General features: G+C 45.2%; 1 protein-coding gene, 1 long non-coding RNA gene and 1 pseudogene across 2 annotated transcripts; 1 reads left to right on the top strand and 2 right to left on the bottom strand.

Moving 5' to 3' along the window:
- Positions 1 to 22,504: 22,504 nt before the first annotated feature.
- On the bottom strand, positions 22,505 to 26,107 carry LOC131905141 (uncharacterized). Its single transcript, XR_009377856.1, has 3 exons — positions 26,000 to 26,107; positions 24,828 to 24,887; positions 22,505 to 22,784 (listed from the first exon to the last, which is right to left on the bottom strand). It is a non-coding gene; the product is annotated as an uncharacterized LOC131905141 (long non-coding RNA).
- Positions 26,108 to 41,560: 15,453 nt separating this feature from the next.
- Positions 41,561 to 42,915, top strand: LOC131904883 (dynein light chain roadblock-type 1-like; annotated as a pseudogene).
- A 334-nt stretch (positions 42,916 to 43,249) lies between these two features.
- LOC131904884 (palmitoyl-protein thioesterase 1-like) lies at positions 43,250 to 57,708 on the bottom strand. Its single transcript, XM_059255877.1, has 4 exons — positions 57,615 to 57,708; positions 56,847 to 56,962; positions 55,427 to 55,501; positions 43,250 to 43,340 (listed from the first exon to the last, which is right to left on the bottom strand). Exons 1-4 carry the CDS (start codon positions 57,705 to 57,707, stop codon positions 43,250 to 43,252), a joined length of 375 nt encoding a protein of 124 aa, XP_059111860.1. The 5' UTR covers position 57,708.
- Between the last annotated feature and the right edge of the window lie 6,447 nt (positions 57,709 to 64,155).

The following is a 64,155-nucleotide window of genomic DNA, read 5'->3' on the forward strand; positions in this document are numbered from 1 at the left end:
GATAATGAAATTATCATCTCTGAATTTGTCAAATACAAATGAACTAGACATTGTTTAGACATTTATTATTTGTATATATTGTATATAGTTATTGTACTTTTGTATATAGTTTTTCTTTTGTTAGTTATAACCTTTTTCTTTTTTTTCTTTTTATTAAAATAGAAAAGGGGAAATGTGGTGGTATTTTACTTGTACTGAAATGTGATTTTAATTGTATGTTAATAAATAAAGTTGCCTGGGGGTCAGAGTTATAGAGCCATAGCAAGTGCGTGGCGGTGGTGGCGCACGCCTTTAAGGACCTGGAGGGCGGTACATACAGGCAATGACAAGGCAGTCACGTGTTTAGTTTACAACCAATGAGAAGGCAGAACATCTAGAGTATTTAAAGACGTACACACAGGAAGTAGGCCTCTTTTTCGGAGAGCTCTCTTGGCTGAAGCAGGATAGCTGAAGCAGGAAGGGTAAGGCTCTTAGTTCTGACCTCTTGGCTTTCTTCTCTGAATCGGCTCTGTGTTTCTTATTTAATAAGACGGTTGGTTACATCTACAGTGGGCGGAGCCAGCAGCCACAGCTGCTGCAGTTTAAGGCAATAGATTCACAATAAGACAGATTCAGATGTAATAGTTTACAATGTGTGTAAAAGATACGTAGGCTTGAAAGAGACAAAAAAGGTGATATATACAGTTATAGAAACAAATACATAGTTTTGAAAAATAAAGTCTTTAAAGAGACAGTAAAGGTAGTATAAAAAATAAGCCACGTAAAAACGGATATTATACAGAGAATCTGGATTGTGTTGTCTTTGGGATTTTTAACTGCAGAAAAACATTTGACTGTAAAAGCTGTTGAGTTACGCCAAAATGTATATTTTAAAGGTACCTTGACTTCAAAATTTGGATATAAGGATATGTTGCTTTGGAAAGGAGACTCTGCTTTTGTTTCCACAGAAAGCCAGAGGCTATGGATTTGTTCCAGATTAAGATACATCAGGTTTGACCAGCCAAGACCCCCTGAAAGGTCTCCGATGACACCATGGCCCAGATGATCCAACATCCAGAATGGTTTGAAGGCAACTGGCTCAGACGATACAGCCTCATGGACTATTCCATAATCCTAAAATTTTTTTTGTGTCTCCATAAGATACAGCACCCCCCTCCAGCAGGAAGTAGTAAGAGAAGCTACGCCCAAATTCCCAAATTATATGTAATTTTACTTTGTTAAGGTTAAAACCTTCCTTTTTGAAAAAAAAAATAGGGGAAGTGCTGTGGGATGTTCTGTATTGCAAATGTGTTGCTAATTAGTCAATAAATAAAACACTGATTGGCCATTGGCTAGGCAGGAAGTGTAGGCGGGACAAGGGGGAGAATAAAGCTGGGAAGTGGAAGGCTGAGTCAGAGAGACACTGCCAGCCACCACGATGAGAAACAGCATGTGAAGATGCCGGTAAGCCACGAGCCATGTGGCAAGGTATAGATTAATAGAAATGGATTAATTTAAGCTGTAAGAACAGTTAGCAAGAAGCCTGCCATGGCCATACAGTTTGTAACCAGTATAAGTCTCTGTGTTTACTTGGTCGAGTCTGAGTGGCTGTGGGACTGGCAGGTGAGAGAGATTTGCTCTGACCGTGGGCCAGGCAAGAAAAACTCTAGCTACAGTCACATTCTTCTCAACCCCACATTCAGTTACATAATCCCCTGTGGGGTCTCACCCCACAGTAAAGGAATCAGGAAGCTAGTGGATGAGGTCAGCCTCCAGAATAAAACAGAGTATTTGTGAAACATGTGTCTTAGTTCAATGGCCAAAAAAATATAAAGAATTCTTACAACTTAGCAAGACACATAGTAAAATTGAGAAATAATGTATTAGGCCTGGTGTGATGGTACAGGCCTTTAATCCCAATATTCTGGAGGCAGAGGCCGGCAGATCTCTTGAGTTTGAGGCCACCTTGGTCTACAGAATGAGTTCCAGGACAGCCAGAGCTATATAGAGAAACCCTGTCAGGAAAAAAACAAGCAAACAAACAAACAACTGCTCCCCCCAAGAAAAGAAAGAAATGGGGGGTGTGTGTGTGTGTGTGTGTGTGTGTGTGTGTGTGTGTGTGTGTGTATTGGAGTAGACTGAAGAGATGGTTGAGTGGTTAAGTTGTGGTCTGCTTTTGTAGAGGACCCAAGTCCCAAAACTAAGGTCTGGTGACTCACAACCACCTCTAACTCCAACTCTGGAAGATTAACTATGTCTTTGGTCCTCTGTGAGCATCTTAACACAAGACATTCAAACAAATACATATACATAAATTTTAAAATTTTAAAGATGTTTTATTTTTATTTTGTGTCTGTGAGTCTTTTGCCTAATGTATGTATGTGTACAATCTGTTACCTGGTACCTGAAGAGTCAAGAAGAGGGCACTGAATCCTCTGGAGATGGAGGCACAAGCAGTTGTAAGCTGCTCTGTGGGTGCTGAAAACCAAACCCGGGTCCTCTGCAAGAACATCTAGTGCTCTTGACTACTCAGCCATGTCTCCATCCTGAGTTTATTTTTAAAAAAATGTAAAATTCTATCTTGCATGGTGGTGGATTCCTTTCTTCCAACATTCAGGAGGTAGAGGTATTCAAAATAAATAAATAGAGCCTGAGAAATGGCTCAGCAGTTAAGAGAACTGACTGCTCTTCCCAGAACCCACATGGTGGCTCACAGCTGTCTGAAACAAAGCCAGGGTGTCAACCACTTTCCTCTGACCTCTGGGCACAGCATGCACATGGTGCACAGACAAGTATACATGCAAAACACTCAGGCATTAAATAAATAGGTGAATCTCAAAAACATTAAAGCCATCAAAATCTTTTTTAAAAATTATAAAAAGGAAATGGGAAAGGATGAAAAGACATGTTTCCACGAAGATAGGAAATGACCAATAGCACCATCAGTCTTTAATGAAATGCAAGTTAAAACAGCAAAGTTCTGATTCCTACCAGACAGACTTTGAGCACATGGAGAAATAGGAACACTTGTGCCCTGTTGGTGGAAATGTAACAATGCGCATCTGTGGAAAAGTGTGGCACTGCCTAAAAACTAACTAAGCATGTAATTGTCAGTTCCATGAGCAATTCCACTCCCACCTTAATAGTCAAGAAAAATGTAAACATACATGCAGATAAAACCTTACACAAACATTTACAGTACATTGGTAATAGCAAAAGATGGAAACAAGTCAAACATCCATTACTGGATGAACAACCTGTCGTATAGTCAAACAATGGAATACTATTCACCCATGAATAGGAATGAAGTACTGAAGCATGCTACAACCTGGATAAACCTCAAAGCATGTTCTGCACAGTAACCCCACACAAAAGACAAATTATCCACAACTTCACCTGTTGTGTCCAGAATAAGAAACCCCACGGCACAGACAATAGGGGGAGGTCATCAGCAGTGAGAGGAGGGGAGGAAACAATGACTTAACCCATGTGGAGGTTTGTCTGGTGCTCACAGTTCTGAAACTAGAGAGAAGCTGTGGTTGTCTCAGCTGGTGAACAGGCTCAAAGCCACCGAACTGTGCACTGAAAAAGATGAAGCTGATATCCCAAGAATTTCCCCTCAGCAGGAACAGATAAAAGAACACTTACTGTGTAGCTCTCTCTGTCAGGTGCTAACAAGCTGGAGAAGGCAATGTGGGGCAGGAGAGGTAGCCATGGTGATAGAGTGCTTTCCCAGCATGCACCAGGCCCTGGGCAGGATCCCAGGACTGTGTAAACTAGAGAATGGGAGCACACATATGGTCCCAGCTCTTGACAGGCAGAGGGAGGAGGATTAAAAGTCAAGGTTATTCTCGGCTGCTCATCACATTAATAAAATAACAAAGGAGGAGTCAGCTGTGCTGACACAAATCGGTAATCTCATCACTCAGAAGACTGAAGCAGGAGGATTGCCAGGACCAGGATGAGGTACATGAAGTGTCTGAGGCACACACAAGCAAAGGCTAAAAGTGAAAACCAACTCCCTGCTTCTCAGATCCTGACAGAGTGACCTGTGCTGCTTTACAAACAATTAGATCTTAAAGAGCCTGCACCCCAAATGGACACATGGTGTGACAGGGGTCACTGTGGACAAATAGTGAGCTGCCCACCTTGTCTGCTCAAACAAGTACACAGAGGGCAAAATGAAGGGGGACCAGGTAACTGTTCTCAACTGTGGTGAAAGTGTCCCACTCCTGCTGGGGTGCAATTCTCTCTCTAAGAACCAGCCTGCTGTGTGTCTGTCCACAGAGTCTATTATTCATTAAAACTCTAATGTCAGTTCTGTTCTGAATAATCTTTTACCCTACACCACAGACATTCCAGAACAACACAGCTCTGCTCAGTGACAGCCTGAGTGCTGGAGAGGGCAGCATCCATCTCACATCCTCTGTGAGCCTGGCTCGAGCCCTGCGGTCTGAAGCAGCCTTGTAAGAGTTGTCCATATTCACTGACTAACTCCTCTCTGTGGTTTTCTTTAACCCATTCCAAAAAGATCAGCCTCAAACTGCTTCTGTGGTCCATTGACCTGCTCCCTTCCTTTTCACTGTGGTTGGTGGTGGAGTTTTTGTTGTTGTTGTTGTTGTTATTTGTTTGTTTTTTGATGGGTATCACTCAGGAATGTGCAGGAACTCACTGGAATCTTTAGACAATCCACCCTGGCCTTGAACTTGCAGCCATCTACCTTCCTTTGCTCCCCAGCCCTGGGGCTGCAGGTGTCAGCCCTCACTCTTGGCTTGTTCCTTCTTCAGGGAACATTTTCTTCACTGGCTTCCAGGACACTGACCTCTCCTGACCTCCCTCCACCCCTCAGGATGTTCCCTCATGTCTCTCTCCTGGGATGTTTCCTCACTGTCCCCTCCACCTCCAGAGGCTGAGGTGTCCCCACTCCTGGCACATTCACTGCTGGGGTGACCTTACCCCAGGACAGGACTTTAAATTCAAGCCAGAAGCCAATGACTGTGAACTAAATTCCCCATCCTTGAAAACACCCCTGAAAAAAAATCCCAGAAGTGTCAAATGGGCATCAGATTTACTAAATCCAAAACTGGGTTGGCCATGGCATGCCTGTAATCCCAGCACTTCAGGGAGGGAAAGAGGGATCCTGATTGAAAGTCAGCCTGGACTATACATTGAGTCTTTTTCTAAAACAAATTGCTCTTCACAAAGAAAAAAAAATGAGCTGGCCATAGTGGTACATTTTCATAACTCCAAACTTGGAAAGAAGGATCAGGAGTTCAAGGTTACCTTTGGGACCCTGACCTGTGGCTTCTGTAATCGCAGCACTGAGAAGGAGGATGCAAGAGGATTCCCAGGATTTGAGGCTAGCCTCGACTAGTGAGCTCCAAGACAGCTTTGGTTACAGAATGAGAGCCCGTTTTAAAATAAGAAAACTGTAGCATGAATTCTAATTGGTCTTAATAATAAAAACCCGGAGTGAGGTATAGGGGAAAATGCTGAAAGATCAGAGAAGTAAAGGAGCAGCCAGAGTCACCTCTGACCTCCACAAATTCTCAGACTAGAAAAGGGTTGAGCTCTTGTCTCTGCCCGCCTTATCACTTCCTGTCTCCACTACCCTAGTGCTGAGATTAAAGGTGTGTGTTTCCCAAATACTGGGATCAAAGGCATGAGATCCCAAGTGCTGAAGTTAAAGGTGTGTGCCACCACTGCCCGGCCTCTATGGTTAACCAGTGGCTAGATTCTCACTCTGATCTCCAGGCAAGCTTTATATGTTAGAGCACAAGCAAAATATCACCACAGAAAACAAAATTAATACAAAGAAAGACGAAGGGGGAAGAAGATTATCCTTGGATTCATATTAAATCAAGGACTACCTTGGTTACATGAAATCAAATTAATCAGGCATAGTAGTACAGGATTGTAATCCCAGTACTTGGGAGGAAGAGGCAAGAGGAACATGTGATGAAGGGTATTGATGGCTACATAGAAAATTCTGGGTTACCCTGGACTATATGGGATTAATGAAACCAATACACAAGAGGGACCTGTTGCTACAGTGGGTAAAAACACCTGCTGCCAAGGATAATGACCTGAGTTCTGTCCCTGAGACCTACATAGGAGAAAGAGAGAACTGACTCCCAAAACTTGTCCTCTGCTTCCACACGTGCTGACCTATACATACACGTGTGCACGCGCACACGTGCATACACACACACACACACACACTCACACACACACGTGCACACACACACACAGTACTCCTCAGATGTGCTCATCCTATAAGCTTCCCCATTTTGGTAAATCACTTTCTAATCGTCCCAGTCCAATTCCCAGTCCTTACACTAGTCTTCCAAGCCCCAACAGACATGTCCACCCTCTCTTCCCTGCTCCCTCTGCTCCGGCTACACTGATCTGGACACTTACATGCTTAGCTCAGGGCCTTTGCCTCTGCTGTTCCTTTGACCACATATCCATATGGCATCTTCCCCTATCCACTGCAGATCTGCTCAGCTGTCACTCTCAGGTGAATCCTTTCCCAACCTTGCTCTCTACAAGCTCATGCTCACACCTCCATCTCCGTCTTCTTTCAGGCTTTCTGTCTGTCTACATGCACTCATCACCATTTGACACGTTTCCCTTATTTCTTTTTTTTAATATTGTAATTAATTTAATTTTACATTCCAGCCACGGATTCCCTTGTCCTCCCACCCCCCTCCCTCCAATCCACCCCCCATTCCCATCTCCTCCAGGGCAAGGACTCCCCTGGAGATTCAGATCAGCCTGGTAGATTCAGTCGAAGTAGGTCCAGTCCCTTCCTTCCTTCACCCAGGCTGAGCAAAGTGTCCCAGCATAGGCCCCAGGCTCCAAAAACCCAGCTCATACACTAAGGACAGGTCCCAGTGCCACTGCCTGGGGGCCTCCCAAACAGTTCAAGCTAATCAACTGTCTCACTTATCCAGAGGGCCGGATCCAGTTGGGGGCTCCTCATCTATTGGTTCATAGTTCAGGTGTTTCCACTAGTTTGGCTATTTGTCCCTTTGCTTTTTCCAATCATGGTCTCAACATCTCTCGCTCATACAATCCCTCCTCTCTCTCACCTATTGGACTCCCGGAGCTCTACCTGGGCATGGCCATGGATCTCTGCATCTGCTTCCGTCAGTCATTGGATGAGAGTTCTATCATGACAGTTAGGGTGTTCAGCCATCCGATCACCAGAGTAGGTCAGTTTGGGCTTTCTCTTGACCATTGCCAGTAGTCTGTTGTGGAGGTATCTTTGTGGATTTCTGGGGACCTCTCTAGCACTTTGCTTCTTCCTATTCCCATGGGGTCTTCATTTATCATGGTCTCTCTTTCCTTGTTCTCCCTCTCTGTTCTTGATCCAGCTGGGTTCTCCAGATCCCCTAAGCTCTCTTTCCCCTGACACTTGCCTTTCATTACCCACCCCTCACATACAGTTTGCTCATGTAGATCTCATCCATTATTCTGTCGTTGGGTGATTTTCTGTGTCTTTCTTAGGGTCCTCTTTACTAGGTAGCCTCCCTGGAGTTGTGAGTAGCAGTCTAGTCATCCTTTGCTTTACATCTAGTATCCACCTATGAGTGAGTACATACCATGTTTGTCTTTCTGAGTCTGGGTTACCTCACTCAGGATGATTTTTTTCTAGATCCATCCATTTGCCTGCAAACCTCATGATGTCATTTTTTTTCTCTGCTGAGTAGTACTCCATTGTGTATATGTACCACAAATTTATTTATCCATTCTTCAGTTGAAGGGCATCTAGGTTGTTTCCAGGTTCTGGCTATTACAAACAATGCTGATATGAACATAGCTGAACAAGTGCTCTTGTGGTATGATTAAGCATTCCTTGGGTATATGCCCAAGAGTGGTATAGCTGGGTCTTGAGGGAGATTGATTACCAATTTTCTAAGAAAGCGCTATATTAATTTCCAAAGTGGCTGTACAAGCTTGTATTCCCACCAACAGTGTAGGAGAGTTCCCCTTGCTCCATATCCTCTCCAGCATAAGCTGCCTTCAGTGTTTTTGAACTTAGCCATTCTGACTGGTGTAAGGTGGTATCTCAGAGTTGTTTTGATTTGCATTTCCCTGATGATTAGGGATGTTGAGTAATTCCTTAAATGTCTCTCAGCCATTTGAGCTTCCTCTGTTGAGAATTCTCTGTTTAGCTCTATAGCCCATTTCTTTTCTTTATTTTTTGTTTTTTATTTTATTTTATTTTTCTTTATTAAGAAATTTTCTACTCACTCCTAATGCTATCCACAGACCCCCCATCCTCCCTCCTCCCACCCCCAGCCCTCTTTCCCAAGCCACCCCACATCCCCACATCCCCCAAATCGAGTATCCCATGGGGAGTCTGCAGAGCCCAGCTCACTGAGCCTAGGCAGGTCCAAGCCCCTTCCCACTGCACCATGGCTGTGCAAGGTGTCACACCACAGGCACCAGATTCCCAGAAGCCTGCCCATGCACCAGGGACAGATCCCGATCCCCTTGCCTGGGTGCCCCCCCAAACAGTTCGAGCCAAACAACCGTCTTCCATGTCCAGAGGACCTAGTCCAGTCCCATGGGGGCTCCACAGCCACCAGTCCACAGTTCATGGGTTCCCACTGGTATGGTCCGTCATCTCTGCACATCCTCCCATCATGATCTCGATGTCCCTTGCCTGCAGTATCTCTCCTCTCTCTCATCAATTGGATTCCCGGAACTCAGCCTGGTGCCTGGCCGTGGATCTCTGTATCTGCCTCCATATGCCACTGGACAAAGGCTCTATGATGACAGCTAGGTTATTTGCTAGGCTGGTCACCAGAGTAGACCAGTCCAGGCACCCTCTGGACCACTGCCAGCAGACCAAGGTGGGGTCAACCTTGTGGATTTCTGAGAGCCTCTCCATCACCCTGCCTCTTCCTATTCCCATGATGTCCTCATCTATCATGGTATCTTCTTCCCTGCCCTCCCACTCTGTCCCTGTTCCAGCTTGACCCTCCCATTTCCCTATGTTTTCATCCCCCACTCATCGCCTCTGCCACCCCCCCACACACACCCAGTCCACTCATGTAGATCTCATCCACTTCTCCTTCACAGGGTCATCCATTTGTCCCTCCTAGGGTCTTTTCCTGTTAGCTAGCCTCTCTGGAGTTGTGCGTTGCAGTCTGGCCATCCCTTCCCTCCTATTTAGTATCCACTTATGAGTGAGTACATACCATGTTTGTCCTTCTGAGTCTGGGTTGCCTCACTCAAGATGATATTTTCTAGATCCATCTATTTGCTTGCAAATTTTATGATATCGTTTTTTTTTTTTTACCACTGAGTAATACTTCATTGTGTATATGTGCCACATTTTCTTTATCCATTCTTCAGTTGTGTATAGTCCATTTCTTAATTGGACTGTTGGAAATTTTGATGTCTAATTTCTTGAGTTCTTTATATATTCTGGATATCAGCCCTCTGTCAGATGTGGGGTTGGTGAAGATCTTTTCCCATTCTGTAGGCTGTCGTTTTGTCTTGTTGACCATCTCCTTTGCTCTACAAAAGCTTCTCAGTTTCAAGACGTCCCATTGATTAATTGTTTCTCTCAGTGTCTGTGCTACTGGTGTTATATTTAGGAAGTGATCTCCGGTGCCAATGTGTTCAAGACTACTTCCTACTTTCTCTTCTATCAGGTTCAGTGTAACTGGATTTATGTTGAGGTCTTTGATGCATTTGGACTTAAGTTTTGTGCACAGTGAGAGATATGGATCTGTTTGCAGCCTTCTACATGTTTAAATCCAGTTATGCCAGCTCCATTTGTTGAAGATGCTTTCTTTTTTCCATTGTACAGTTTTGACTTCTTTGTCAAAAATTAGGTGTTCATACATGTGCAGATTAATGCCAGGGTTATCAATTCGATTCCATTGGTCCACATGTTGGTTTTTATGCCAATACTAAGCTGTTTTTATTACTGTAGCTCCACAGTAGAGCTTGAAGTCAGGGATACGTGATGCCTCCAGAGGTTATTTTATTGTACAGGATTCTTTTGGCTATCCTGGGTTTTTTGTTTTTCCATATGAAGTTGAATATTGTTCTTTCCAGGTCTGTGAAGAATTGTGTTGGTATTTTGATTGGGATTGCATTTAATCTGTAGATTGCTTTTGGTAAGATTGCCATTTTTACTATGTTAATCCTACCTATCCATGAGCATGGGAGATCTTTTCATTTTCTGACATCTTCTTCAATTTCTTTTTTCAGGGACTTAAAGTTCTTGTCATACAGGTCCTTAACTTGCTTATCTAGAGTTACCCCAAGGTACTTTATATCATTTGTGGCTATTATAAAGTGTGCTGTATCTCTGATTTCCTTCTCAACCTGTATGTCATTTGTATATTGGAGGGCTACTGCTTTCTTTGAGTTAATCTTGTATCCTGCTACGTTGTTGAAGGTGTTTATAAGCTGTATGAGTTCCTTGGTCGAATTTTTGGGGTCACTCATGTATACTATCATGTCATCTGCAAATAGTGAAAGCTTGACTTCTTCCTTTCCAATTTATATCCCCTTGATCTCCTTATATTGTCTTATTGCTCTGGCTAGAACTTCAAGTAGTATATTGAATAAGTATGGGGAGAGTGGACAGTCTTGCCTTGTTCCTGATTTTAGTGGAATTGCTTTGAGTTTCTCACCATTTAATTTGATGTTGGCTGTTGGCTTGCTGTAAATTGCCTTTATTATGTTTAGGTATATTCCCTGTATTCCTGATCTCCCCAAGACCTTTATCATGAAGGGGTGTTGGATTTTGTTAAATGCCTTTTCAGCATCTAGCCCCCTATTTCTTTATAGTGTGTTTCCCCACTGGAGAGTGAGTTCCAGAAGGGCAGACAGTTCAATCTGTTTCCTGCTCAGGTGTAGTCGTGCTGTGTGGTGACTGTATAAAGGACGCACAAGTAACAGGTAGATCTCCATTCAGAGAGTGGAGGAATGAAAGCATGAATGTGCCGCCCAGCTGTGCAGGGACCGACGGCCTGACTGTCAGGTGCTGCTGGCTGATGCCATAGCTGCTAGGATTTTAACAAGGGCAGCATAAACTCTAGCAGTGCACAGCTCTCCCTGATGGCTCACCAAAGACACTTGGGTCCCTTCCTTCCAGTGCAGAGCAGCCCCCAAATCCCAAAACCACAGGCCAGGCAGGTACTGCAGAATCACTGTCCTTGTCTTTCCAACTCTGGCTTTGCAGGTGTGAACCCAGATGGGGAAAGGAAGATATGGATTACCCAGGGTCCAGGGGGGCTTTGCTATGTCTGGGGTGGGATCTGAGGGAAAAATAATCTATGTACATGATGTTTTTATATCTATTAACTTTATTCCTCTAAGACAAAATTCTATCAATTCAGCTATAGCTCCACCAGGCATTCAAGGCAGGAACAACTCTAGACATACCAAGCTCTATATCCGTCTACTTTATTTCCTTGGGAAGAAATCCTGTCTCCAGAACTACAGTTCCATCCAGTTCCCTAGCTCATAGTCCTGCTAATGACTAACTCCTATGCCTTTAGCCTCATCTCTGTCCTCTGTCTCCTCTTTCTCCATCTCTGCTACTCTCTACTCCTGGCACTCAGAAAATTCTACTCAAGATCTGCTTACCCTCTATGGAACCTTTGCCCTCCTCTCTTCTCTCTTGCCATGATTTCTGTTCCTGTCTACAGAAAATGCCTGCCTGGGCATGCGGTTCTCTGTCTCCTCAGGAATGCTGTTTTATCTCTCACCTTGATATATAAAAACCTCTTTTGTTCTCAGTCAAAATGCTTTGGAGAACCACTAGGCCTCCAAGGCGAGGGGATGGTCTGAGCTTCATTAGCACAGGAAACAAAGCTAGGCATCTCCCACCAGCTTGTCTCCTAAGCTCGGCAGGGCAGTTAGTAACTTAGTAGGTTCAGCAGGTCTGGAGAACTGAACTGTTTACCAATAGGTCTGGGCACACAAGGATTTCATAGCAGAACACAGCTGGAATATCAAAGGCTGGGTAACACCAAATACTCATATAAATGGCTTTGCCTTTTGACAGACCCTTGGCGGATCAAAGTTCAGCTTTAATACACAGCTGAATCTCTATGATACATTCTTGAGGCCTGCAAGAGGGAGAGGGGCACCTGCCCTGTACCATGCATTCCTCACTCACCCGTCTCATACAGAACACCAGAGGTACTGTCTCATACAGAACACCAGAGGTATTGGCGGTGATTCTGACTCTGGGCCCAGATGCATCAGCTCCCAGGAGTTGCAACACCAGGGCAGAACACAGCCAGCCAGGAGCCACCAGGAACCACGGAACACCATCTTAACTCAGTGACACCAACAAGTGCCTGTGTCACTGGCTAGCAATCAGGGTGTCTTTCAGGGACCCAGGTGACCATGCCCCTGCCAGGCAGCATAACCTGAGCATTCCCTGTAGGAAAACCATTGCTGACATGTATTTACTCAGTGCTTAACACAGACCAGAAGTTGCTCTTCTGCCCTTCAGCAGATCTTATGCAATGCTCTTTTTTTATATGTAAGGACATCCAGGTGACAATTCTACTGTCCCTAAGGAACTGAATGGTGCCTCCTCCTTCAGCTATGTCTTTTTGATCTTTGAAAACTGTGCTACTTACTTTAGAATGGCTTTTGCTCCTATTTAGTTAGCACCACCTCCAAATAGAAAAACTAAAGTTTTGTCGGCTGTCCCGTGGCCCGTTTCATCCACAGTAATTCTTAGCATGAGGGCTGCTACACTGGCATCTTTTGGAATTCTCCTTTAGAAGAACTCCAGGCACTCCACTCCAATCTGTGTCCCCCATCCCCCTGCACACCTACATGAGCTAGGATTCACTTAATTCAGAAACCTCAGATGACCGAGAGGTGACTAAATGGAAGCCTTACCTCATCACTTTCCCCTTCCTGTGTTCTCTTTCTCTCTTCTCTCTTCTCCCCCATCCAGTGGCCCTGGCCACAAACTCACAGAAAACAACCTGCCTCAGCCTCCTGAGTGTTTGGATCACCACCACACCGGGATTCTAAACTGATCCTTTAAAACACCTGATATTTGGCCACTCCTCAGCCCAAGAAATCTGCTCCTTATCTTTAGCCTCACATTGACCCCATGTTTTGTCCCCACAGCCGGGAACCGTGTCCTTTGCCTATCTACCTCTGACAGGCAGCCCACTGCCAGCCAGCACCTCTTCCTAGACTCCACCAGCTGGACCACCCACCACCCAGCCCTGTACTGGGTGTCTTTCATTGTCTCTCTCAAGCTTCCTCCACAGAGCTCTGACAGCTGGATGTTCCTCCTCAGTCTCACCACAAGCTTTTTAGTCAGGCAAATTACCCACAGGCCTCTGCTGGGTCTGCCTGTCTACCCAAACCTGAAAGTCCACAGTTTCCCCTGCTCTCCAGTCTGCCTGGGTCTCCCCAATGAGACTCCACCTAACCGACTTCTCCCCAGCGCATGCTCTGTCTCTGACCTCCACAGATGCCTTAAACATCCCCAATGTTCATTCCTTGTTCTTTCTGGAGCCCAAACCTGCAGGCCATTGTCCTCCTACAGCTCATTCACTCTGCTGCTTTCATTCCCATCCCCGGCCCCTCACAGCTGTCAAGTACACAGAACCTCTCAACAGCTGTCTGGAATCTGCTCCACTCCCCAATTCTCTGCCAACACTGTCTTCTCCTCTGAATCCCTATTTTGCATCTCATCCTCCTTCTAAAACCCATCCTTCAATTTCTTTGGGAAAATTTTGCCTTTGATAGTGGTGGTTCATTCCTTTAATCCCAGCACTTGGGAGGCAAAAGCAGGTGGATCTTGTGGATCGAGGCCAGCCTGGTCTACATAGTGAGTTTCAGGACAGCTGAGACTATACAAAGAAACTTGTCTTGAAGAAACAAAATGAAGAAACAAAAATGTTAGGGCTGAGGAATAGCTCAGTGGTAGGGTGCTTGTCCAGTATGTGTGCACCCCTGGCTTCAATCCCCAGGACTGAAAAAAAATGGATATCTGAGAAAAATTAGAACAACTTTCATTTTACCAGAAAATCAGAACACTTAAGCTTAGGGTAGAGAGATGATTCAACAGTTCCTAGCACCTGCTGCTCTTGCAGAAGATCCAGGTTCTGTTCCCAGTGCAACTTGGTTTTTATAGCTGTCCATAACTTCAGCTCCCGGGACCCAAACCATCTTCTGGCCTCTGTTGGAACCAGGCACACTTGTAGCACAAATCTTAAAAGTTCTTATTAATAAAGTCAAACCTGATGCCAGGTATTGGGGTGAACGCTGAATGATCAGAGAAGCAGAACAAACTACAACTACCTCACCTTGCCAATTCCTCAGCTGATCCTGTTTGATCAGACTGGAAGCCCCTGAGTTCTCATCCAAATGGATCTCAGCTGAACTGCTTCTCAAGAGCCTAAAAGCTTAACCAGCCCTAGTTCCTGGTCCTCAGGCCTTAAATTTCTGCTTTCTGCCATCACTTCCTGGGATTAAAGGTGTGAGTCACCATGCCTGGCTGTTTCCAGTGTAGTTTTGAACTCGTAGAGATCCAGACGGATCTCTGCCTCTGGAATGTTAGGATTAAAGGCATGTGTGTCACCATTTTCTGGCCTCTATGTCTGTCTAGTGGCTGTTCTGTTCTCTGACCCCAGGTAAGTTTATTAGGGTACACAATATTTTGGGGAACACAATATCACCACATTTCCCCTTTTTTTGTCTAAAATTAAGAAAAGCTTATAACTAATACAAGAAAAACTGTATCTAATAAGTATATATATACAGTATATACAGTGAAGAATTACATTAATGATGTCTAGTCCATTAACATTTAACAGATTCAGGTGAAAAACTCCATTAGTATATAACAATGTCCAGTCCATTAACATTTGATAAACTCAGACAAAAAATTTTCATTACTTATCCTATTTAAAACAAGTAGTTCCTTTTTAAAAGTAGATTCAATAATATCCCTTTTTATCATATCCATATTCTCTTTTTTTCTTTTCATAATAGATTCAATAATCTACCTTTTGTCATTTTGATATCTTCTCCTTTTTCTTTTTAGAGTAGATTCAATGATCTACCCATTTATCTTATTATTTCTTTATCTTTTTTCTCAGAGTAGATTCAATGATCTACCTCGTATCTATATTCTCTTTTTTCTTTTTCTTTATTTTTTAAACAAAAACTCTGAATCTAATCTCCTTGTTCAGCTTTTTTCCTGTACATTAACAATTAACAACTTATAACCAATAATCATAAACAATGACAATTATCCATAAGTCATCGAACAACCAAAAAACTACCCACTCCACCTCTTGGGAATGTGGGTGTTGTTTTCTTAAAATGACTTCCTGCTTTCTGGGGGTGAAGACATCTTTTGGGGATCCTGAAAAGAAAATATTCAGATTAATTGTCAAGTCCTGAGAGAGTTAGTTGTATCATTTGTCCAGTATCTACATAATGGGAAAATGTAGGCCTTGTCTCAAGTCCTTGCTCGAGTTGTCTATGAATCTGAATCATCTCAGGTAGCCATCTCGAAATTGTCCTGAGCAGTTTGTAGTCCAATCTTTCCACGGTGTTAATCAGCTTAATGGCTTTACCATAGTCCATGTGGAATCATCGCTGTGGGATCCTGTCATCTTTTTGAAGATTTCAAAGTTGCTGTTAGGCATGGTCATGGTTCCCTGCAGAATTTTTTTTTCCTCTGTGGTTTGGAGCAATCACAGTCTGATAAATGTCTGTCTCTCAGAACCATGAATGTTCTTCCCTAGAAGAGAAAATCTTCACAGCAATTTCTCCCCACCATTTGTCTTGCCAAACTTTTCCAAACTGACCTTTGCCGATGCTTTCTCGTAACATGATGGTCCTGGCAATTCTTCTCTGAACAAGCAGCAGTAAACCCTTTGTCCCAGGTAGCAGCATCACTGCAGTCACCAACATGATGAGAAGGAGCCAGCAACTCAGAGAAGCAGCCACTGCCTCCATGGTCCCACCACCACTGTTTGTGGCTTGGTCCTGCCTGAAGCTTCTCCTTAGCAAGCCTCCTAGGCTGGCCTCAAACTTGGAATCCTCCTGCCTCTCCCTCCTTCAGTAAATCCTACCAGTGTGCGCCACCACAACCGGCCAAATGTAGTTCAGGCCTGAGTTGGGCCCACAAGGCTACAGGCAGGCAGCTTTTTTTGTCGATTCGTACCATGAACATTGGGTGCCAGATGCAGCACGAATCTTAAAAGTTCTTATTAATAAAATCAAACTAATGCCAGGTATTGGGGTGAATGTTGAATGATCAGAGAATCAGAACAAACCACAATTACCTCACACACATGCAGTGCACTTACATATATGCAGGAAAAACATTCATACACATAAAATAAACAAATATTTTAAACAAAATAACAGTAACAACAGCACAAACACTTTGGGACTAAGGAAGGCTGGTCATCGTGGTATAGGCCCATAATTCTGAGCAGGTTTTCACATAACAAATAAACCACAGCCTCTCGAACTTAGGCTCAACTGGATTCTCCTCCTCTTCCTTTCTCGCCCAGGGAATGCTGCCTATACCTCCTGCCTAGCTATTGGCCACTCAGCTATTTATTACACCAATCACAGCAAATCCATCTTCACACAGTGTGCAAATATCCTACAAAAATAATCCTCCTTTTTTTCTTCTCTATTTTTAATATACCAACTTTGTATGCAATATTGAATTTAATCACTGAATTGCCAGTGAAGATATTTATCTTATCATTAGCTGCCCAGAATAATTTCTTCCTCTTCACACTGCTGGAAATCATTCCAATCAGAGACACGAAGCTAACTTCCAGCTTAATGTGAATTCATGGTGGCATGTATCTACAGAAGTATGGCCCTACTGGCCCTACTTTTTTCCTGTGTACTCTAGGCTTACAACACAAGGGTCTCATGAAATGGAACATTCCCCAATACATGGAAACCTGAAGGAGCCAGAAACTCCCTCTGTGTTTCTAAACTGAAGTCTCTTTCCCTTCAAGTCCCCCATGACTTCTGTGGCCACAATGCTCTAGCTCTCCTACTGAAGCCCTGCTGAAGGTCACTGTGTCCTTCCTCTCTACTGAACCCGCAGTGTCTTAGAAGCAGAAGTGATGGACCAGCCATGCAGATGGCAGGGAAGAGTGGTCTGGGAAGAAAACTGAGGGCATCTTGTGGGATTCTGTATGGTGCACTCATGACACAGAACAGTGATTCTTTCTCTTCCTTCCTTCCTTCCTTCCTTCCTTCCTTCCTCCCTCCCTCCCTCCCTCCCTCCCTTCCTTCCTTCCTTCCTTCCTTCCTTCTTTCCTCACTTCCTTCACGATACAACATGCTGGTATGTAAGGGCCTTGAACTCTTACATTTCTTGCTTCAGTCTTCTGAGGGTTTCTATTATAGGTGTGACCACAATGCCTGACCAGAATGACATTTTCTTTTTAAATTATTTATATTACATAATTTTTATGTATATGTTCATTGCTTGCATGTATGTCTGTACATCGCATGCATACCTGGTAGCCCTGGAGGACAGAAGAGGGTGTCAAACCAGCTTGAACTCAGTTCCAGACAGTCATGAGCTCTTACATGCCTGCTGAGAGTTAATCATTTATTTATTTAATTCTATGACTTCAGCAAGAGCAGCCAGTGCTCTTAACCATTGAGCCATCTCTCCAGCCTGAAATTAATTTTTGTAAGTTGTAAATGATTTATTAAATATGGGGCGGGGTATGTGCCTGTGAGTGTTTGTTCCTGTGCAGGACAGAAGAGGGCGTCAGATCCCCAGGAGTTGGAATTGCAGGCAGTTGTGAGCCAGCTGAGGAGAGTGCTGGGGTCTGAACTCAGGTCCTGCAAAAGAACAGTGTGAGCCCTTAACTGTCCACAAAGGTTTCTTAGTAAGATCTGAGCTTCTTCTATCCAGCAGAGCTGCATCAGAGGATTGCTTGACCATGTGCATTGTTACCAGGTGATTGGAAATGGTCTGCACTTGGCTGTGCTGGGGGAGGTCTTCTGCTTCACACCTTGGCATTCCTATAAACAGCCCTTTAGAAGAGACAGAAAGGGCTGGTGGATAAGAATCCAGGCCCTCCTGAGGCTATCCTGTATTTCTGTTTCTCTCCCCTCTATTCCTCTATCTAAATCTCTTATCCCTCACTCCTCAAGAGTACCCTGGGGTAAAATGTGGGAGCTGGCCACCCAGTGGGGCTCTCACACTTAACCATTGCCCAGCCTATTTTTTTTGTTTCTTTTTCCATTTTTCTTTAGATAGGTTTCTCTGTGTAGTCCTGGCCATCCTGGGACTTGCTGTGTAGTACAGACTGACCTTAAACTCACACAGAATTACCTGCCTGTGCCTCCTGAGTTCTGGGAGAAAGAGTGTGTGCCAGCCCATGCACCAAGGACAGGTCCCGGGGGGGTGGATTGCGGGGGGAGGACTGAAGGGGGGAGGAGGGAAGATGGGAGAATCCGTGGCTGATATGTGAAATTAAGTTAATTATAAAAATTATTTTTAAAAAGGTATGTTCCATCATTACATACCTTCACCATTTTATAAAGCCAGTGTCACAGAATCTCACTGTACCATGCACACGTCCTACTTGACAGATTCATTTAAATATTTTCAAGGAAAAAAATGAGCAGGTAATTGATACCTTGAATTTACAATAAGAAAAATCCTGTCCACAGAACACACGTGCTAAAGAGGGGAAACTTTTGAGTGACAAGAGTCTCTGGCTATAAACCAGACTGCAGCTTGGATAAGAAGAAGCCAGGTTCCCACATCTCTCTGCTGCACTCAACACATGCCCTCCATGACAGTCTGGATCCCTGACTGGATCTCTAATAAGACACCTTCCTCCTGCTCTCACTAACTAAAGCTTCCTCCTCTATAATTTCATCTTTACCCATTGGAATCCTCGCTTTCCTTCAAGATCCAGAACAAACACCACCTGCCATGACTAGCCCTGGGTGAAAATCAAGTCTCTCTCCCCAGTCCCAACACAAGGCAGAGTCCTGTCTTCCTTCCACAGCCTCTTCTTCCATGAAGCACAGTGCTGAAGAGCTGCTGCCTCTGAGGACCTCACCTAATTTCTTACAAGGACACACACTCATCCTGAAATACAATCTGCTTAGTGGTTAAGGAACAGATGGTATCAGATAGCCCCAATTTGAATACATTTTGTAAAAGAGAGTTCAGGACAACCTGGGCTACATGACAGAGACCTATCTGGTTCCTCCCTCAATCCCTCTCACCTTATTTTTGAGACATTTTCCCATTAACCCTGGAACCTGGTGATGTGGGTAGACTGTGTGGTCCCAGGGACCCCCTTGTCCTCACTCCTCAGCACAGGATGACAGGTGCACGTCCTACCCCTGTGCATGTGGATCCAATCAGTTCCCACACTTCTGCAGCAAGCCCTTCACTGACTGAGCTCTCTCCCGAGCCCCGAGCCTACTTTCCTTTCTTTGTTTTTATTACTTAAAATGATTCATTTATTTAATTCTATGTATACGTGTGTGTGCATGTATGTATGTACACCATGTGTGTGCTAGGTATCTGGAGTGACTGAAGAGAGCATTGGGTCCCCTGGAACTGGAGTTACAGATGCTGTGGGTTCTGGCAGGCAAGCCTGGGTCTTCTGAGAAAGCAGTGTGATGCTTAACCAGGGAATCATCCCTTAGCCCTATGTTTTTGTTACATTTTATTTATTTATTTTGTGTGAGGGCATGCATGTGGGATGTCTGTGGTCCAAGGACAACTCTGAAGAGTCAGTTCTCTCCTCCCACCACTTGGGTACCAGGGATGGGACTCAGGTCCTCAGTTTTGATAACCAGCACCTTTAACCCCTGACCCTGTACTGACCTAATGACTTTTATTTTTGTTTCCATTTTCCCTTTTTTCTTGAGACAGGGTTTCTCTGTGTAATCCTGGCTGATCTGGAACTTGCTCTGTAGCCCAGGTTGGCATCAAACTTAGAGGTCACCTGCCTCTTTCTTCTGAGTGTTGGGATTCAAGGCATGTACCACCATTGCCCAGCTTAGTTTGTTTGTTTGTTTTCCCATTTTTCTTTAGACATGTTTCTCTGTGTAGTCCTAGCCATCCTGGGACTTGCTATGTAGTAAAAACTGACCTTGAACTCACACAGAATTACCTGCCTCTGCCTCCTGAGTACTGAGATAAAGAGTATGTACATCCTTACTTACATACTTTCATCACTTAATAAAGCCAGTGTCACAGAATCTCACTGTACCGTGCACACATCCTACTTGACAGGTTCATTTAAACATTTTCAAGAAAAAAAAATGAGCAGGTAATTGATACCTTGAATCTACAATAAGAAAAATCCTGTTCACAGAACACACAAGTGTTAAAGAGGGGAAACTTTTGAGTGACAAGAGTCTCTGGCTATAAACCAGATTGCAGCTTGGATAAGAAGAAGCCAGGTTCCCACATCTCTCTGCTGCACTCAACACATGCCCTCCATGACAGTCTGGATCCCTGACTGGATCTCTAATAAGATACCTTCCTCCTGCTCTCATGAGCTAAAGCTTCCTCCTCTGTAATTTCATCCTTACCCATTGGAATCCTCACTATCCTTCAAGATCCAGAACAAACACCACCTGCCATGACTAGCCCTGGATGAAAATCAAGTCTCCCTCCTCAGTCCCAACACAAGGCAGAGTCCTGTCTTCCTTCCACAGCCTCTTCTTCCATGAAGCACAGTGCTGAAGAGCTGCTGCCTCTGTGGACCTCACCTAATTTCTGACAAGGACACACCCAAGATGAAATAAAATCTGCTTAGTGGTTAAGGCAGCTGCAGCCAAGCCCAAAGTCCTGAGTTCAATACCTGGAAGTGAGTTTTGAGAAGCCAGGAGGGGTGAGAAGTTAGGGTGTCTGTTAGAGGATGGGGGTCCTTGGCTTTAACAGAGATGTTGATCCTCTCCTGGAGAGAAGGGTTGAGCACAGGGAAGATGATGGAGTCCCAAAGACTCACCCAGACAGAAGACACTCATCGCCTCACAGGCCAGAGGATGGCCTCAGGTTGGATGTCTGACTCTGGGGGGAATAATCTTCATTTTTTCTGGGCTAATTGGGGGAAGAAGGAAGGGAGGGGACAGACATTTGGGGGAAGGAGGTAGAGACAAGAGAAGTGCCAGGTGCATTAACAAGGGAGCAGTCAAAGAAACAAGCCCAAGTGTTTGGAGAGGTGTCCATGCCAGGAGCAGGCAGTCTGAATGAACAGGTCCTTGACACAAGGCAATCTGCAATCCTCAATCCAGAGGGCTGGCAGTGGGAGGATAAGTGGGAGAAAGTAGGGGAGGTTCAGAGATAGGGTGAAACTACCTCAGGGTATGGTAGAATAAACTAGTACTAACAGATGTCAAAATTTTACATTGAATTTTGGACCATCAATTCCACCACATATTATATGACCTGCATCATAACAATATGAATATAACTAACACTAATAAACTATACAAGTTATTAAGATAGTGTTTTGGCCTGAAGACAGGGCTCAGTCAGTACAGAATTTGCTGTACAAGCATGTGGACATAAGATAGAGTCCCCAGAATACATGTAAAAAAGCTAGGCACAGCCCAGAATAGTAGCACATGCCTTTAATCTCAGCATATGGGAGGCAGAGGCAGGTGGGTCTCTGAGTTCAAGGCCAGCCTGGTCTGTATATCAAATTTCAGGCCAGCAAGGGTCTACATAGTAAGACCCCATCTCAAACAAACAAAACAAAACCCCAATGGTACCTATGCTTGTAACTTCAATGGCTGGAGGAGGGTGAGACAGACCAGTTTCTGGGGCTCACTGGGAGACCCTGTCCTAAGCAAAAAGGTGGATGAATCCTGAGGAATGATGTCTGAGGCTGACCCTCTGACCTCTACACACATGCACTAGTATGGAGTCACACGAGAGTGTTTTAGCTTAGCTTAAAACAGACTTTTACTCGTTAGCACTTGTGCTGTCACCTACCAACCATTTGCTAGTATTATTTCTCACCTGATTTACTGCAGCCTTGCATTTACTACAGGTTAGAGCGAGCAGAGGTCTGATTATGCTTGATGGATTCACAATATGCCCCACGGTTGGGCGTGTTTGTACATGCCCGGTGGACCTGGACACTTCCGCCTAGCCAGTTCCAGGTCAAAATAGCCATTTCTGGGTCAAAGTGTCTCCCGTGACCAGGATCCCGTGACATTGCATGGTTGCCTAAGAGTGCAAAACGCAGCCATGTGATCTGCGCATGCGTGGAGTAGTTACATCGCCCTGTGTACGCATGTGTGCCACCCAGCCATTATAAGCCGGCGCCATATTCCCGGCTCCCCCTTCTTCTTCTCCACCCACATGTCTCTCCCGCAGGCCTGAGCACTCGTCTGTCCCTTTTATCTTAATAAAACTCTTGTTAGTGGATTCTGTCGTGTCTTGTGGCATTTCCTCGCAGGGTAAGAGCGCTGCTAAATAACTAACAATAAGGAGACTGGACTCAAATGCAGGCGGGTTTATTTCAGAGAACCTGGGAAGAGCTCACACTAAGCAAGCATGCCTCTCTCACAGACTAGGAACCTTCTACCAAGCTAGAAGGAGAGAGGAAGGGGCCGTGTGTGCTGCGTGCTTAAGCAGGTGGCTAAGTTCTTCTTTGCAGACAGGGTTGGCTGTTGCAGTTAGGTTGTGTCTCAAGAGTCACAATGGGATGCAGAGCATAGCTGTGTTCATAATGCTTTGCACTTGCTGTGGGTTGGGACAAGTCACTGGATTTGAGATCACAGAAGGACACCTCATCATTCTGCAAGAGCAGTTAAAGGTTATTAGCAACTGAGTATCTCTCTAGCTCAACTTACAGACCCCCAGCCCTCTTTTTGTTCAAGATAGGGTCTCACTATGTAGCTCTAGCTGTGCAGGAACTCACTGAGTGGACCAGGCTGTCCTCAAACTCACGCATCAGCACGCCTCTGCCTCCCAAATCATGGAATTAAAGGCTGTATCACTCCACCCAGCTTCTCCAGCCACTTTGGAACCCTGCTTGATCAAACTCTTCTTCAAGGTCTCCAGAAATATATATATATTTATAACATATATAACATATAAAAACATATATATATATATTTTTTTTTTTTCCGAGACAGGGTTTCTTGGTATAGTTTTGGTGCCTGTCCTGGATCTCACTTTGTAGATCAGGCTGGGCTCGAACTCACAGAGATATGACTCTCTCTGCCTCCCCAGTGCTGGGATTAAAGGTGAGTGCCACCAATGCCCAGCAAAAGTAGTATATTTCTAAATCTGAGTTGGGGTCACAGTTTTGTTTTGTTGAGTCATAGTTTTATGTGTTCCAGGCTAGCCTCAAATTCACTGTGTAGCCAAGGCTGATCTTGATCTTCAGATCCTACTGTCTCTATCTCCTAGGGCTGGGATTAAGGACACATGTCATCACACCAGTTTAAATGCTTCTTCTCTTTAATGACAAGTATTTATGGGTCACAGTATGGGACTCTGCTTTAACTACTGTGGCCCTTGGAAGAGTAGTTGCAGATAAGGGACAAGATTGAGTGTGATTGTTGGAGCCATGGCCCAGGTGTGGAGGGCCATGAGACAACTTTCTGGACTTGGTGTCTCCTTCTACCAGGGAATCTTACAGTCTAAGTCAGCTGGTCAGGCTTGCCTGGCAACCACTTTGAATCCACTGAGCCATTTTACCAGACCAAAACTACCAATGTTAAGCAGAGATATAACTAAGTATGAAGATATTCATTCTATTACTCTCTGCATTTATAAATAATTATAATTTTCCCATAATAAAAGTTAAAATAAACAAGATTAATTATATACTATATATGTAATGTATATTAATGTATATATGCATTTCTGAATGTGTCCAGCCCTGTCACCATCTTGAATATCAGACACATATTTTAAATTGCTTGAAAAACAGCCCAATTAGTTAGCCAACCAAACTGCCTGCCTAAACAAACACATGTGCCCTCTGTTCCTCCCCATTGGCTCCCTGTCCCTGTCTTTGAAATGACAATACTGTTCAGCCAGTTGCTCAAACTGATAACTTGGAGACATCCTTGACTCCTCTCTGTGGAGATGGTACAGCAGGTAAAGGCAGCTGCTGCCAAGTGTCACAACCTGAATTCAGTCCCTGAGTACCTATGGGAGAAAGACACAAGTGATTCCCTTAAATTGTTCTCTACCTCAATAAGCACAACACGGCACAGATATGACCACACACAATACATAAATAAGTGTAATGGAGTTAGTTTTAGGGCCTGGAGAGATGGCCTAATAGTTGAGTGCTCACTGCTTTTCCAGAGGAGCCAAGTTAGGTCCTAACAACCCACATCAGTTGCTTCTCAGATTCCTGTACTCCAGCTTCAGGGGATCTGGCTTAGTGTACTAATCAAACTATCATTTTTTTTTCTTTAAATGAGTGGGTGCTGGCTGTGATGGCACATGTTTATAATCCAGCGTTCAGAAGGCTGAGGCAGGAGTGTTGCTAGAGTTTGGGGCTTGCCTGGGATACAAAGCAAGATTTATCTCAAAAAGAAAATAGAAAGAAAAGTATCAGTTGGGTGTGGGTTAGAAAAGGGAACAAAGGTATAATGAAGTGAAAGCAGGGGCTGGAGAGTAGGCTCCGCAGTTGAGAACTATGGTTTTTAAGATAGTTAAGTTCCAGAGGTCTTCAGTTCGATTCCCAGCACTGACTTGGCAGCTCACAACTGTCTGTAACTCCACTTCCAGAGAATCAGATATTCTCTTAGAATTGCATGTACAAAAAACACCAATACCCATACGATAATAAACACAAATTTTTAAAAAGTGGAATTACCTTAATGTTTATCTGCCATAAAGTGAGATACCTTGAAAGGGTGATATTGGGCATCTCTTCCTGGAGAAATCAAAGTTGGCTGTTAATCTGAAGGTCAGATTGGAATGTATCAACAATCACTTCACAGATTAAGCTATTTAATACACCATGGGTCTCCAAACAACAGAGTTATGGATCCTCCTCCGCTAAGGAAGGATACAGGCACAAATCTCTCTTAGAATATAAATCAAGAGAGGCTGGAGGATGGCTCAGTCAGTGAAGTGCTTGTCATGCAAGTGTGAGCAACTGAGCCTGGATTCCAGGTTCCCCGGAAAAAAGACAAAAATCCAGGCAGAGCAGTAATCTGATGATATCAGATCTGGGTAGGTGGAGACAGGAGGGTCTCCAGGGCTCCAACCAGCAAGTCTAGCATAATAGTGAGCTGCAGGTTAATCGAGAGACCTTTTCTTATGCTCCTCATCCTCATCCTCATCTTCTTCCTCATCCTCATCATTATAATCATCATCATCATCATCATCATCATCATCATGGTGATCATTATAATCATCAGCATCATGTTAATCATCATGCACACACTAAATAAATAAATATAGTTTAAACATTTTAAACTACATGGCTGGAGAGATGGTTCAGTGTTTAAGAGTGTTTGTGCCCTTGCAGAGGACACAAGTCCAGTTCCTAGCAACCACATGGGTAGCTCACAATCACCTGTAACTCCTGCTTGAGGTGGTCTGATGCCCTCCTCTGGCTTCTATGGGCATTGCATGCAGATGTGCCATGCGAATCTCCCCCCATATACACACATAATTAATAAAAAATAAAATTTATTGATATTATAAAATTTTAATGAAGAGAGAAAGTGAGGAAATCACCCAACATTGAACTCTGACCTCCAAACCCATGCTTACTTATGTGCACACACACAAAGGAGCATGTTCACCCACTCACTCACACAACCACACACACACACACACACACACACACACACACACACACACAAGCACTCAAGTACAAAAGGAAAATGAATTAAATCCACATGCTTCCACAGGGACATCTTACAGGTAACTTCTTTTCATTTCTATAGGAGGATCAGAATCATTACAGTCTATTTATTTGAATAGAAGAAACATCAATTCTGTGTAAGTGCTGCTATAGAATAGAAGGATACTTACAAGATATAGACTCCCTTGGAAACTGTAACGGCAATGTAGCCTTGCTCAAATTTAGGATCCTCAGCAAGAAGCTCACACATTTTGGAAGTGGCATTCAACTCGTTGTTCTCCATATCCTGAAACAGGAACAGTGAGAAATCCAAGGCAGGACTGTTGGTAACTGGCATCTTCTCTAAGAAGGGAACTGACTTAAGTCAAGGGGGTTTGAAGGAGAATGTCTCCATAGACTCAGATATTTAAACACATGGTCCCCAGTTGGTGTGCTGTTTGGGGATGATGTGGGGAGGTGCAGACTTGCTGTAGGAAGTCTATCACTGGGGTGGGCTTTAAGGCTCACAGCCTTGCCTCACTTCCAGGTTGCTCTCCTTGCTTCCTGTCTGCACTGGAAGCTGTGCTCTCTCACCTTCCTTCTCCTGATGTCATGTCTTTCTGTCGTGATGAACTCTTATCCCTTTGGGGCCATAAGTCCATATAAACTCTACATAAGTTGGTTTTCATCATGGTGTTTTTATCACTACAACAGAAAAGTGACTCATACAGGGTGAGGCCCTCCTGTCTCCATTAGAGTTATGAGCAGGATGGCACATGTCTGCAATGACAATACTCAGGGGGCTGGGGCAGCAAGATCAAGTTCCAGGCCAGCCTGGGCTACATAGAAAAATCCTGCATCCCAAAATCAAACAAAACGAGTGGGGTTATGGTCTGTAAGGCTAAGCATTCAAAGAGAACTGTCTATCAAAGTCTTCAGCAAACCTGTCAGGGAACAAGCTGCCATGTTATCTCCTTTACGTTCTTCCAAAGCTCCTGAGGTAAGAAGTGAATTCGAGGTGTTTCCACTTCAGCCATCATTTCATCTGTATCGAGGGGGTCCTCTGGCCAGCAAAAGCAACGATGAAAATTCATGAAGCAAAACATTAAGTTTTTATATTGTGTATAGATATTTTTCATATATGTGTGTGTGTGTGTGTGTGTGTGTGTGTGTGTGTGTGTGTGTACCCTTGTGTGTAGTAACCACAGAGGCCAGAGAGGAACTCAGGTCCTCAGCAACTAGAGTTACAAAGCGTTGTAGGCTGCCATTTGGGTGCTGAGAACTGAACCCAGGTCCTCCAGTGCTCTTGACTACTGAGCCATCCTTCCAGCTCCACCAACAGTGAATTCTAAAATCCAACACTGAAACACAATACTAAAAGGAGACATTAACTTGGTATTTAAACACTGAAGAATTATTAAAAGTCCTTGATTCTGGTAGTTAAACCACTGTTTCTATAAGAGCATGAACATTGTATGTACAATCAAAGATCAGAGTTCATAACATACATCCAGATAAAACCTTACACAAATGTTGACAGTAGTATTGTTGGAATAGCAAAAGGTAGAAGCAGCCCAATTGTCCATTACTGGATGAATAACCTGTGGTATAGTCACACAATGGAATACTATTCACCCATGAATAGGAATGAAGTACTGAAGCATGCTACAACCTGGATGAACCTCAAAGCATGTTCCATACAGTAACCCCACACAAAAGACAAATCATCTACACCTTCACCTGTTGTGTCCAGAATAAGAAACCCCACGGCACAGACAATAGGGGGAGGTCATGAGCAGTGAGAGGAGGGGGAGGAAACAATGACTTCACCCATGTGGAGGTTTGCCTGGTGCTCACAGTTCTGAAACTAGAGAGAAGCTGTGGTTGTCTCAGCTGGTGAACAGGCTCAAGGCCACCGAACTGTGCACTGAAAATGGTGAAGCTGATGTCCCATGAATTTCCCCTCAGCAGGAACAGATAAAAGAACACTTCCTGTGTAGCTCTGTCTGTCAGGTGCTATGAACCTGGAGAAGTAACCATGGTGATCAGCGCTTAACCAGCATGCACCAGGCCCTGGGCAGGACTCCAGGACTGTATAAACTGGACAAGGGTACACACATATGGTCCCAGCACTTGACAGGCAGAGGGAGGAGGATTAGAAGTCAAGGTTATTCTCGGCTGCTCATCACAGTAAAAACAACAAATGGGGAGTCAGGTGTGCTGACATTAATCCGTAATCTCATCATTCAGAAGACTGAAGCAGGAGGATTGCCAGGACCAGGATGAGGTACATGAAGTGCCTGAGGCACACACAAGCAAAGGCTAAAAGTGAAAACCAACTCCCCTGCTTCTCAGATCCTGACAGAGTGACCTGTGCTGCTTTACAAACAATTAGATCTTAAAGAGCCTGCACCCCAAATGGACACACGGTGTGACAGGAGTCACTGTTGATAAATAGTGAGCTGTCTACCTTGTCACTCAAACAAGTACCCAGAGGGCAAAATGAAGGGGGGGCAGGTAACTGTTCTCAACTGTGGTGAAAGTGTCCCACTCCTGCTGGGGTGCAATCCTCTCTCTAAGAACCAGCCTGCTGTGTTTCTGTCCACAGAGTCTGTAGTTCATTAAAACTCTAATGTCAGTTCTGCTCTGGTGAATCTTTTACCCTGCACCACAGACATTCCAGAACAACACAGCTGTGCTCAGTAACAGCCCGAGTGCTGGAGAATACTCTATGTCACATCTTCTGTGAGCCTGGCTCCAGCCCTGGGGTCTGAAGCGGCCTTGCAGGAAATGTCCATATTCCCCGACTGTAATTCCTCTCTGTGGTTTTCTTTAACCCATTCCAAAAAGATCAGTCTCTAACTGCTTCTGTCAGGATGGAAACAGGTCTTCACGTGTCAGAGTCCAATAATGAGTTCCCAGGCTGCTCCTAACGGACCCTCTACCTGTGCTCCATTGACCTCCTGTCCTTCTTTTTGCTGTTGTTGGTCGGGTGTTGTTGTTGTTGTTGTCGTCGTTGTTTGTTTGTTTGTATTAGAGGTGGGGTATCACACCAGACTGTGCAGGACTCACTAGAAACTCACCAGGGACAAATTAATCCACCCTGGCCTTGAACTTGCAGCCATCTACCTTCCTTTGCTCCCCCAGCCCTGGAGCTGCAGGTGTCAGCCCTCACTCTTGGCTTGTTTCCTTCTTCAGGGAACATTTTCTTCACTGGCTTCCAGGACACTGACCTCTCCTGACCTCCCTCCACCCCTCAGGATGTTCCCTCCTGTCTCTCTCCTGGGATGTTTCCTCACTGTCCCCTCCACCTCCAGAGGCTGAGGTGTCCCCACTCCTGGCACATTCACTGCTGGGGTGACCTTACCCCAGGACAGGACTTTAAGTTCAAGGCAGAGGACAATGGCTCTGAAGTAAAGTCCCCATCCTTGAAAACACCTCTGTGACACCTCCCAGATGTTCATTTGAAAAGGGCATCAGATTTACTAAATCCAAAGCTGGGTGTGCCACCGAATGCCTTTAAGCCCAGCACTCCAGGGAAGAACAGAGAGATCCTGATTCACAGTCAGCCTGGACTACTCACTGAATCTGGTTTTGATACAAAGTGCCCCTCACCCTTACCCCAAAATGAGCTAGGCATAGCGGTCCACTTTTAGTAACCCCACAACTTAGAAAGAAGAAGGAGGATCAGGAGTTCAAGGTTACCTTTGGGACCTTGGACTTGAGGCTCCTGTAATCTCAGCACTCAGAATGTTGAGGCCAGAGGATCATTAGAGAATTGAGGCTAGCCTCTCTCTCTCTCTCTCTCTCTCTCTCTCTCTCTCACACACACACACACACACACACACACACACACACACACACACACACAGAGTACTCCTCAAATGTTCTCATCCTATGAGCTTCCTCATCTTGATAAATCTCTTTCTAATCAACCCACTCCAATTCCCAGTCCTTACACCAGTCTTCAGAGCCCCAACAGACATGTTCACCCTCTCTTCCCTGCTCCCTCTGCTCCTGCTACACTGATCTGGACACTACATGATCAGCTCAGAGCCTTTGCCTCTGCTGTTCCTTTGACCACACATCCATATGGCATCTTCCCCCATCCACTTCAGTTCTGCTCAGCTGTCACTCTCGGGGTGAATTCTTTCCTAACCTTGCTCTCTCCAAGCTCATGCTCACACCTCCAGCTCTATCTTCTTCCAGGCTTTCTGTCTGTCTACACTGAACTCACCACCATTTGACACATTTCCCCTATTTCTCTAGAGTGTGTTTCCCCACTGGAAAGTGAGTTCCAGAAGGGCAGACAGTTCAGTCTGTTTCCTGCTCAGGTGTAGTTGTGCTGTGTGGTGACTGTATAAAGGACGCACAGGTAACTGGTAGATCTCCATTCAGAGAGTGAAGGAATGAAAGCGTGAGAGTGTGCCGCCCAGCTCTGCAGGGACATATGGCCTGACTGTCAGGTGCTGCTGGCTGATGCCATAGCTGCTAGGATTTCAACAAGGGCAATATAAAACCCTAGCAGTGCACAGCTCTCCCTGAGCGCTCACCAAAGACACCGGGCTCCCTTCCTTCCAGTGCAGATGGGTCCTCTAATCCCAAATCACTATCCTCACCCTTCCAGCTCTGGCTTTGCAAGTTGGAACCCAGATGGGAAAAGGAAGAGTGTCGCCTGCCCTGTGCCCTGCATTCATCACTCACCTGTCTCATACCGGATCACCAGAGGTATTGATGTGTCTGACTCTGAGTCTATAATCCTCAGCTCCCAGGTGTTGCAACACCAGGACAGAAGACAGACAGCCAGGAGCCACCAGGAGCCACGGAACATCATCTTAGCTCAGTGACACCAACAAGTGCTTGTGTCCTGGGTGGCAATCAGGGTGCTTACAGGGACCCAGGTGACCACGCCCCTGCCAGATGCCACAGCCTGAGCATTCCCTGCAGGAAAACCATTGCTGACACGTGCTTATTCAGAGCTTACCACAGACCAGAATCTGCGCTTCTGCCCTTCAACTGATCTTATGCAATGCTGCCATTGTATACGTAAGGACATGGAGGTGACAGTTTCAGTGTCATCAAGGAATTAAACTGTGCCTCCTCTCTCAGCTGTGTAGACAAGAACTGTCTGTTCTGTGACAACTGTCTCACTTCCTTTGAAATGACTTCACTCTAATATAGTTTGTACCTCCTCCACGTAGAAGTACTAAAATTTGCACTCCAACCCCACGTCCCTTTCATCCAAAGTAAGCCTTGTCATAAGGGCTGCTACACAGGCATCATTTGGAAGCTTCCTTTAAGAAGCTCCTGGTACTTCACTCCAGACTATCTATGACCCTCATCCCCCTGCACACCTACATGACCTAGGTCTCCAATATTCCAGAAACTTCAGGTGACCAAAGGTAATAAATGGTCCCCAGTATGAAGCCCAATTTCAACACCCTCTCCCTCTGCCACCCTCCCCCTTCATTCCCTTCCTCCCTCCCTCTCTGTCTCTATCCTTCTCTTTCTGATTGTGAGTGGCCCTGGCTGGCTTGAAACTGGCCTTGTAGACAGGCTGGTCCCAAACTCACAGAGATCCACCTGCCTCATCCTCCTGAGTGCTTGGAATACTACCACACCTGGCTTCTAAACTAAACTTTAAAACATCTTTTATTTTAGCTCCTTACCTTTACCTCACATTGACCCCATGTTTTGCCCCCACAGCTGGGAACCGTGTCCTTTGCCCATCTACCTCTGACAGGCAGCCCACTGCCCAGCCAGCACCTCTTCCTAGACTCTACCAGCTGGACCACCCACCACCCAGCCCTGTACTGGGTGTCTCTCATTGTCTCTCTCAAGCTTCCTCCACAGAGCTCTGACAGCTGGATGTTCCTCCTCAGTCTCACCACAAGCTTTTCAGTCAGGCAAATGACCCACAGGCCTCTGCTGGGTCTGCCTGTCTACCCAAACCTAAAAGTTCATACTTTTTTCTACTCTGCATTCTCCCTGGGTCTCCCCAGTGAGACTCCACCTAACCGACTTCTCCCCAGCGCATGCTCTGTCTCTGACCTCCACAGACGCCTTAAACTTCCCCAACATTCATTCCTTGTTCTTTCTGGAGCCCAAACCTGCAGGCCATTGACCTCTTACAGCTCATTCACTCTGCTGCTGTCATTCCCATCCCCGGCCCCTCACAGCTGTCAAGTACACAGAACCTCTCAACAGCTGTCTGGAATCAGCTCCACATCCTCTCCGGGGGACCCTCTCTGCCCAGACTGCCCTCTCCTCTGAATCCCTACATTGCATCTCATCCTCCTTCTAAAACTCCTCCTTCAATGCCTTTGGAAAAATCTAGCCTGGACCAGGCATGGTGGTGCATACCTTTAATGTATGTAAGGGATTTGAACTCTTACATTTCTTACTTCAGTCTTCTGAGTACTTCTATTATAGGTGTGAACACAATGCTTGACCAGAATGACATTTTCTTTTTAAATTAATTATAGTATATAATTTTTATGTGTATGGGGCTTTGCTTGCATGTATGTCTGTACATCACATGCATATCTGGTGCCCATGGAGGCCAGAAGATGGTGTCAGACCAGCTTGAACTCAGCTATACAGAGTCATGACCCCTATGAGGGTGCTGAGAGTTAATCATTTATTTATTTAATTCTATGACTTCAGCAGGAGCAGCCAGTGCTCTTAACCATTGAGCCATCTCTCCAGCCTGAAATTAATTTTTTAAGTCATAAATGGTTTATTAAATATTGTATGTGAAAGGTATGTGCCTGTGAGTGTGGGTTCTTGTGTAGGACAGAAGAGGGCGTCAGATCCCCAGGAGCTGGAATTGCAGGCAGTTGTGAGCCAACTGAGGAGAGTGCTGGGGTCTGAACTCAGGTCCTGGAGAAGAACAGTGTGTGCCCTTAACTGCCAAACCACCTCTGAGAAACAGACATTAATATGTATAATATTCATTTATTTATTGTGGGCGTGTGTGGGATGACTCATCCCTAACGGGCTTGAGGGCCAGACGGCTCAAACAAGTAAAAAAGATACTTTCTGAGAGCCAGCCTGGGTCTGCCTAAGGGTCTTAGCAACAGCACTGAGACATGATCTGGAGATGACCTGGACCAATGAGAGGCAGCCATGTCACACCAGCTGATGCATATTCATCAGACCTCCCCCCAGGGTGGAGTGGAGGGTTTATAAGGCTTGCCTCTTCCTGAATAAACTGAGCTTGTTGTTTCCACATTCTCCCAGAGTCTGTGTGGTTTGACTCTGCGCCTACTCGGCCCCAACTCCCAAAGGGAGCAACAGCAAAGGACCCTGCTACAGGCGTATGTGTGTGTGTGTGTGTGTGTGTGTGTGTGTGTGTGTGTGTGTGTTGACAACCATGCTATGCTGTGCACGTCTCTGTCTGTTCTGGGAGATGATGCCTCTGCGTTGTGAAGGGACAGGATGTAGGTGATATTCAGGGTGTGGCGTGATTTTGACAATCAACCTCAGGGAGGAAAGTGTCACCTTCCCCCAGGATTGTCAACAAAACCTGTCTCTGCCCTGGCCAGCTTTGTTTTGAGGGATTCACTATGTAGCCCACGCTGGCCTGAACTTACAAAGATTCTCCTGCCTCTGCCTCAAGTGCTGGGATTAAAGGTGTGTGCTGCATTGCCTGGCTGGTACAGCATTTTGCATGAAACCATTGATGTGTACATTATTATTTTATCCTGCTTTGTAAAGTTATGATTCCTAGCAGGCATGGTGGCACATGGCTGAACTCCCAGCATTTGGAAGGCAGAAGCAGGAAGATTGCCACAAGTTCTAGGCCAGTTTGGTTTACACAGCTCTTTCCAGTCCAGCCAGGACTGTATAATGAGAGTCTATGAATAAAAAATGAAAGCACTGGGGTGGGGGTTGCTGAATAGCTGGCTTAGCAGATAAGAGTACCAGCTGCTCTTCCAACAGACCCAGGTTATCATTGTGAATCAAAACTACATGTAATGACTGTTCCAAGGGATCTGACCCACTCTTCAGGCTTCCATGGGCATCAGGCATTCATATGGTACACAGATGAATGGCGGAACACCATTAACTTTAAGTAAATAAGTAAGAAGTAAATAAATAAAATCCAACAAAGGGCTGGGACAGTTCAGTCAGTAATGTTCTTGCCTTGTAAGTGCCAGGGCCTGGGTTTGCTCCCCAGAACCCAGGTGAAAATTCCAGGCAGGGTGGTGAGTGCTTGTAATTTTAGCACTGGGCAGGTTCCTGGAGATCTCTGGCCACCCAGCCTAGGCTACTTCAAAAGTTCCAGTTCAGTGAGAGACCCTGTCTCAGAAGTAAGTAGATGGCTCCTGAGGAACGACACCTGAGGACATCCTGGACCTCCACATGCATAGACACACAGACACACAGACAAGCAGACAGACAGACAGACAGACAGACAGACAGACACACACACACACACACACACACACACACACACGCTGTGTGGTGGGAGTCTTGCTATGTATCCTTGGTATAAAAATGCAAATCATACAGAATTGTAGAAAGTAAAACATGAGCTGGGTATGGTGGCCCAGGCCTGTAATCCCAGCACTTACAAGGCAGAATTAGGAGAGGCAAGAGTTCCAGGTCATCCACAGCTACACAGAGATTCCTACACCTGTGGATGTGGATCCGATCAGTTCCCACACTTCTGCAGCAAGCCCTTCACTGACTGAGCTCTCTCCCCAGCCCTGAATCTACTTTCCTTTCTTTGTTTTTATTACTTAAAATGATTCATTTATTTAATTCTATGTATACGTGTGTGTGTGTGTGTGTGTGTGTGTGTGTGTGTGTGCATGTATGTATGTACACTATGTGTGTGCTAGGTATCTGGAGAGGCCTGAAGAGAGCATAGGAATCCCTGGAACTGGAGTTACATATGCTGTGGGTTCTGGCAGGCAAGCCTGAGTGTTCTGAGAAACCACTGTGTATGCTTAACTAGTGAACCCTCTCTTAGCCTTATGTTTTTATTACATTTTACTTATTCATTTTGAATTTTGATGCACATGTGTATGGGCATGTACGGTGGATGTATTTTCTGTTCCCACAACCAGGGTTGGTAGCAGCTACCCCTGACCCATTGTGTTGACCTAATGATTTCTTTCTGTTTTTCTTTCTTTTTTGTTTTTCCAGACAGGGTTTTTCTGTGTAGTCCTGCTGTCCTGGAACTTGCTCTGTAGACCATGCTGACATCAACCCCAGAGAACAACTTGCTTCTTTCTGAGAGCTGAGATTAAAGGCATGTACCACCAAGGTCTGGTTGGTTGGTTTGTTTGTTTTTATTTTTCTTGAAACAGATTGTTTGTGTAGCCCGGACATCCTGAGACTTGCAATGTAGACCAGGCTGGCTTTGACTCACAGGGATCTCCTGGCCTCTGCCTTCTGAGTGCTGGGATTAAAGGTGTGTCGTCCTGACTCACCTTCACCACTTCTTCCTATATAAAGCCAGTGTTGCAGATCCCACTGTACCGTGCACACATCCTACTTAACAGACTCTTTTTAACGTTTTTAATGTTTTTCAGGAAAATAATTTTGAGTAGCTAATTGATACCTTGAATCTAGAAGAAGAGAAAACACTGTCCACAGAACACACAGGTACTGAAGAGGGGACACGAGTGACAAGAGTCTCTGGCTGTAAACCAGATTGCAGCTTGGATAAGAAGCCAGGTGCCGGGCGGTGGTGGTGGCGCACGCCTTTAATCCCAGCACTCGGGAGGCAGAGCCAGGCGGATCTCTGTGAGTTCGAGGCCAGCCTGGGCTACCAAGTGAGTTCCAGGAAAGGCGCAAAGCTACACAGAGAAACCTTGTCTTGAAAAACCAAAAAAAAAAAAAAAAAAAAAAAAAGAAGCCAGGTTCCCACATCTCTCTGCTGCACTCAACATATGCCCTCCATGACAGTCTGGATCCCTGACTGGATCTCTAATAAGACACCTTCCTCCTGCTCTCACTAGCTAAAGCTTCCTCCTCTGTAATTTCATCTTTACCCATTGGAATCCTCGCTTTCCTTCAAGATCCAGAACAAACACCACCTGCCATGACTAGCCTTGGATGAAAATCAAGTCTCCCTCCTCAGTCCCAACACGAGGCAGAGTCCTGTCCTCCTTCCACAGCCTCTTCTTCCATGAAGCACAGTGCTGAAGAGCTGCTGCCTCTGTGGACCTCACCTAATTTCTGACAAGGACACACCCAAGATGAAATAAAATCTGCTTAGTGGTTAAGGCAGCTGCAGCCAAGCTCCAAATTCTTTTTTTTTTTTGGTTTTTCGAGACAGGGTTTCTCTGTGTAGCTTTGCACCTTTCCTGGGACTCACTTGGTAGCCCAGGCTGGCCTCGAACTCACAGAGATCCACCTGGCTCTGCCTCCCGAGTGCTGGGATTAAAGGCGTGTGCCACCACCGCCCGGCCAAGCTCCAAATTCTTGAGTTCAATTTCTGGAACTGAATTTTGAGAAGCCAGGAGGGATGAGAAGTTAGGGTGTCTGTTGAAGGATAAGGGAGAGTACTCTTGAATACCAGGAAGATAAGGGAGTCAGTCCCAAAGACTCATCCAGACAGAAGACACCCATCACCTCACAAGTCATGATTGGCCTCAGGTTGGATGTCTGAGTGTAAGGGGTTGGGTGTCTGAGTTTAAGGAATAACCCTCATTTTTTCCTGGGGCCAGTTGGAGAAGAACAAGGGGAGGGGACAGAGGTTCGGGGTAGGGAGGGAAAGAGACAAGAGGAAGTCCAGGTGGATTCACAAGGGAGCAATTAGAGAAACAAGCCCAAGTGTTTGGAGAGCTGCCCATGCCAGGACCTGGCAGTCTGGATAAACAGGTCCTTGGTCCAAAAAAAACTGCAATCCTCCATCCAGAAGGCTGGCAGTGGGAGGGTGAGTGGGAGAAAGTAGGGGAAGTTCAGACACAGGGTGGAACTACCTCAGGGACACCTCAGGATCAAGGGTTAGCCCTGGGTTCCCTGCTGCTGCACATGCTCCCTGGGTTGCTAGAGGGTCTCCTGCTCCAAGTCCTCTTCCAGGATTGAGTACTATGTAAGGAAATAATGTGGAAAAAGAAGTCAGGAGACTGGACTCAAAAGCAGGCAGGTTTATTCCAGAGAACCTGGGAAGAGCTCACACTAAGCAAGCATGCCTCTCTCACAGATTGGGACCCTTTTACCAAGCTAAGAGGAGAAGAGAGGAAGGGGGCTGTGTGCTTAAGCAGCAGACTAGTTCTTCTTTGCAGACAAGGTTAGCTTTTTGCAGTTAGGTTGTGTCTCAAGAGTCTAAAAGGGACACAGAACACAGCTGTGTTCAGGATGCTTTGCACTTGCTGTGGGTTGGGACAAATCACTGGATTTGAGATCTCAGAAAGTTGCTTCATCAGTCTGCAAGAGCAGTTAGAGGTTATTAGCTACTGAGCATCTCTCTAGCTTCCAGACCCCCCAGCCCTTTTTTTTTTTTAAGACAGGGTCTCAGTGTGTAGCTCTAGCTGTGCAGGAACTCACTGAGTGGACCAGGCTGGCCTCAAACCCACGGATAAGCCCACCTCTGCCTCCCAAATTCTGTAATTAAAGCCTGTGTCGCTCCACCCAGCGTCTCCAGCCACTGTGGAACCCGGTTTGATCAGACTCTTCTTCGAGGTCTCCAGAAAATAGAGTGTGTGTGTGTGTGTGTGTGTGTGTGTGTGTGTGTGTGTATAGTTTTTTGAGAGACTGGGTTTCTCGGTGTAGTTTTGATGCCTGTCCTGGATCTCACTCTGTACACCAGGCTGGCCTCGAACTCACAGAGATCTGCCTCTCTCTGCCTCCCCAGTGCTGGGATTAAAGGTGAGTGCCAACAATGCCCAGTGAAAATAGTATATTTCTAAACCTGAGTTGGAGTTACTGTTTTGTTTTGTTGAGTCGTTGTTTTATGTGTTCCAGGCTAGCCTCAAATTCACTGTGTAGCCAAGGCTGATCTTGATCTTCAGATCCTACTCTCTCCATCTCCTGAGGGCTGGGATTAAAGACACATGTCATCACACCAGTTTAAATGCTTCTTCTCTTTAATGACAAGTATTTATGGGTCACAATATGGGACTTTGCTTTAAATTACTCTGACCCCGGGAAGAGTAGTTGGAGATATGGGATAAGATTGAGTGTGAATGTGGGTGCCATGGCCCAGGTGTGGAGGGCAGAGACAACTTTCTGGAGTTAGTGTCTCCTTCCACCAGGGATCTGACAGTAAAAGTCAGCTGGTCAGGCTTGCCTGGCAACCAGTTTTAATCCACTTAGCCATTTTACCAGACCAAAACTAACAAATGTTAAGCAGAGATGTAACTAAGTACTGAGATATTCATTCTATTACTCTCTGCTTTTATAAATATTTAGAATTTTCCCATAATAAAAGTTAAAGTAAACAAGATTAATTATATACTACATATGTAATATATATTAATGTCAGCCGGGTGGTGGTGGCGCACGCCTTTAATCCCAGCACTCGGGAGGCAGAGCCAGGCGGATCTCTGTGAGTTCGAGGCCAGCCTGGGCTACCAAGTGAGTTCCAGGAAAGGCGCAAAGCTACACAGAGAAACCCTGTCTCGAAAAAAAAAAAAATATATATATATATATATATACATATATATATATATACATATATATATATATATAAATGTCTATATGCATTTCTGATTGTGTCCAGCCTCACTTTCTTGAATATTAGACACATATTTTAAATTGCTTGAAAAACAGCCCAATTAGTTAGCCAACCAAACTGCCTGCCTAAATAAACACACGTGCCCTCTGTTCCTCCCCAGAGGGCCCTGTCTCTGTCTTTGAAATGACAATACTATTCAGTCAGTTGCTCAAACTGATCACTTGGAGACATCCTTGACTCCTCTCTGTGGAGATGGTACAGCAGGTAAAGGCAGCTGCTGCCAAGCCTGACAAGCTGAGTTCGGTCCCTGAATACCTATTGGAGAAAGACACAACTGACTCCTTTAAATTGTCCTCTACCTCCACAAACACACCATGGCACAAGTGTGACCACACACAACACATAAGTAATTGTAATGGAAGTTAGTTTTAAGGGCTGGAGAGATGGCTTAATAGTTGAGTGTGCGCTGCTCTTCCAGAGGACCCAAGTTAGGATCCAACACCCACATCAGTCTCTTCACAGATGCCTGTACTCCAGCTTCAGGGGATCTGACTTAGTGTACTAATCAAAGTACTAATTTTTTTTCTTTAAATGAGTGGGTGCTGGGTGCTATGGCACATGCTTATAATCCAGCAATCAGAAGGCTGAGGCAGGAGTGTTGCTAAAACTTGAGGCCAGCCTGGGATACAAAGCAAGATTTATCTAAATAAAAAATAGCCAGGCGGTGGTGGCGCACGCCTTTAATCCCAGCACTCAGGAGGCAGAGCCAGGCGGATCTCTGTGAGTTCGAGGCCAGCCTGGGCTACCAAGTGAGTCCCAGGAAAGGCGCAAAGCTACACAGAGAAACCCTGTCTCGAAAAACCAAAAAAAAAAAAAAATAATAGAAATTAAAGTATCAGTTGGGTGTGGGTTAGAAAAGGCAACAATGGTATAATGAAATAAAAGCAGGGGCTGGAGAGAAGGCTCTGCAGTTGAGAGCTGAGGTTCTTAAGATAGTTAAGTTCCAGAGGTCTTCAGTTCAATTCCCAGCATTTACTTGGCAGCTCACAACTGTCTGTAACTCCACCTCCAGAGAATCAGATATTCTCTTAGAATTGCATGTATGAGAAACACCAATACACATACAATAATAAAAACAAATTTTTAAAAGGTGGAATTGCCTTAATGTTTATCTGCCATAAAATGAGAAATCAAAGGTGATTGTCAGCTCTGAGGGTCAGATTGGAATGTATCAACAGTCACTTCACGGATTGAGCTATTTAATACACCATGGGTCTCCAAACCACAGAGTTACGGATCCTCCTCCCCTAAGGAAGGATACAGACACAAATCTCTCATAGAATATAAATCAAGAGAGGCTGGGGGATGGCTCAGTCAGTGAAGTGCTTGTCATGCAAGTGTGAGCAACTGAGCCTGGATTCCATGTTCCCCGGAAAAAAAGACAAAAATCCAGGCAGAGCAGTAATCTGGTGACATCAGCTCTAGGGAGGGAGAGACAGGAGGATACCAGAGCTCCAGTCAGCCAGTGTAGCTAATAGTGAGCTCCAGGTTAATCAAGAGACCTTTCCTTATGCTCCTTCTCCTCCTCCTCTTCCTCACCATCATGGTGAGCATTATAATCCCAGCATCAGCATCATGTTGCTCATCATGCACACAATAAATAAATAAATGTACTTTAAACACTTTAAACTAGAGGGCTGGAAAGATGGTTCAGTGTTTAAGTGTGTTTGTGCCCTTGCAGAGGACACAAGTTCAGTTCCTAGCAACCACATGAGTAGCTCACAATCACCTGTAATTCCTGCTTGAGGTGATCTGATGCCCTCCTCTGGCTTCTATGGGCATTGCATGCAGATGTGCCATGGAATCTCCCCCCACATACACACATTATTAATAAAAAATAGAATTTTTTGATATTATAATTTTTTTTTTTGGTTTTTCGAGACAGGGTTTCTCTGTGTAGCCTTGCGCCTTTCCTGGAACTCACTTGGTAGACCAGGCTGGCCTCGAACTCACAGAGATCCACCTGGCTCTGCCTCCCGAGTGCTGGGATTAAAGGCGTGCGCCACCACTGCCCGGATATTATAAAATTTTAATGTAGAGAGAAAGTGAAGAAATCACCCAACATTGAACTCTGACCTCCACACTCATGCTCACATTCGTGCACACACACAGAGGAGCATGTTCACCCACTCACACACAACCACACATACACACATATGCACACACAAGCACTCAAGCACAAAAGGAAAATGAATTAAATCCACATGCTTCCACAGGGACATCTTACAGGTAACTTCTTTTCATTTCTATAGGAGGATCAGAATCATTACAGTCAATTTATCGGAATAGAAGAAACATCAATTCTGTGTAAGTGCTGCCATGGAATAAAAGGATACCTACAAGATGTAGACTCCCTTAGAAAATGTAACAGCAATGTAGCCTTGCTGAAACTTAGGATACTTAGCAAGAAGCTCACCCATATTGGAAGTGACATTCAAGACATTGTTCTCCATATCCTGAAACAGGAGCAGTGAGAAATCAAAGGTGGGACTGTTGGTCACTGACATCTTCTCTAAGAGGGGAACTGACTTAAGTCCCAAGGGGGTTTGAAGGAGAATGTCCCCATAGACTCAGATATTTAAACTCGTGGTCCCCAGTTAGTGTGCTGATTGGGGATGATGTGGGGAGGTGCAGACTTGCTGTAGGAAGTCTATCACTGGGGTGGGCTTTAAGGGCTCACAGCCTTGCCTCACTTCCAGGTTGCTCTCCCTGCTTCCCTTTACAACCATAAGTCCATATAAACTCTACATGAGTTTCTTTTCATCACGGTGTTTTTATCACAGCAAGAAAAAAGTGACTTGTACAGGGTGAGACCCTCCTGTCTCCATTAGAGTCATGAGCAGGATGGCACATGCCTGCAATGCCAACACTCAGGGGGCTGGGGCAGGGAGATCAAGTTCCAGGCTAGCCTGGGCTACATAGCTAAATCCTGCATTTACCCTCCCCCCCCAAAAAAAATAAAACAAAACGAGTGGGGTTATGGTCTGTAAGGCTAAGCATTCAAAGAGAACTGTCTATCAAAGTCTTCAGCAAACCTGTCAGGGAACAAGCTGCCATGTTATCTCCTTCACATTCTTCCAAAGCTCCTGAGGTAAGAAGTAAATTCGAGGTGTTTCCACTTCAGCCATCATTTCATCTGTATCAAGGGGGTCATCTGGCCAACAAAAGCAACGATGAAAATTCATGAAGCAAAACATTAAGTTTTTATATTGTGTGTATCGATGTTTTTGTGTACAGTAACAAAAGAGGCTAGAAGAGGAACTCAGGTCCTCTGCAATTAGAGTTACAAATTGTTGTAAGCTGCCATATGGGTCCTCCATTGCTCTTAACTACTGAGCAATCTATCCAGCCCCACCAACAGCGAATTCTAAAATCCAACACTGAATCACAATACATAAAAAGAGACATTAACTTGGTATTTAAACACTGAAGAAAATATTAAAAGTCCTTGATTCTTGTAGTTAAACCACTGTTTCTATTAGAGCATAAACATTGTGTGCACAATCAAAGATCTGAGTTCATAACATGCAGTAGCCTGAAGTCTGAGCAGAGTGTTGAGGCAGCATTTGCTGGCACTCATGGCAGGACAGCATGCACAATGCAAAGTGCATGTGTTTGGTGTTCAGAACCAAGGCTCCAGTGGAGCGGGAGATGCACACACTGCCAGAAAGACTCTATTCACTTCACCTTTGATATTGAACTAATTTTTGATCATTGTAGGTTCAGAACACTCCTGCCACCATCTTCTCAACCGAAATTCAGTTACATAATCCCCCATGGGTTCTCACGCCACAGTATAAGAAGCTGGAAGCTTGTGGATGGGTTCAGGCTCCAGAAAAAAATGAGGATATGTCTGAGTTCAACATTCAGAAGATATAAAGAATTCTTACAGCTTAGCAAGACAAATAGTGAAATTAAGAAATAGTGTGTGGGCTGGGGCTAAAGCTCTAGGTGCCAGTGGTGGCCTAAGGCGCACTCTACATGGGCCTGGCCTGGGCAGCTTCGGGGCAGTGCCAAATGCCTGGGTGTTCCTTGCTTGTTAGATAAATGAGCTAACCTTGGTCTCCTTTTCTGGCAGGCAGAGGTGGAGGAAACATTCAAGAGACTTCAGAGCCAGAACAGAGTGCAGGGAATCATTGTGGTGAACACGTAAGACATTCCCATCAAGAGCACCACGGACAAGCCCACTACTACAAAATATTCCAACCAAATGCACAACTTCATCTTGAAGGCACGAGCACTGTGCATGAAATTGACCCCCAGAATGATCTAACCTTCCTTGAAATCGCTCCAAGAAAAATGAGATTATGGTTGCACTAGATACAGACTATTTCCTGATTGTGATTCAGAATCCAACTGAATAACAGAATAAGCCACTGTCTCGGCTTCCTGTGTCTTTCCTTAACTTAACATCCCCCAGAATAATAGTGTTAATCATGTCAGTGGGCACAGGGTGGTTGCCCAAGAGTCCATATAGACCATGCCCACCCCAACAAGGAGTGTCTCTGGTGATCCAGTCAGTTCTCATTTCCAGGCTTTGGAGGAAGAGCTTATGATAAGCCCACACACAGCTTCCTTCTGACCCACAGTTCACGTTGTCACCCTTGGAAAGCCTGTTTTTTTCTTTAACTAAAAATAACTTCGAAATAAAAAAAAAGAAATCGTGTGTGTGTGTGTGTGTGTGTGTGTGTGTGTGTGTGTGTGTTGAGGCAAATCAAACAAATGGTTGATTGATTAAGTTGTGTTACTCTTTTGCAGTACTAAGGTCTGGTGACTCACAAACACCTCTAACTCCAACTATGGGTTCAACTATTTCTTCTGTCCTCTGTGGACACCTGCACACAAGAGATTCACATAAATTTTAAAGTTTAAAGATTTTTTTTTATTTTCAGTGTGTGAGTGTTTAGCCTCCATGTGTGTATACACACTACCTGTGTGCCTGGTACCTGAAGAGTCAAGAAGAGGGAGATGCATCCTCTGGAGATGGAGGCACAAGCAGTTTGTAAGCTGCCATGTGGGTGCTGGGAACCCAACATGGGTCTTCAGCAAGAACATCTGATGCTCTTGACTAGTCAGTCATCTCTGCAGACACAGGTGAAATGAAAAATGTAAATAAATATGCATAGTGGTGGATGCCTTTCTTCCAAAATTCATAAGGCAGAGGCATTCAAAATAAATAAATAGAACCCTAGAAATAGCGCAGCGGTTAAGAGCACTGACTGCTCCTCCCAGCACCCACATGGGGCTCACAGCTGTCTGAAACAATTCCAGAGAATCTAAAACATTCCTCTGACCTCTGTGGGTACTGCATGTATAGGGTTCACAGACAATCATACAAGCAAAACACTCATACATATAAAATAAATAAATATAAATAAATGTTAAGAACATCAAAATCTAAAAAAAAAAAAAAAAAAAAAAAACAAAAAAAAAACAAACAAACAAACCGAAAACATAAAGAAGGAAAAGGGAAAGGATGAAAAGACATGTCTCCAAGAAGACAGAAATGACCACAGGACCATCAGTCTTTAATGAAATGCAAATAAAACAACCAAGTTCTAATTCTGACCAGACAGACTTTGAGAACATAAAGAAATAGGAACACTTGTCCATTTTTTGGTGGAAAAGTAACAATGCAACCCCTGTGGAAAAGTACGGCACTGCCTAAAAAGTAACTAAGGATGTAATCATCCAATGACCCAGTAATTGCACTCCTACCTTTATACACACAGAAAAAGTTAACATACATCGAGATAAAACCTTACACAATGTTTACAGCAGTATAGTGGTAATAGCAAAGGTAAAAACAGCCCAAATGTCCGTTACTGGATGAATAACCTGTGGTTTAGTCACACAATGGAATACTATTCACCCATGAATAGGAATGAAGTACTGAAGCATGCTACAACCTGGATGAACCTCAAAGCATGTTCCGCACAGTAACCCCACACAAAAGACAAATCATCCACAACTTCACCTGTTGTGTCCAGAATAAGAAACCCCACGGCACAGAGAACAGGGGAGGTTATCAGCAGTGAGAGGAGGGGGAGGACACAATGACTTCACCATATGAAAGTTTGTCTGGTGCTCACAGTTCTGAAACTAGAGAGAAGCTGTGGTTGTCTCAGCTGGTGAACAGGCTCAAGGCCACCGAATTGGGCACTGAAAATGGTGAAGCTGATGTCCCATGAATTTCCCCTCAGCAGGAACAGATAAAAGAACACTTCTGTGTAGATGTGTCTGTCGGGTGCTAACAAGCTGCAGAAGGCCATGTGTGGCTGGAGAAGTAGCTCTGAGGACAGCATTCCCAGCATGCACCAGGCCCTGGGCAGGACCCCAGGACTGTGTAAACTGGACAAGGGAGCACACATATGGTCCCAGCCCTTGGCAGACAGAGGGAGGAGGATTAGAAGTCAAGGTTATTCTCGGCTGCTCATCACATTAATTAAAAACAACAAAGGGGGAGGCAGCTGTGCTGACACAAATCTGTAATCTCATCACTCAGAAGACTGAAGCAGGAGGATTGCCAGGACCAGGATGAGGTACATGAAGTGCCTGAGGCACACACAAGCAAAGGCTAAAAGTGAAAACCAACTCCCCTGCTTCTCAGATCCTGACAGAGTGACCTGTGCTGCTTTACAAACAATTGGAGCTTAAAGAGCCTGCACCCCAAATGGACACCTGGTGTGACAGGGGTCACTGTGGACAAATAGTGAGCTGCCCACCTTGTCTGCTCAAACAAGCACACAGAGGACAAAATGAAGGGGTCCAGGAAACTGTTCTTAACTGTGGTGAAAGTGTCCCACTCCTGCTGGGGTGCAATTCTCTCTCTAAGAACCAGCCTGCTGTGTGTCTGTCCACAGAGTCTGTAGTTCATTAAAACTCTAATGTAAGTTCTGCTCTGGTGAATCTTTTACCCCTGCACCAAAGACATTCCAGAACAACACAGCTGTGCTCAGTGACAGCCCTGGGGTCTGAAGAGGCCTTGCAAGAGCTGTCCATATTCACTGACTAATTCCTCTCTGTGGTTTTCTTTAACCCATTCCAAAAAGATCAATTTCTAACTACTTCTGTCAAGATGGATACAGGTCTTGACATGGCTAGTTCAAAAATCAGTTCTCAGGCTGCTCCTGATGGACCTGCCTACCTGTGGTCCATTGACCTGCGCTCTTCCTAATTCATTGGTGTGGGGTTTTGTTGATGTGTGTTGTTTGTTTGTTAGTTTCTGAGGTAGAGTTTCACTCCAGAGTGTGCAGGAACTCACTAGAATCTCACTAATGATCAGATGAACTTGCAGTCATTTACCTTCCTTGGCCTCCCCAGCCTTGGGACCCCATGGGGGCTTGTTCCTTCTTCAGGGAACATTTTTTTCCACTGGGATCCAGGACACTGAACTCTCCTGACCTCCCACCACCCTTCAGGATGTTCCCTCATGTCTCTTTCTGGGCTGTGCACTTTTTGTAACCCCACAATTTGGAAAGTTCAAGGTTGCCTTTGAGACCCTGGACTTGAGGCTCCTGTACTCCCTGAACTCAGAAGTCAGAGACAAAAGAATCGTGAAAGATTTCAGGCTAGCCTGGACTACACAGTGAGCTCCAAGACAGATATAGCTACAGAAGAAGACCCTGTCTTAAAATAAATACTGAAACAAAATAAAATAGAGAGAAAAAAAAAAGGAAAAAAGGTCATCCTTGGCTACACATCAAATATGGGATAATTGGGCTACATAAGACACTTTCTGCAAAAATCAAATAAGTCAGGCATGAATGTTTCCTAGCACTTGGGCAGTAGAGGCAAGAGGAATAGGAGATAGAGTCTATCCTTGGTTACATAGAAAGTTCTAGGTTTCCATGCACTATATGGGATTAAAGAAGGCAGTACACAAGGCTCCATGGTGCTGGAGTGGGTAAAGACACCTGCTGCCAGGATAATGACCTGAGTTCCGTCCCTGGGACCCACGTAGGAGAAGGAGAGAACAACATTCCACCCAGCCCTGTACTGGGTGTCTCTCATTGTCTCTCTCAAGCATCCTCACAGAGCTCTGACAGCTGGATGTTCCTCCTCAGTCTCACTACAAGCTTTTTAGTCAGGCAAATTACCCACAGGCTCTGCTGGGTCTGCCTGTCTACCCAAACCTAAAAGTCCACAGTTTCCCCTGCTCTCCAGTCTGCCTGGGTCTCCCCAGTGAGACTCCACCTAACCGACTTCTCCCCAGTGCATGCTCTGTCTCTGACCTCCACAGACGCCTTAAATGTCCCCAACTTTCATTTTTTGTTCTTTCTGGAGCCCAAATCTGTAGGCCATTGTCCTCCTACAGCTCATTCACTCTGCTGCTATCATTCCCACCCCCAGCCCCTCACAGCTAGCTGTCAAGTGCACAGAACCTCTCAACAGCTGTCTGGAATCTGCTCCACTTCCCCTCTGTTGGACCCCTCTCTACCCAGACTGCACTCTCCTCTGAATCACTACTTTGCATCTCATCCTCCTCCTAAAAATCCTCCTTCAATACCTTTGGGAAAATCTAGCCTGGCCCCGGCGTGGTGGTGCTTGCCTTTAATCCCAGCAAAGGGAGACAGAGGTAGGTGGATCCTAGTTCCAGGCCAGTCTGGGCTATAGAGAAACTCTGTCTCTAAAAAACAAAACAAAACAAAACAAAACAAAACAAAACAAAACGTAACAGACAAACAAAACAGATATGGCTGAAGGCATAGCTTAATAGCAGAGTGCTTGCCTAGCATTGTGAGGCCCTTGGTTCAATCCCAGGACTGAAAGGAAATGAATATTTGAGAAAAATTAGAACAACTTGCAGTTTAGCCAGAAAAGCAGGACACTAAAGCTTGGGGTATGGAGACGGCTCAACAGTCCAGAGCACCTGCTACTCTTGCAGAAGACCCAGGTCCAGTTCCCAACGCACACATGGTGTTTATAGCCATCTGTACCTCCAGTTCCAGGGACCCAATACCAGCTTCTGGTCTCTGCTGGATCCAGGCACACGTGCAGTGCACTTACATCTACGCAGGCAAAACACTCACGCACATAAAAACAAACAAATCTTTTAAAACAAGGTAATAATTATAACAGCAAAAGCTTAGGGCTGAGGAAGGCTGGGCATGGTGGAGAAGGCTCATAATTCCAAGCCAGTTTTCACCTAACAGAGAAACCACAGCCTCTCAATCCTTGGCTAATTAGTAATCTTTCTTTTTTTTTTTTTTTATTTCTTTACTTGTAATATACAGACTTTGCATGCAGTACTTGATTTTAATCACTGAATTCCCATGGAAGAAATTTATTTTCTTTAGCTGCCCAGAATAATTCTCCCTCTTTAAACTGCTAGAGAGCATTCCAATCAGAGACACAGAGCTAAAATCCAGCTTGATGTGAATTTATGGTAGTATTATATGTTTATACAGGTATGACCGTACATTTACTTTTCCCATGCTTTCTTGGCTTGTAACACACAGGTTACATGATATAAAACCTTAACTGAATCCTGGAAACCTGAAAGAGCCAGAAACTCCCTCCGTGTTTCTAAACTGAAGTCTCCTTCCCTTCAAGTCCCCCATGACTGTCTGTGACCACAATGCTGTAGCTCTCCTGCTAAAGCCCTGCTGAAGGTCACTGTGTCCTTCCTCTCTACTGAACCCGCAGTGTCTTAGAAGCAGGAGAGATGGACCAGCCAGACAGATGGCAGGGAAGAGCGGTCTGGGCAGAAAAACTGAGGGAATGTTGTGGGATTCTGTATGGTGGACTCATGACACAGAACAGTGATTCTTTTTCCCTCCCTCCCTCCCTCCCTCCCTCCCTCCCTCCCTCCCTCCCTTCCTTCCTTCCCTCCTGATACAACATGTTGCTATGTAAGGATCTTGAACTCTTACGTTTCTTGCTTCTCTCTCTGAGTACTTCTATTATAGGTGTGACCACAATGCCTGGCCAGAATGACATTTTCTTTTTAAATTAATTATATCATATAATTTTTATGTTGTATAGGGCTTTGCTTGCATGTATGTCTGTATATCACATGCGTACCTAGTGTCCATGGTGGCCAGAAGATAGTGTCAGACCAGCTTAAACTCAGCTACACAGAGTCATGAGCCCCTATGTGGGTGCTGAGAGTTAATCATTTATTACTTAATTCTATGATTTAAGCAAGAGCAGCCAGTGCTCTTAACTAGTGAGCAATTTCCCCAGCCTGAAATTAAATTTTCTAAGTTTTAAATGATTTATTAAATATTATATGTATGAAGGGTATGTGCCTGTGAGTGCAGTTTCTGTGGAGGACAGAAGAGGGCGTCAGATCCCCAGGAGCTGGAATTGCAGGCAGTTGTGAGCCAACTGAGGAGAGTGCTGGGGTCTGAACTCAAGTCCTGGAGAAGAACAGTGTGTGCCCTTAACTGCCAAACCACCTCTGAGAAACAGACATTAATTTGTATCATATTTATAAATTCATTTATTTATTGTGTGTGTGTGCGTGTGAGTGTGTGTCGGGGGTGTGAGTGGGTGGGTGTGGTATGGGTGTGTATTCACATCCATGCTATGCTGTACACTTCTCTGTTCTAGAAGGTGATGCCTCTGTGCTATGAAGAAACAGGATGTAGGTGTCATTCAGGGTGTGGGGTGATGTGACAATTAACCTCAGGGAGGGAAGTTCTCCCCCCCCCCCCGCAGTAGCCCCCCCACACACCCTGGTCTTATCAACAGAACCAGTCTCTTCCCTAGCCAGGCCAGTTTTGTTTTGAGGGACACTCTACATAACCCTTGCTGCCTGAACTCAGAGAGATTCACCTGCGTCTGCCTCAAGTGCTGGGATTAAAGTTGTGTGCTGCCATAACTGGTCAGTGCAGCATTTTACATGAAACTGTTGATGTGTATATATCATTTTATTCTTCTTTGTAAAGTTGTGTTTCCACAGCAGGCATGGTGGTCCAGCCTATAATCCCAGCACTACTGAGGCAGAGGCAGGAAAATTGCCACAAGTTCTAGGCCAGTTTTGCTACATAGCTATTTCCAGTCCAGCCAGGACTATATAATGAGATTCTATGTTTAACAAATGAAAGCACTGGGGTGGGGGTTGCTGAATAGCTGGCTTAGCAGATAAGAGTACTAGCTGCTCTTCCAACAGACCCAGGTTATCATTGTGGATCATAACTACAGGTAACGACTGTTCCAAGGGATCTGACCCACTCTTCAGGCTTCCATGGGCATCAGGCACTCATATGGTACACAGATATACATTCAGGCAGAACACCATTAACTTTAAGTTAATAAGTAAGAAGTAAATAAATAAAATCCAACAAAGGGCTGGGACAGCTCAGTCAGTAAGGTTCTTGCCTTGTAAGTGCCAGGGCCTGGGTTTGCTCCCCAGAACCCAGGTGAAAATTCCAGGCAGGGTGATGAGTGCTTGTAATTTTAGCACTGGGCAGGTTCCTGGAGATCTCTGGCCACCCAGCCTAGACTACTTCAAAAGGGAGGCAGAGCCAGGCGGATCTCTGTGAGTTCGAGGCCAGCCGGGGCTACCAAGTGAGTTCCAGGACAGGCGCAAAGATACACAGAGAAACCCTGTCTCGAAAAACCAAAAAAAAAAAAAGTTCCAGGCCAGTGAGAGACCCTGTCTCAGAAGTAAGTAGATGACTCCTGAGGAACGACACCTCAGAACATCCTGGGCCTCCACATGCACAAACACACAGACAGACAGACAGACAGACACACACACACACACACACACACACACACACACACACACACACAGTGTGAGTCTTGCTATGTATCCTTGCTGTAAAAATACAAACCATACAGAAGTGTATACAGTAAAATACCAGCTGGGTAGGATGGCCCAGGCCTGTAATCCCAGCACTTATAAGGCAGAGTTAAGAGAGGCAAGAGTTCAAGGTCATCCACAGCTACACAGAGAGCTCCAGGACAACCTGGGCTACATGACAGAGACCTATCTGGTTTCTCCCTCAATCCCTCTCACCTTATTTTTGATACAGTTTCCCATTAACCCTGGAACCTGGTGATGTGGGTAGACTGTGTGGCCCCAGGGACCCCCTTGTCCTCACTCCTCAGCACAGGGATGACAGGTGCACGTCCCACACCTGTGGATGTGGATCCGATCAGTTCCCACACTTCTGCAGCAAGCCCTTCACGGACTGAGCTCTCTCCCGAGCCCCGAGCCTACTTTCCTTTCTTTGTTTTTATTACTTAAAATGATTCATTTATTTAATTCTATGTATACGTGTGTGTGCATGTATGTATGTACACCATGTGTGTGCTAGGTATCTGGAGTGACTGAAGAGAGCACTGGGTCCCCTGGAACTGGAGTTACAGATGCTGTGGGTTCTGGCAGGCAAGCCTGAGTGTTCTGAGAAACCACTGTGTATGTTTAACCAGTGAACCCTCTCTTAGTCTTATGTTTTTATTACATTTTACTTATTTATTTTGAATGTGGATGCACATGTGTGTGGGCATGTATGGTGGATGTCTTGGTGAGAACACAACACTGAGGAGTCAATTCTCAGCTCCCACCACCTGGGTACCAGGGATGAAACTCAGGTAGTCAGGCTTGGTAGCAGCACCTTTACCCCTGACCCATTGTTGACCAAATGACTTTCTTTCTTTTTTCTGTTTTTCCAGACAGGGTTTCTCTGTGTAACCCTGCTGTTCTGGAACTTGCTCTATAGACCAGGCTGCCATCAACCCTAGAGAACCACTTGCTTCTTCCTGAGAGCTGAAATTAAAAGCATGTACCACCAAGTTCTGGGGTTTTTTTTTTTAATTTTTCATTTTTCTTGAGACAGATTATTTGTGTAGTCCTGGCCATCCTGAGACTTGCTATGTAGACCAGGCTGGCCTTGAACTCACAGGGATCTCCTGGCCTCTGACTTCTGAGTGCTGGGATTAAAGGTGTGTCGTCCTGACTCACCTTCACCACTTCCTCCTATATAAAGCCAGTGTTGCAGATCTCACTGTACTGTGCACACATTCTACTTAACAGATTCTTTTTAACGTTTTTAATGTTTTTCAAGAAAAAATGTTTGAGTAGGTAATTGATACTTTGAATCTAGAAGAAGAGAAAACACTGTCCATAGAACACACAAGTGATAAAGAGGGGACACCAGTGACAAGAGTCTCTGGCTATAAACCAGATTGCAGCTTGGATAAGAAGAAGCCAGGTTCCCACATCTCTCTGCTGCACTCAACACATGCCCTCCATGACAGTCTGGATCCCTGGCTGGATCTGTAATAAGACACCTTCTTCCTGCTCTCACTAGCTAAAGCTTCCTCCTCTGTAATTTCATCTTTACCCATTGGAATACTTGTTTTCCTTCAAGATCCAGAACAAACACCACCTGCCATGACTAGCCTTGGATGAAAATCAAGTCTCCCTCCCTAGTCCCAACACAAGGCAGAGTCCTGTCCTCCTTCCACAGCCTCTTCTTCCATGAAGCACAGTGTTGAGGAGGTGCTGCCTCTGTGGACCTCACCTAATTTCTCACATGGACACACACTCATCCTGAAATAAAATCTGTTTAAGTGGTTAAAGCAGCTGCAGCCAAGCCCAAAGTCTTGAGTTCAATCCCTGGAAGTGAATTTTGAGAAGCCAGGAGGGTTGAGAAGTTAGGGTGTCTGTTAGAGGATGGGGTCCCTAGCTCTAACAGAGATGGCGATCCTCTCCTGGAGAGAAGGATTGAGTACAGGGAAGAGGAGGGAGCCCCAAATTTCATCCAGACAGAAGACACTCATCACCTCACAGGCCATCCTCAGGCTGCATGTCTGACTGCAGGGAGAGAATGACCTTCATTTTTTTCTGGGGTTAATTCAGGTGAAAAAAGAGGGGAGGGGATGGAGCTTTAGGGGAGGGAGGGAGAGACAAGAGGAAAGCCAAGTGCATTAACAAGTGAGCAGTTGGTGAAACAAGCCTAGAGTTTTGAGATTTGAGAGTTGCCAATGCCAGGACCCACCAGTCTGGATGAACAGGTCATTGGTCCAAGGAAATCTGCAGTTCTCCATCCAGAGGGCTGACAGAGGGAGGGTGAGTGGGGGGAAGTAGGGGAGGCTCAGAGACAGGGTGGAACTAACTCAGGGACACCTCAGGATCTAAGGGTCAGCCCTGGGTGCCCTGCTGCTGCACATGCTCCCTGGGTGGCAAGAGGGCCTCCTGCTCAGAGTGACTGTTCCAGGATTGGGTATTATGTTAGGAAATAATGTGGAAAAAAGAAGTCAGGAGACTGGACTCAAATGCATGCAGGTTTATTTCAGAGAACCTGAGAAGAGCTCACACTAAGCAAGCATGCCTCTCTTACAGACTAGAACCCTTTTACCAAGCTAAGAGGAGGAGAGAGTAAAGGGGGGAGGTGTGTGCTTAAGCAGGTGACTAGTTCTTCTTTGCAGACAGGGTTGGCCTTTTGCAGTTAGGTTGTGTCCCAAGAGTTCACCATGGGGTGCAGAGCACTGGTGTGTTCAGGATGCTTTGCACTCGCTGTGGGTTTGTCTTGTGACCCATCATTGTCGTTTAAAAAGTCTGGAAAGTCTTCTTATCAGTCTGCAAGAGCAATTAAAGGTTATTAGCAAATGAGCATCTCTCTAGCTTACATTCCTGATCCCCTAAACCCCACCCCCCTTTTTGACACAGGGACTCACCATGTAGCTCTAGCTGTCCTAAAACTCACTGATTAGACCAGGCTATCCTCAAACTCACAGATCAGCCTGCCTCCGCCTCCCAAATCCTGGTATTACATGCCTTTGTCACTACACCCAGCTTCTCTGGTTACTTTTGAATGCATTTTGATCAAAATTTTGCATCAGGGTTTCCATGAAATAGTATATTTCTAAACCCAATTTGGGTTCTTGTTTTGTTTTTTAGGGTTTTTTTTTTTTTGAGGCATTATTTCTTGTATCCCAGGCTAGCCTCACATTCACTTTATTATAGCCAAGGCTGATCTTGAACTTCAGATCCTACTGCCTCCATCTCCTGAGGGCTGGGATTAAGACACATGCCACCACACCAGTTTAAATGCTTCTTCTCTTTAATGACAAGTATTTATGGGCCACAGGACGGGAATTTGCTTTAAACTACTGTGGCCCTTGGAAGAGGAGTTGGAGACATGGGACAAGTTTGAGTGTGAATGTGGGTGCCATGGCCGAGGTGTGGAGGGCAGAGACAACTTTCTGGAGTTGGTCTCTCCTTCCACCAGGGATCTGACAGTCTAAGTCAGCTGGTTAGGCTTGCCTGGCAACCACTTTTAATCCACTGAGCCGTCTTACCAGACCAAAACTAACAAATGTTAAGGAGGGATGAAAGTAAGCACAAAAATATTCACTCTGCTACTCTCTTTTTGTGTAAATGTATAATTTTCCCATAATAAAAGTTAAAGTAAACAAGAGTAATGTATACACTGTATGTATAATGTATATTAATGTTTATATGCATTTCTGAATATGTCCAGCCCTGTCACCATCTTGAACTTCAGACACGTATGTTCAATGGCCTGAAATTGGAAGGCCATTGGTTTGCCAGTTTATTGGTTGGCCATCTCCAACTGTGCTTACACATGAAGTCTACATCCTGTCTCTTCACACCACAGTCAAATTGCCTGCCTAAACAAACACACACGCCCTCTGTTCCTCTCCAGTGGCTCCCCATCTCTGTAAATGACCATACTATTCAGCCAGTTGCTCAAACTGATAACTTGGAGTCATCCTTGACTCCTCTCTGTGGAGATGGTACAGCAGGTAAAGGCAGCTGCTGCCAAGCCTTACAACCTGAGTTCAGTCCCTGAGTACCTATGGGAGAAAGACACAACTGACTCCGTTAACTTATCCTCTATCTCCACTAGCACACCATGGCTCAAATGTGACCACACACAATACATAAAAAAGTGTAATGGAAGTTACTTTTAGGGCCTGGAGAGTTGGCTTAGTAGTTAAGTGTGCACTGCTCTTCCAGAGGACCCAAGTTAGGATCCCAACACCCACATCAGTCTCTTCACAGATGCCTGTACTCCAGTTTTAGGGGATCTGATGCCTGCTTCTGGCCTCTCCTGCACCTGCAGACATCTGCACACACACAGAAACACTCTCCAAGTACTGCCTGCCATGTGGCTGGAACCATCTCACCCCCATGAAATCCTGTCAATTAATATGGAGAGAGAGAGAGAGAGAGAGAGAGAGAGAGAGAGAGAGAGAGAGAGAGAGCGCTAATGATTCTCCTGTGCCACAGAATTTGCAATCCCAAAACACTTCTTCCTCATTAGTGATGGCTGGTTTGTTGACTTCAAATACAATTTGAGTATTGAGTAGGGCAGTTGTGTTCAAATGCAATCAAACTGCTAGGTTTTTTCTTTAATGAGTGGGTGCTGGCTGTGATGGCACAAACTTATAATCCAGCACTCAGAAGGCTGAGGCAAGAGTGTTGCTAGAGTTTGACGCCAGCCTGGGATACAAAGCAAGACTTTATCTCAAAGGGAAACAAAAATCCAAAGTATCAGGTGGAAACAGGTTAGAAAAGAGAACAGTGGGGATAAAGAAGTGAAAGTAGGGACTGGAGAGAAGGCTCCGCAGTTGAGAGCTGAGGTTCTTAATTTAGGTAAATTCTCCAGGCAGTGGTGGCACACACCTTTAATCCCAGCACTGAGGGGGCAGAGGCAAGCGGATATCTGTGAGTTCGAGGCCACCCAGGTCTACAGAGCTAGTTCCAGGACAGCTAGGGCTGTTACAGAGAAATTCTGTCTCAAAAAACCTTTAAAAAAAAAAAGATAATTAAGTTCCAGAGATCTTCAATTTGATTCCCAGCACTGACTTTGTGACTCACAACTGTCTGTAACTCCAGTTCCAGAGAATCAGACATTCTCTTAGACATACATGCAGGAAAAACACCCATACACATAAAATAATAAAAACAAATTTTTTAAAAGGCAGAACTTACTTTTTAAACTTTCTACCAGAAACTGAGACCATATCTTTCATGGTAGGTATTTGGCATTTCTCAGCAAGGTCCTTCCTGGAGAAATCAAAGGTGGCTGTCAGCTCTGAAGGTCAGATTGGAATGTATCAACAGTCACTTCGCAGATTAAGCTATTTAATACACCCTGGGTCCCCAAACCACGGAGTTACAGGATCTTCCTCCCCTAAGGCTGATGACAAACCTTTCATTAAAACAAATCAAGAGAGTACTGGAGAGATGGCTCAGAGGTTAAGAGCACTGACTGCTCTTCCAGAGGTCCTGAGTTCAATTCCCAGCACCCACATGGTGGCTCACAACCATCTATAGTGGGGTCCAATGACCTCCTCACGCATGCAGGTGTACATGCAGACAGAACACTCATATGTAAATATATAAACATTTTTAAAAAGTGAGACATAAAATAAAGCAAGAGCTGCTGGGGGATGGCTCAGTCAGTGAAGTGCTGTCATGCAATGTGAGCAACTGAGCCTGGATTGCGTGCTCCCCAACCCCCACCAAAAAAGCAAAATATCCAGGCATAGCAGTAATTTGATAATATCAGCTCCGGGGAGGTAGAGACAGGAGGGTCTCTGGGGCTTCTCAATCAGCCAAGCTATCTCAGTAATGAGGTACAAATTCATGGAGAGACTTTTCTTCTTCTTCTCCTCCTCCTCCTCCTCCTCCTTCTTTTTTTCCTTCTCCTCCTCCTCCTCCTCCTCCTCATCATCATCATCATGTTATCCAGCAAGCACACACTAAGTAAATGATATAATTCAAAATTTTTAAAGTAAAGTAGAAGGCTGAAGAGATTGCTCAGCGATTAAAAGTGTCTGCTGCTCTTACAGAGGACTCAAGTTCGGTTCCTAGCAACCACAATCAACTGTAACTCCAGCTTGAGATGATCAGATGCCCTCCTCTGGCCTCAGTGGCATTGCACACATGTGCACATGCCCACATGATTAATATAAAATAAAATTTTGCTGAGCAACAGTGGTGCACGCCTTTAATCCCAGCACTTGGGAGGCAGAGGCAGGTGGATCTCTGTGAGTTCGAGGCCAGCCTGATCTACAGAGCGAGATCCAGGACAGCCACTAAAAATACACAAAGAAACCCTGTCTTGAAAATAAATAAATAAATAAATAAAATTTTAAAAATATTCTAAAATGGTAAGGCAGAGGAAGACACCCAACATTGGTCTCACACATGTGCACACACAGAGGAACACACACATACACACACAGAGAAAATAAAGTCCACAAAGCTTCTCATAGGGACATCTTAAGAATAAATATAAATTCTTTTCATGGCTATGGGAGGATCCAAATCATTACAGTCAGTTTATTGGAATAGAAAAAAACTTCAATTCCATGTAAGTGCTGCTAAGGAATAGAAGGATACTTACAGCATCTGGAGTCTCTTGAAGAATGAAATAGGAATGTAGCCTTGCTGCAAATTAGGATCATTAGCAAGAATCTGACACATTTCAGAACTGGCATTCAAGACGTTGTTCTCCATATCCTAAAGAGTGGACAGTGAGAAATCAAAGGTGGGACTGTTGGTAACCGGCATCTTCTCTAAGAAGGGAACTGACTTAAGTCAAGGGGGTTTGAAGGAGAATGTCCCCATAGGCTCAGATATTTAAACACGTGGCTCCCAGTTGGTGTGATGATTAGGGAATATGTGGGGAGGTGCAGCGTTTCTGTAGGAAGTCTATCACTGGGGTGGGCTTTAAGGCTCACAGCCTTGCCTCACTTCCAGGTTGCTCTCCCTGCTTCCTGTCTGCACTGGAAGCTGTGCTCTCTCACCTTCCTTCTCCTGATGTCATGTCTTTCTGCCGTGATGAACTCTTATCCCTTTACAACCATAAGTCCATACAAACTCTACATGAGTTTCTTTTCATCACAGTGTTTTTACAAGCAACAGAAAAGTGACTTGTACAGGGTGAGACCCTCCTGTCTCCATTAGAGTCATGAGCAGGATGGCACATGCCTGCAATGCCAACACTCAGGGGCTGGGGCAGGGAGATCAAGTTCCAGGCCAGCCTGGGCAACATAGAAAAATCCTGCATCCCAAAACCATATGAAACCAGTGGGGATATGGTTTGTAAGGCATAGTATTCAAATGGCACTGTCTGCCAAACTTAGCAGCAAACTTTTAGCTGATGTCTTACCTCTATTACGTTCTTCCCAATCTCTAGAGGCACAATGTCCATTCCAGGTATTAACCTTTCAACAAGCTTTATAAAGCTGTCCTTACTTAGCATGTCCTCTAGACAACAAAAACAATGATGGAAATCATGAATCAAAACATTACTTTTTAAAGATGTATTTATTATTTATTTCATGCGTATGGGTGTTTTTCCTTTATGTATGTCTCTGCACCACTTGTGTGCAGCCACAGAGGCCAGAATAGGATCTCAGGTCCTCTGGAACTGGAGTTATGAACACTTATAAGCTGCCATGTTGGGGCTGGGAACTGAACCCAGATCCTCCAGTGCTCTTAACTACTGAGCCATCTATCTAGCCCCACCAAATAGCAAATTCTAAAATCCAACGTTGAAACACATTAACTTGGTATTTAAACGCTGAAGAAAATATTAAAAGTCTTTGATTCTGGTAATTAAACCACTGTTTCTATTAGAGCATAAATACTGTATGCACAATCAAAGATCTGAGTTCATAACATACAGTAACCTGAAGTCTGAGCAGAGTGCTGAGGCAGCATTTGCTGGCACTCAGGGCAGGACAGCATGTACGACGCAAAGTGTATGTGTTTGGTGTTCAGAACCAAGGCTCCAGTGGAGCAGGAGACGCACACACTACCAGAAGGACTCCATTCACTTCACCTTTAATTTTGAACTAATTTTTGATCATTGTGGGTTCAGAATACTGCTGCCACATTCTTCTCAACTGAGATTCAGTTTAATAATCCCCATGGGGGTCTCACACTACAGTGTAAGAATCTGGAAGCAGCCGGGCCGTAGTGGTGCATGCCTTTAATCCTAGCACTCGGGAGGCAGAGGCAGGTAGATCTCTGTGAGTTCGAGGCTTGCCTGGGCTACAGAGAGAGTTCCAGGAAAGGCGCAAAGCTACACAGAGAAACTCTGTCTCAAAAACCACAAATAAAAATAAAAAAGAAGAAGAAGCTGGAAGCGAGTGGGTGAGGTCAGTCTCTAGAGTAAAAGAGAATATTTGTGAAACATATTTCTGAGGTCAATATCCAGAAGATATAAAGAATTCTTAAATATATAAAGAATTCTTACAACTTAGCAAAATACATAGTATAAAAAAGAAATGGTGTGTGAGTCTGTGTGTGTGTGTGTGTGTGTGTGTGTGTGTGTATGTGAGTGTGTGGTGGCGTAGACTGAAGAGATGGTTGATTGGTTAAGTGCTTTTGCAGAGGACCCTAGTCCCAGCACTAAGGTCTGGTGACTCACAACCACCTGTAACTCCAACTCTGGGGAACCACTATTTCTTCTGTCTTCTTGAGCACCTGAATACAAGACATTCACACAAATACACATACATAAACTTGAACATTTTAAAGATGCTTTTGTTTTTATTTGTGTCTGTGAGTGTTTTGCCTGCATGTCTGTATGTGCACTCCCTGTGGGCCTGGTACCCGAAGAGTCAAGAAGAGGGCACTGAATCTTCTGGAGATGGAGGCACAAGAAAAATGTAAACATACATCCAGATAAAACCTTACACAAATGTTGACAGTCGTGTTGGGGTATAGCAAAGTTGAAAAGCTGATGTCCCATGAATTTCCCCTCAGCAGGAACAGATAAAAGAACACTTCCTGTGTAGATCTGTCTGTCAGGTGCTAACAAGCTGCAGAAGGCCATGTGGGGCTGTAGAGGCAGCGCGGCAGATAGAGTACTTTCCCAGCATGCACCAGGTCCCCGGCAGGACCCCAGAACTGTGTAAACTGGAGAATGGGAGCACACATATGGTCCCAGCCCTTGGCAGGCAGAGGGAGGAGGATTAGAAGTCAAGGTTATTCTCGGCTGCTCATCACATTAATCAAAACAACAAAGGGGGAGTCAGGTGTGCTGACACAAATCTGTAATCTCATCACTCGGAAGACTGAAGCAGGAGGATTGCCAGGACCAGGATGAGGTACATGAAGTGCCTGAGGCACTCACAAGCAAAGACTAAAAGTGAAAACAAACTCCCCTGCTTCTCAGACCCTGACAGAGTGGCCTGTGCTACTTTACAAACAATTAGAACCTAAAGAGCCTGCACCCCAAATGGACACATGGTGTGACAGGGGTCACCTTTGACAAATAGTGAGCTGCCCACCTTGTCTGCTCAAACAAGTACACAGAGGGCAAAGTGAAGGGGTCCAGGTAACTGTTCTCAACTGTGGTGAAAGTGTCCCACTCCTGCTGGGTGCAATCCTCTCTCTAAGAACCAGCCTGCTGTGTGTCTGTCCACAGAATCTATAGTTCATTAAAACTCTAATGTCAGTTCTGCTCTGGTGAATCTTTTACCCTGCACCACAGACATTCCAGAACAACACAGCTCTGCTCAGTGACAGCCTGAGTGCTGGAGAGGGCAGCATCCATCTCACATCCTCTGTGAGCCTGGCACTAGCCCTGGGGTCTGAAGCAGCTTTGCAAGAGATGTCCATATTCCCTGACTAACTCCTCTCTGTGGTTTTCTTTAAGCCGTTCCAAAATGATCAGCCTCTAACTGCTTGTGTCAAGATGGAAACAAGTCTTCAGGTGGCTGAGTCCAATATTCAGTTTCCAGGCTGCTCCTGACGGACCCTCTACCTGTGCTCCATTGACCTGCTCTCTTCCTATTTGTTGTTGTTTGTTTTTGAGTTGAGGTATTACTGCAGAAGTTGTAGGGACTCACTAGAAACTCACCAGGGACAAATTAATCCACCCTGGCCTTGAACTTGCAGCCATCTACCTTCCTTTGCTCCCCCAGCCCTGGGGCTGCAGGTGTCAGCCCTCACTCTTGGCTTGTTTCCTTCTTCAGGGAACATTTTCTTCACTGGCTTCCAGGACACTGACCTCTCCTGACCTCCCTCCAACCCTCAGGATGTTCCCTCCTGTCTCTCTCCTGGGATGTTTCCTCATTGTCCCCTCCACCTCCAGAGGATGAGGTGTCCCCACTCCTGGCACAGTCACTCCTGGGGTGACCTTACCCCAGGACAGGACTTTAAGTTCAAGCCAGAGGCCAATGGCTCTGAAGTAAATTCCCCATCCTTGAAAACCCCTCTATAACACCTCCCAGGTCTGTGAAAAGGGCATCAGATTTACTAAATCCAAAGCTAGGTGTGCCACCGAATGCCTGTAATCCCAGCACTCCAGGATGGGACAGGGGAATCCTGAGTTCAGAGTCAGTCTGGACTGTACACTGAGTCTGGTTTTGAAACAAAGTGCCCCTCCCCCTTTCCCCAAAATGAGCTGGGCATAGTGGTCCACTTTTCATAACCCCACAACTTAGAAATAAGAAGAAGGATCAGGAGTTCAAGGTTACCTTTGGGACCCTGGACTTGAGGCTCCTGTAATCCCAGCACTCAGAAGGCAGAGGAAAGAGGATCAAGGGAGATTGAGGCTAGCCTGGACTACATAGTGAGCTCCAAGATAGCCTTGCTAAATAGTGAAGTCCAGTCTTAAAATAAATACTGAAACAAAATAAAGTAGAGAGAAAAAAAGGGGCCGGGCAGTGGTGGCGCACACCTTTAATCCCAGCACTGGGGAGGCAGAGGCAGGCGGATCTTTGTGAGTTCGAGGCCAGCCTGGTCTACAGAGCGAGAACCAGGAAAGGAGCAAAGCTACACAGAGAAACCCTCGGGGGGTGGGGAACAGAAAAAGGTAAAAGTCATCCTTGGCTACATATTAAATTAAGGCTACATAAGACACTGTCTCCCAAAATCAAATTAGCCAAGCATAGTAACACTTGACTGTAATCCTAGCACTTGAGAGGTAAAAGATGAAAAACAGAATTTCAAGGGCATCCTTGGCTACATAGAAAGTTCTAGGTTTCCATACACTACATGGGATTAAAGGAGTCAGTACACAAGGCTCCATGGTGCTACAGTGGGTAAAGACACCTGCTGTCAAGATAATAACCTGAGTTTTGTCCCTGGGACCCACATAGGAGAAGGAGAGAGCTGACTCCCAAAGATTGTCCTCAGACCTCCACATATGCTGACCTGGGCTTTCATGCATACAAAGGTGTCTGCATACGCGCGCGCGCACACACACACACACACACACACACACACACACACACACACCAAGTACTCCTCAGATGTGCTCCTCCTATAAGCTTCCCCATCTTGGTAAATCACTTTCTAATCGTCCCAGTCCAATTCCCAGTCCTTACACCAGTCTTGAGAGCCCCAATAGACACGTCCACCCTCTCTTCCCTGCTCCCTCTGCTCCTGCTACACTGATCTGGACACTACATGATCAGCTCAGGGCCTTTGCCTCTGCTGTTCCTTTGACCACACATCCACATGGCATCTTCCCCCATCCACTGCAAATCTGCTCAGCTGTCACTCTCTGGTGAATCCTTCCTAACCATGCTCTCTACAAGCTCATGCTCACACTTCTATCTCTGTCTTCTTCCAGGCTTTCTGTCTGTCTACACTGCACTCACCACCATTTGACACGTTTCCCCTATTTCTCTAGAGTGTGTTTCCCCACTGGAAAGTGAGTTCCGGAAGGGCAGACAGTTCAGTCTGTTTCCTGCTCAGGTGTAGTTGTGCTGTGTGGTGACTGTATAAAGGACGCACAGGTGACTGGTGGATCTCCATTCAGAGAGTGGAGGAATGAAAGCGTGAGAGTGTGCCGCCCAGCTCTGCAGGGACATATGGCCTGACTGTCAGGTGCTGCTGGCTGATGCCATAGCTGCCTGGATTTTAACAAGGGCAGCATAAACCCTAGCAGTGCACAGCTCTCCCTGAGCACTCACCAAAGACACTGGACTCCCTTCCTTCCAGTGCAGATGGGTCCTCTAATCCCAAATCACTATCCTCACCCTTCCAGCTCTGGCTTTGCAAGTTGGAACCCAGATGGGAAAAGAAAGAGTGTCCCCTACCCTGTGCCCATCTACTCCCTCACTCACCTATCTCATAAAAGAGCACCAGAGGTGGTGCTGATTCTGACTCTGGGTCCTCACTCAGCTCCCAGGTGTTGCAACACCAGGACAGAAGACAGACAGCCAGGAGCCACCAGGAACCACGGAACATCATCTTAGCTCAGTGACACCAACAAGTGCTTGTGTCTGCGGGTGGCAATCAGGGTGCTTACAGGGACCCAGGTGGCCACGCCCCTGCCAGATGCCACAGCTTGAGCATTCCCTGCAGGAAAACCATTGCTGACACGCACTTATTCAGAGCTTACCACTGACCAGAATCTGTTTTTCTGCCCTTCAACTGATCTTATGCAATGCTCCCATTATATACGTAAGGACATGGAGGTGACAGTTTCAGTGTCATCAAGGAATTGAACTGTGCCTCCTCTCTCAGCTGTGTAGACAAGAACTGTCTGTTCTGTGACAACTGTCTCACTTCCTTTGAAATGACTTCACTCCAATATAGTTTGTACCTCCTCCACGTAGAAGTACTAAAATTTTGCCCTCTGACTCTAGGTCCATTTCATTCAAAGTAATCCTTTCCATAAGGGCTGCTACACAGGCATCATTTGGAAGCTTCCTTTAAAAAGCTACTAGCACTCCACTCCAGACTATCTATGTCTCTCATTCCCCTGCACATCTACATGACCTAGGTCTCACATATTCTAGAAACTTCAAGTGACCAAGAGGTGACTAAATGGTCCCCAATATGAAGCCCAACTTCAACATCTTCTCCCCTCCTGCCCTCCTTCTCTCTCTCTCTCTCTCTCTCTCTCTCTCTCTCTCTCTCTCTCTCTGTCTTTCTCTCTGTATCTATCTATCTATCTATCTATCTATCTATCTATCTATCTATCTATCTATCTATCTGTCGTTCTCTCTTCTGTGTGTGAGTGGCCCTGACTGGCCTGAAACTGGCCATATAGACAAGCTAGTCTCAAACTCACAGAGATCCACCTGCCTCAGCCTCCTGAGTGCTTGGATCACCACCACACTTGGATTCTAAACTGACCCTTTAAAAGATTTTTTTTTATTTTAGCCACTCCTCAGCCGAAAATCTGGGCTCCTTATCTTTATCCTAACAATGACTTGTGTATTGTGCCCACAGCTGGGAACTGTGTCCTTTGCCCATCTACCTCTGACAGGCAGACCTCTACCCAGTCAGCACCTCTTCCTAGACTCCACCAGCTGGACTACCCACCACCCAGCATGTACTGGGTGTCTCTCATTGTCTCTCTCAAGCTTCCTCCACAGAGCTCTGACAGCTGGATGTTCCTCCTCAGTCTCACCACAAGCTTTCTAGTCAGGCAAATTACCCATAGGCCTCTGCTGGGTCTGCCTGTCTACCCAAGCCTAAAAGTCCACAGTTTTCCCTGCTTTCCAGTCTGCCTGGGTCTCCCCAATGAGACTCCACCTAACAGACTTCTTCCCAGCGCATGCTCTGTCTCTGACCTCCACAGATGCCTTAAACTTCCCCAACTTTCATTCCTTGTTCTTTCTGGAGCTCAAATCTGCAGGCTAATCTCCTCCTTCACTTCATTCACTCTGCTGCTTTCATTCCCATCCCTGGCCCCTCACAGCTGTCAAGTACACAGAACCTCTCAACAGCTGTCTGGA

This window comes from Peromyscus eremicus, chromosome 2 (genome assembly GCF_949786415.1).
Source record: "Peromyscus eremicus chromosome 2, PerEre_H2_v1, whole genome shotgun sequence".
Taxonomy (NCBI): Eukaryota; Metazoa; Chordata; class Mammalia; order Rodentia; family Cricetidae; genus Peromyscus; species Peromyscus eremicus.

Coding starts and splice junctions, on each gene's coding strand:
- LOC131904884 (XM_059255877.1), bottom strand. CDS start 57,707: ATGCTAAGTAAGGACAGCTTTATAAAGCTTGTTGAAAGGTTAATACCT. Junction 55,502..56,846: donor TTCAAGAGACTCCAGATGCT/GTAAGTATCCTT, acceptor TGATTTCTCCAG/GAAGGACCTTGCTGAGAAAT. Junction 43,341..55,426: donor TCTGGTAGAAAGTTTAAAAA/GTAAGTTCTGCC, acceptor TCTTGTGTGCAG/GTGTCCACAGAGGACAGAAG.